This window comes from Populus trichocarpa, chromosome 5 (assembly GCF_000002775.5).
Source record: "Populus trichocarpa isolate Nisqually-1 chromosome 5, P.trichocarpa_v4.1, whole genome shotgun sequence".
Taxonomy (NCBI): Eukaryota; Viridiplantae; Streptophyta; class Magnoliopsida; order Malpighiales; family Salicaceae; genus Populus; species Populus trichocarpa.
In genome coordinates, this window is record NC_037289.2 from 10,872,491 (window position 1) to 10,944,579 (window position 72,089).

The following is a 72,089-nucleotide window of genomic DNA, read 5'->3' on the forward strand; positions in this document are numbered from 1 at the left end:
ACCCCTATAAGTAAACCCAACAAAGTTTAATTACAAGGGTTATTTAAGTCATTGGAACATGTAAAACAATTGAAAAGTAAGAAAAAAAAAAAACCCCTTTACCTAAGGTTTTTTTTTTTTTTTTTTGGATTTATGGGCTGTGTGAAAACTTTTTTTTTTTTGATAATTTAGAATGTCCGGACCAGTTTACGCATACCATAACTAATCTCCAAACCCACTAAACACCCTGAATATTTATTTGCAGATGAGGTGGACAAAAGTTTGCCTTGACCTGAACATTTATGAAGCTATGTGTCTCCCAAAAATGCTTTGATGTGCAGCACATCCGCTCTTTCCTTACACATGTCCACCATGTCACCACACAAGTATTTTTCCTTATCTTGATCACACATAATTACCTATAATATAAAACGTGTGCCTATTTTACTGTATATATTTTTACTGTTTCTTCTCTCAGATTTCACTGTAATTTGTAATGGTAAGATTTTTGAAAATTTTTAATTTGATTCTTGAACTTTGTTACGGAGCAATTGAGCCCAAATTATAGCCTAATTGAATATTTTTTTGTGGTTGAGGACTGAATTGAATGTCAAGAAACTAAAGTGTAAATTAAAAGTGATTTGGGTGGTGTGTTTAAATTTATTTGTAAAGTACATTTTTGTTTCACATATATATATTTTTTTGGCTATAAAGTAACCAGTCATTTGCATTTTTAACAATTGGATTTCAATACTAAATTTTATTTTCATTATCTTTTAATCCAGTGAAGAGAGAGAGAGAGATATCGAGATCGATCCAGCCTAGAGAGATAAATGTCATTTCTTCGATTCCGGCCACCAAAATGTTAAATATTTGTTCTAAATAGTTTTATATAATGAGGGAAGTTTGACTTAAGTGTTTTTTTTTTTTTTTTTACATTGAAAGTGTCTAGAAAAACCATATGTGAGGTCGTGAAGAAATTAGTTTTCGAGTTGATTTTAAATTTTAGATCAATTTTTTACACTTTTAAAGATTAAGAATTAGTTTAAAAATGTTATTAGAGTGATTTGTAGATGTTTTGTTAACATTAAAAGAGGTAGATCTTCAGAGGTAGATCAACTTGGTGCATGAATACAAGTTCATGGCCACAAAGCAGCCAGAGAATCTCGTGTTATTTTAGTAATACAATAATTAATGGTGATTATGGTTGCTGAAAAGGAAAAAAAATAAAAATAATTGCCAACTATCTTGTATTGTTTATTCTTTAAAATCGTGGAGGATTGGCATTACAAGTATTTCCTATTGTTAAAATATATAGCTTATATATGAGGTAGTTAAAGAAAATTTTATTTCATGTTAAAAAAGTAAAAATTTTTGTTAATCAAATCGATAGATTTAGATGTTGGAGAGAAAATCAAAATTATATCTATTAATACTTGGGCATTTGATATTATATAACATAAATGATTATTATTATTTTTAAAAAATTAATTAAATTTTCAGAATTAATTAGTCTAATAATTTTATATAACACCTCTTCTCAAGTTCAAATATTTTGAATGAAAAGTTATCTTTTAAACTCTACAGACTAAAGAGATGTGCCTCCAAATTTTACAGATATATTAATCTAAAACTATTTTTTTTTAAATACTAGTTTGATGTTGATAGAAATTAACTAGAAACAATTTTCTTTTCTCCTTAATTTTTCTCTACAAAATCTTTGTTTATTATGTCTATCATAAACAAGACATAACTTCTTAATAAACTTATAGAATTTGTTGTCTATAAGTTTAAGACTTTGTTGTATCCTGAAGGTATATTACTTTAACCCTACAGCAAATATAGTGAGGGCAATTAATATATTAAACATAGTGATTTTCATGCCTCAAAGCCTATTTGCTATACTCTCTGACATTACACTTCTAGCCGTTTTCTTCTCTATACTTTGGTTTTTTAGCATAATAATAATAATAGTGTTAGAGAATAATATCAATTATATTTTAAAATTTTATTTAAAAAATTCAACTTTTAAACTGAAATAGTTCCTTGACATGATGTCAGAACTTTTATGACTAAATGATTATGAGTTCAAATCTCATAATTCTCATTCTCTCTTCTAGTTAAAATCTAATTAATAGCATAAAGCAAACCTATATAAATTTCAAACTCAAAAAGCCTATATATAAGAGAATAATATACATCATTTCTTAATATTTATACCCAGAAAATAATATAACATGCATGGATTTCCCAAATCTTGTATAAAGCTCTATACTGTAAAAGAAGCAGAATTCACTGCTCGCTGCTCCAAATAATGGCTGTACAAACTCCTGTGCAAATAAAATCCGACCATGTTCAGAATCTTATACCGAACGAAGAACTTGGCTTTCTTCCTTCTTTTCTGAAATCTTCGGAGGAGACCTCATCACCTTAACACGAAATGTTGCCTGCACATGGAAGCTCACTATGTTTTGTCACATAGAATTTATTTGGAAACACATTCTATTGCAGGGGACGTGCTAGGACCAGCATACGTTGGTTCTGATTCCTAGATTGCATTTGGAATATGGATTTAATCTGATTTCAGAAGAAAAGCTATGAACAGGGCAGGGATTATTTGTCACCTTCTTGTCCGAGCCAAACTCAATCATATCTGATGGATGGAATCGGGCAGGAAAGTTCGGAGTTGCCCTATACCGTCTCCCCTCATTACTGCATATGTACAAGATTTCAATCTTACAGAATAACTCCATGATAATATATGAAATACAGGAAGATGTATCTTGATTTCCTCAACTTACTCTGTGATAAAGGTACCATGCTCACTCCGCAAATCAATTAGGTAAAATGCACCATTTTTACAAGAGATACGAGCATGCATTTCTGAAACCTGACATTAAAAATTACAGAAAGGAACAGTTTTTTTTTTCAACTTCAATGGAAAAGAACCTTACAGCTACACTTTTGCTATTCATATCGAAATAAGTTTTCCAAGGTAATCTAAGAACTCTGTAGGCATATCAGGCCTGTATTACCTCAGGTGCGGGTATCACTATGGACATTCCCGGAAAATCATCATGTGACACACTCCTGCAACCACAACACAGCATCAAAAGAAGTGTCATGTGCTGATGATCGCGGACTGATGATGAAGCCATCCACAGAGTTGAAATTGGTCTTTTGTGATTAAATTAAATTGAAATGCATACCCAACCACACAGGGTTTGTTCTCATCCCTACTTAAACCAATAGGTTGTGAAGCAACAGCCTCATTTCCACATGGTAAAAGAAACCACCTACAGAACAAGGAAGATTGATAATGAAAAAGTGGTTGCTTCATTAGATTATCAGCCAAAAAGAAGATTCAAGGCGTTATGTTCCAAGAAGAAGATTGACAAGGCGCATAATACGTACTCTCCATCAAGAGCACGCTCTAGAGCATCATCATCTTCAAACCATCTTCGCAACTGGTCACTGGCCTAACAAAATGAACAATCACACATTAGATTCCATCACATATCAGAATCTTCTAATTTCAAGAATAAGATACTATGAGCAACACTTGAAAATAGATTTCATGCTGCTAAGGCAACATACTTTGTCTGAGAGTCGGCAACTTAGAGACCTGCCTTCAAGTTTGGAACTGCAAAAGAAAATCAGATTTCCAGTTGAGTTAAAAGAGAGTAACATAAGAAAAGGTACAATAAATGAGAAGATTATTCTTACAGAAGGAAAGAATTCTTCATTTTTTCTCAATTCTAACAACCATACGGATTTATTTTAACACTTGTTTTTCTAGAATCCCTCATCTGTGTGATATCTCTTTCTCACTCCCAATGCTTAAAGATATCTTTTAGGATCATGAACTACCCATTAGCCCATAGCTCTAAAACGCTAACCACGTAAATGCTTTAAATTTTCAGTCCAAAACAGAGTAAAATAGCATGCCAAAGCTCTTCATTGTGAAAACCGAATTACAGATGAGAGACAACATATGACCTCTAATATGCTATAAGCTTCTACAATCACAAGAAAATCACGTGAACCAATAATTTATCATCTAATTGGGTTTTCAATAGATTAAGTTTTCTGAAACAAATGTATATAATAAATATCTGAGAACAAAATTGACTAACTAGAAAAGACTGAGTTTTCAAGTTTGAACCTATTTCCGCCCAAGACCCAATTGAGCATCACAGGCATTGCTATGTCAACGAAAAATCTGCCACCAACTCTTCCTGGGTGAGGTATCCGAAACTTTGTCAAGAACTGAAAACCAGGTCAAAAGGCATCATGGTTTTGGACGAAAAATTCAGACTGCTGTTTTAGGTTTTCTAACATGTAATCAACAAAGACACCTACCGACAGTGGACCAAGCCCTACACCCAGATACGCCTTGTATGTTGAAGCCATAATTGCCGCCATTCTTGCCATTCCATGGATAATGGCAACTCGAAGTCTTCTAGCATTCTCATAGCTGTGGAAAGAAGTAAGTGTGAGTGAACTAAATAAAGCCATTGGTTAAAAAAAACCCATCATATATATTTATACACACAAAACACCGTGTCAGTCAGAATCTGAATATAGATCAATCCATGCTAACAAGTGTCCTAAATTCTAATGTACTAAATAGCATGCAACATCCTGCAAACTATTCAAATTAGAGGATCTTCCATGGTGAGTGGCAACATCATAATCTAAGAAAGAGAGACGCAAAAAATGGCAGGGAAAATAGTTTATAAATGCATAGTTTTTGTCAGTTAACATTGTTTACCCATGATACATCATAGTCTGTTCACACAAAGCTTTGCATACTTTTACACTGAAGATACTTTCCAGAAAACTAGAATAGGAATTTCCTGAAGATTAAGATTCAAATATAATCGGATGATTTCTTTCAGCAAATTGTTCCCTAGATAAAGTCTGTTTTTTGATGAGATGACTACCAAATAATACAGATCTGTTGCATGCACAGGTACACAGATACACTCAACATACTTATTTTTTAAGTGGATTTTTCCGTGGTCACTACTTAAGGGGAACAAAACTCGAGACTATTTTGAACAAAGCCTTAAGCTCAAAATTCTGAGATGCATTCCAAATGTCCACAGGAATGATTTCCACTTCATCTCCAATTCTCATATCAGGACATTATCACAGCCTCGAAATTTAAGCATTTTCAAATTATTTTAAAAATAACTAACATGTTACCTCCTTAGTGATGAAATAACGTCAACAGAGGTTCCTGATTCAACACTTTGTTTCCATGCTTTATCAAGCTCCAATGCAAGTTGGTAGCTATCCTGCCATATTGAAATATGGAGTTCATTTAGGTGTATTTTTGAGATTGTTCATTTGACTCATTTATTTATGTGAGAAAAGAAAATTGTGATGTCTAGAGGATGTAGAGCGATAAATGTTTTTCAGCAAAGAAGACACATACCAAAATTCTGGAAGCATTAGAGAATTACACAGGAGGCCAATGTTAATATGTGATACAATCCTTGGCACTGTTTACATATTTGAAGGTAAAAACTACAAGTGAAAGCATCGGTCCAGATTCACAAGTAGGATCGAACAAAGAGAAATTAAGGTATACCTCAATGGCCATGCACCCCCCTTGACCCATATTCGGTTGCATGGCATGGACAGAATCCCCAAGCAAGGTCACACGACCCCTTCCCCAAGTAAGAATGGGTTCCCTGTCATATATATCACGTCGAAGAATGGCATCTTCATCTGTGGCCAGTATCAAATCTATCACATTATCACACCAACCCTCAAAAATTTTCAACAACCGATCCTTTTTACCTGCCGAAATATCAATCAGCAAGATAACATTGGAAACTGACATTAGAAAATGATAAAAAACTTTCACCACAGTGACCAGTAAAAGGACAAATACTTGAAATATAACTTGAGCAACATACAACAAAAATATTATTTATTTCCCAAAACCCTCTTTTACAAAAGGAAGGCCTTCCTGTTGTAAATTTACCAGGCAGTTAGCATCTTCATAACAGACCACATTCCACAATCATTTTTGCTAACAACACAAGTTGCTATAGTATGACAAGCATATTTTAGCCTTATTGCTTTAAGTTTATGACTTCTCAGTTGAATGCATAGACTTTTGTCAGATGCAACCATTTGTGTTTTTTAAAAGGATTTATATGAATTTGAATGATCAATTGTGTTGTCATGCCAAACACAAATATGTTGCATGAAATTAATTTTATTTCTACTGAACACTAAAAGCTGATGTTTCAACTGTATAAATTTGTCAATAAAATTTCCTGTTCAGAGCATGCTTATAATGGATCTGGAGCATCAGAAATGTATCTACCACGGGGGCCATCCATGCCACCAGGTTGTTCCTTGTGAAATGCATACCACTGCATCTTTCCAGCACCCACATCTGAAGACACGAAGTATTGTTTGTGACCCAAAAATACACGATACCTTCAGGGAAAAACTCAAAGTAAGCATCTAGACCACACACAATTCAACTAATACAAAATGTGCACTCCACTAAATCCTAACTAGGTAAACTGTGACAGAAAAAAAGCGGCGTTTGGTGGAAAGTTGGTATGCAATGAAATGAAACATACCCAACAGTCTCGATATCGACAGGCACAAAATCTGCTATACCAGTATAACATGTATAGCCTGAGTACACTGCCTCCTTGGGTCCAAATAAGTTCTTCCTCACCTGTGCACAAGACAAACATAAGAAATTCAAAATCACACTGAAGTGCATAGCTCCAGAACGCTAGAGACTGCACGTGTAACAGAACTTTCATACACTCTACTTCAATTGTGGCAGTTGGCTGGTAGCATTGGTTGAGATCATTCAAAAGAGAAGTTTTATCTTTTATAAAATCTGGTTTCAAAGGGATAATGAAAGTACTTGACATAGTAATACCTTTGACCATATTCCATCAGCACCCACTAGGAGATCACCTTCAAATTGTTGTCCATTCTCGAGCACCACAGTGATCTAAACTTGTAAATTTTAAAAGAACAATTAAATGAATGTGCAAATTCAAGAAGCAGACAAGATGCTTTTATGAATATTTGGTTGAGCAAGAAACGAAAACCAGAAAGAACTCTCATTGAGGGAAGATTTTGCCAAAAGGACAATCTTCAACAAATCCGCAGTTCATACTACCTTATTCCCTTCATCCTGAAAACTAACAACATTACTATCATTAAGAATCACATCATCTCCAACTGCACGAGCTAGGATCTGTTGCAAAGTCATTCGGCTAATAACTCTCGTGACAGGAAGCCCTCTTTCTGCTGCTGGAGTGAAGGTATCAAACTTGACATACCTGATACCATTCTTCATTCAATGTCAATTGAAGCTAACACTTACATCAGACAGGGCATCCAAAAACAATAAATTTCTGAAACGGCAATTTTTGTTAATAACACAAGACTTTTCTTCAATTCTATAAACTGCAAGTGGTCCATGTCTACCAATAATCATTTTTTTAATAGCACAAGACTTTGCTTAGAAATTCACATCGTCAGTTGACGCCAAAATACGATGATCACATAAGTATTATTGGCAAACTTCCCTAGCGTACCAAAGAAAGAAAAAGAATTTTCAGTTTCAGAAGCATTAAGCTGGAAATAAAATAAAGGTTGGATTGTTTTTTTAAGCTAACTATCCAATTCTAGTTGATTAAAAGGAAATTCATAACACCAAAACAAATACAAACAGAACAAGCTTGGGATATAGCCAAATCAATCTCAATAGTTTGTGTATCAGTAAATGAAATTCATTCACTATCACTGTTTTTGGATTATGTGAGCGTGAATAATCATATCTTTCAACCTTCACGATTATCTAAAATCCGCATACAAGTGAAATTGTGAGTCAAAAGATGCAAAATTCATCCTCATATATCAGTTTCACATTTTTGAAGTGTTCAAAACTTAACTTGCTAATCGCCATGCCCATAAACTTCAACTGCAACTATAAAACAATGCCAGCAGCAAGAAAAACAAACCAAGTAATTTCATCAAATTCCATCACCATGGATGCAGCAAACCATAACTACCAAGGTTCAATTTCTTTAAACATAACCAAAAGGACCATAAACGTAAGATTGAGAGGGCCAACCACAAAGCTATAAACTAAAAATGAAAACAAATACCAAATGAAGGGAAAACAAGCAAGGACATGCATATAGGATTAAAGGTTGGAAACAACATACCAAGTACCAGAAACCCCATCAACAAGTCCATTAATCCTATCACCCGTGATACAGCCAGCTCTCATAACCTCTTCAGCAACCTCTAAATCAATAGCTTCCAAAGCAGCTAATGCATTGCTCTGTATCTGAATTGGACCTCTATATTGCCCTTCTCCTCTTACCGCACTCAAATCCTTCTCAAAAACCATCACCTCAAACCCTTTCCTTTTTGCTGCCAACGCAAAAACCAGCCCTCCAATTCCACCTCCAGCAACAAGAACCTTTAACTTCCTTTGTTCTGACTGTTTCCCTCTTGATTCACTCACAGCAGGTGCCTCGGTCACTACAGCATTCACATGTTTCAATTTCTTAGCACTACCTGTCTTGGTTTTGAAGTTGTAGTTATAGTGCGTGGAAGACGAGAATTCTACGGATGAGTTGCTAAAGATTGGAACTGGAAACTGGGTTCTTGAGAAAACAGCCGTTGGAGTGTTGCAAAACAAAGTTGAAGATGCCATTTTTCCTAAGTCTTTCTTGTTCTGTATTTACCGGGAATGTTCAAAACAAAGATTAAAATGTGTACGGACACTAATCTCTGCAAGGAAAATGGATGTTATGCTATTACTCTTTTTGATGCCAGTAGCTTGCCTTTGAGAAGGGAAGTGTTTTTTTTTTTTTTTTTCTTGTTAAAAATTGGTGGGGTTCGAGAGATTATGAGCCAATCCATGATGTTTGAAGCAACAAATATGGAACACCAATCCCATAGATTGTTAAGCCATGTGTCACTTCCATGTAGTGTATCTTTGACAATGAAATTAGATACAGCTCAAACTAAGCGTAAACTTTATGAGCTGGAGCTCCTGCAACTTGTTTTTTTTTTTAAAAAAAAAAACAAATTGTTTTGAGTACAGATTTTTTACTATTTATAACAAAAAAAACGTACCAATGTAATAAATGATTCAATATATTTGGCATGTAAAAAACGTATTTAGGAGTAGCAGTACAAATTTGGTTATGTTGTTATTATGAAGACAATATTTGATTGGACTACATTAGTCATGACAACTCAACTTGTATTGTATTTGATATGCATTGAACTGGAATGCACTGGACAATTTTTTTTGTTTTATGCTTTTTAGACAATGGATGGGACGATCAACTCTGGACTTGGATCACTTTGGGTTTAAAAAAAAAAAAAAAAAGTTAATTTGATTTGACCTAATTAAAAATATGGGTTAACTTGTGATCCAATCAACCCGAGATAAACATGAGTAAAAAATTTATTTACTTTTTTTTTTATCAAAACGAGGTTGTTTAAATTTTTTTATTTGGGTCAACTTGAGTTGACTCTCTCGACTCATGATCTAGGTCTTGTCCTAGGTCGATTTTCAAGTCAAGTTTTTAAACTATGATAATAACTACTTTTGTATATACATTGACTTGGCTAAACCCGGGTTGACCTTCTTGATCGGCGACCCAAGTCTGGCCCTAGGTCAATTCTCAAGTTGGGTTTTAAAACTATAATAATAACTGTTTTTATCCTTACATTGACATAGGTCAATAGCCAACTTGAATTGTGACCCGAGTCTTGCCCTAAGTTGACTCTCGAGTCAGGTTTTAAAATTATAATAATAATCACTTATATCCTTAAGTTTACCTGGATTAATAGTCAACTCGACCTGTGACCTGGGCCTTACCCAGGTTAACCTTTAACTTAGATTTTAAAAACTATGATAATAATTATTTTTGTTCTTATACTGACATAAATCAATCGGGTTAATCCTCGTGAAGAGAAGTGGTCAAGCTTGTCCTACCCCTTTTTATAGAACAAAAAATTCCTTACTAGAATATCCTTAGACACGACACAAATAGATAGTTATATTATTCAAAGATGCACCAAACAACTTCACAAAAAAATTATCATGTCCAATCTATCTTTGTCCACCATACCAAATATTATCTAAGATAATGTTTTTTGGGTAGTATCTGGTTACTAGCTAGGACAAAAGATATAAAGACAATGTAGATATAAATGTGTTTGGTTAAAGAATTAGAGATAATAAATATAAAAATAAATATGTTCCTAAAATAATTTTAAAGTGAATTTTTATACTTTCAAAATAGGAAATACAAAAGAGACATGTCTCTAAAGATAATATTTTTTTAATTTTTATCCATAAAATATCATCATAAAATCTCTTAATCCCAAAAATTATATAACTGAAGCATGTAAACATAAAAAATAATTATTATTATAGTTTTTAAAGCCGACCCAGGATAAGGCCTAGGTCATAGGGTTGAGAGGGTCAATTCGAGTTGATCCATTTTTTTTAAATGATCAAAATGACATCATTTTGAACAATTTTTTTTTTTAAAAAAAAAAAGTCTACAAGTTTTTGATTTGAGATTTGACCTGGGTCACCTATGTAGTGGGTCGACTTGGGTTTTTGAGCCGGTCACACCGAGTCAATCATTTCTCCATTTTTTTTTTAACTCGAATTGGTCAAAGCCCTGGATTAGATTTTATAACTATGATTATTATATTATTATTAATTTTAATACTTAATATGAATTAAAATAAAATAAATTATATGTAATTATTTTTAAAAAATATATAAGTTTGACGGCAATATATATTATGAATAAATATTTTTAATTATTTATTCTGTTTTTTTCATCATCAAATAAATATCTAAAGATAATTATTTTGTTTTAAAAATCACTACTAAACAATTTTATTTTTATTTTTATTTTTTCTTATCTTGAAATACTAAAGCCATGAAAAATGAATAATATGTTAACGTGCTGCATTTGGTCACTTGAAAGAAATATCAACTAAAAGAATTAATTAAGCATAGAATAGCATATGCCATACAATGTTTTATAATAATAATAATAATAATAATAATAATAATTATTATTATTATTATTAATATGAAAGTATGATATTTTCGTGAATAAAATAATCGGACATGACGAGTCAATTAAGTCTAGTTGGTTGACCGAATGAACAAAAAGGCCTGAACTAACCAATTAGACTTAGACCTATTTTATTTGTGGTAGAAACCAGTGATTGCATTCACAAAATGATGGTGGGCGGCGGTGCACATACAATATTTTTAATATATTTTAATATTAACAGACTCAACCCTGTTTAAAATAAAATATATAAGCAATTAGAGTGTGTTTGAAAGTATGGTAACAGTTATTTTTCAGAAAACTTTTCATTCTAAAATACATTAAAAAAATATTTTTTATTTTAAAAAAATTATTTTAACATTAATACATTAAAATAATAAAAATATTAAAAACATATTAATTTAAAATATATATATATATATATATATATTTTAAATATTTTCAAAAATATTTTCCAAACACAACGTGAACACTGCTTAAGGAAGCAGATGCTACTGGTCCTTCAACGGTGGTGGAAACCTGTGAGCAAGAGCCTGCAGTGGCCTACCCTCCCCACCTCATTGCTTGATGCTGGTATCAATATCAAGAGTGAGTCCGCAAGTGTTTTTCTTTTTTTAATTAGGCGCGATATTATTTGTAAAATAATATCTCTACCATAAAATAATCCGACATGACAGAATCAATTATGCTTATATAATGATCATTGGAGGCTTATATAGTTATTAACTTCAGGGCATGTAGGTTAGTCGAGGTACACGCAAGCTAACCCGGATACCCGCATTAAACTAAAAAATAAAAACAAAAAAAAAATATAGTTGGGCTGACCGAATGAACAAAAAGGCCTAAACTAATTAATTAGATTTAGACTTCTTGTTTTTTTTTTTTGTTTTTCCGTTGAAACCAGTAATAGCATTCACATAATGATAGTGGGCGGCGGTGAATTGAGATTGTAAGTTATTTAAAATATAATATAATATATTATAATAATATATTTTTTTATTTTTTAAAAACTATTTTTTATATCAACATCATCTAAAAATATATATAAAAATTCATTTTAAAAAATTCAAATTTTGCCCAACCCAGTTTGAAACCATAATTATTAAACCCGGCCCGGCCCGGCATTGCGTTCCGAACGGAAATTGGCTAAATTTTGAAAATTTTCTCATTCTTTTGTTTAAATTATTTTTTTATATTTTCGGATCATTTTAATACGTTTATATCAAAAATAATTTTTAAAAATTAAAAAATATTATTTTAATATATTTCTAAATAAAAAAACACCTTAAAAAATAGCTAGTATCCACTCTCAAAAACATCCAAGCAAATGCTACGGATCCTTCTTTGGTGGTGGAAATGAACAAGGGCATGCAATTTTTTATTTTTTTTTGAATTAGGTTTCCGTGAAGATAAGTAGGTGCGATATTATTTGTAAATACATAATTAATTTTTTTAGGTTATTACTTAGCTTTTAACCCCGCTCGTTCGCAGGGAGTAATTTTTATTAACGATTAAGAGTTGTTCTGTTCACCATATTTATGCTAGTATAGCTTTCCATGCTGTAAGACTTTCTTTTTTTCCTTTTCCTTTCCACAGCTGCATAGCGACTAAAGTCAAGCGATAACCATTAATAACATTTTAAATTGCTTGATGATTTAAGTATGGCATATGCTAATGTCATGTGTGAACTATATAGGAAAAAAAAAAAAACAAAGAAAGATTCATAAAAGGTGTTTTATGTTCACACTCACTCCTTCACTCACATTGAATCCCAATAATAATAATAATAATTACAAATTGTTTTGAGCCTAATCATAGCATTCAAAAATATTATATGGAAACTAAGAAATAATTACTAGTGATTATGGTGTAGTATTCCTGGCTGATAGATAACTATTGAATGTTATAGGCTTTGAAGATGTGAAAATCAAGTTGCCAAATGGTTCTATATGAGATTTGCAGCAAATGAGACATGTTTTTTAATTGAAAAAAAAATCTAATTTTCTAGGATAACTTGATGGGTATAAGCTAACAAAACTAGTATTTTATATATAATCTAAGGATAAAAAATATCATTACTATTATTGAAGTTGAAAATCAAGCAGAATTATATCATTATAGACTCAACTATATAAGTTAGAAGGGGACAAGTTATTTTGTCAATAGAAAATCTACCAAAGCTGAAATTAGTTTTATGTACATGTGTGAAAGTTATGTTATAGAAAAGTAGAAGAAATTCAACTTTATGAAAGACGATAAAGACTTGAGATTAAGAAAGATGAAACTGGTACATAAAGGTTTATGGGGGCAATCTCTAGTGGCATCTTTTAGAGGCTTTTGGTGTTATATTACCTTTATCAATGACTTCAATAGAAAGGTACGACTTCTTGAGAAATAAATATAATGTGTCTGATACATTAAAAAAAAATGAAAGGCCATGGTTAAAATAATAACAAACTTTAAGTTAAAATTTTTGTGGTCTAATAATAAAAGCCTTAAATAATACTAAGCTACTAATGGTATTAGGATAAAGAAGACCATTCCAGACACACTATAATATAATAATGTTATCTAGTGCATGAACATGACCATCAATGAACATGCCAAAAGTATGCGGTTATATTTTAGGTTACCTCCAATATTCTAGGCTGATGTAGTTATAGTCTACTTGATCAATTATGGACTATCAATTCCGTTAGAATATAAATTACTTGAGAAAATATGGAGAGGAAAAGATGTAAACTTTTTTCACCTAAAGTTCTTTATGTGTTTTTCTTATGTTTAGGTCAATTTTGATTCTCACAGTAAACTTGATGTTAAATCTAAGAAATGTTTCTTTATTGCTTATTGTGATAAGTCATTTAGATTTTGGTTTCGAAATGATTAGAATAAGAAAATAATAAAAAATAGAAATGTGATGTTTAATAATAAAGCTTTATATAAAGATAAAATTAGTGTAGAAACATATGCAACTAATACAAATCTATAAAAGTTTGAGTTATAAGTTAGGATGTTCTTCATGAGATAACAGTGGAAAGTAAAAACTAGAATGATCTATAGGAAGAATCAAGCACATTTTAACCTATTTTTCCAATAATATATGCAAGATTATATGAACATGTTGTTTATGCTCATAGGTTTTCTACAATAGTAAAACCTGTATAATAACTCATACTCTCTCTAAATTATATTTTGCTAACTGATATTTCTAAACCATAAACATATAAAGAAACCTTGCAAGATGAAGATTCAAGTAAGTGGGAGTTAGCTATGAAATATGAGATAGATTCATTGTTAAGAAATCAAACATAGGAGGTAATTGAACTACCTGCAAGAAAGAACGCTTTGCACAATAAGTGAGTGTACAAGGTGAAGACCAAACATGACGACAATAAATGGTTCAAGACTAAACTTATTGTGGAAAAAGTATTAAAAAAAGGTATCAATTACTCTAATATATTTTCTCTAGTTGTGAAGCTTACATAACTCAGACTAGTTCTAAGGATAATGGTTGGAAAAAACTTGCATCTTTAATAGCAGATGGCAAAAAAATATTCCTTCATGGTGATTTTGAGAGAAAAAAAACATCTATATGCATCAATAAAAGGGATTCAAAGTAAAAGGAAAGGAGAGTCTTATTTGTAAACTAAAAAAAAAAAATCTATAGAATTTGAAGCAATTTCTAAAATAGTTGTACAAGAAGTTTGACAACTTCATATGTCGTTCTAGGTTACTAGATGTTAGAAAAATCACTATTATTGTGTCAAGCATTTTAACAATTCTGATATCATCCTATTATTATATATGGATGATATGGTTATTATAGGTTAAGAATTAAAAAGATTAACAACATGAACAAATAATTTTCAAAGTAGTTTAGGATTAAAAATTTGAGAGCTGCAAATGAAATTCTTAGCACAAAAATTATTTGGGAAAGAGTTGAAGGCATAGTAAAGCTTTCATTAAAAAACTATATAAAAAAGGTTCGTAATATGTTTAATATAAATAATTCTAAACTTGTGAGTACACCTCTAGAAAGTCATTTAAGACTCACTAAGGATTAGTCATCGTAAACTAAACAAGAATGTGACTATATGGCTAAGGTCCTTTTTACCTCAATTATTGGTTCTCTAATGTATACTATGGTTTGTACCAAAGTAGACATCTCCCATGTAGTAGGAATTATGAGCTGATACATGAGCAACCCAAGAAGACAACATTGAAAGATGATGAAATAGATTATGACATACTTTAAAGGTTCCTTTGATACTTGTCTTAGTTTCACAACTAGTTAATGTTAATAGTAGAAAGAGTACTACATGGTTTATGTACACTTTAGGTGGTATGACTGTCTCCTAGAGTTCTACTTTATAGAAGACTATTTCCTTTTCAATCATAAAAGCTGAGTATATTGTAGTATCATAATATATAAAAGAGATAATATGGTTATATAGTTTCTTGAAAGAATTGTGTAAAGATAATGAGAAGAGTACTCTTTACAATGATAGTTAAAGTGTAATTTTCTTGATAAAAAATCCTGCATTCCACTCCAGAACTAAGCATATTCAAATTATATATCACTTTATCAAAAATCTTCATGATGATGAATAATTGATGCTTGGAAAGTTTTATGAAAGCAAAAATCTAGCAAACATGTTAAATAAAAGAATTATACTTTACAAACTAAAGTTATGTAAAACTTTAGTAGGTTTTTAAGGTTAAAAGATAAACATGGTGTGGTTTGTCTCCAAGTGAGAGATTGTTGTGTATGGAGGAAAAAAGAAGCACATCAATCTACAAATCAAGTTAGAAAAGAAAGGAAGATTTTAGTGCTGCAAATTAGGATGGAAATGAGGGAAGATTTTTTATGGTTTGTTTTCCAAATTACTAGGAGAAGTCACAGATGAAAACAGGATGAGTGTTATAAATAGAGATTTATAAGAGTAGAAAAGCACATAACAATAATACACTTAAAGTAAGAGAGAAGTGAGGAATTACAAAAATCTTAATGTTCAGTTCAGAGAGGTCTTCTTCTTCTTCTTCATTGTTATAAATTATAGTTTTTTTCTCTATCTAGTAAAAATATTAGCTTTGTGAACATAGATAACTCTCGAACCATGTTAATAATCATGTTCTTGATTTAGAGGATCAATCTCATGTCATAATATATGGTTGCTACCTAAGAATTTTATTTTGACATCCATTGCAACAAGCAACCGAAAATAAAATGTCACTCTATTTGAAATACATGCCATTTGCAGGGAAAACTCTCTTATGTACTACATCAAACTTCCTAAAGATCTATTATGGTCTTATAATCAAAGGAATAACTTCTCATGTCCCAATGCATCTAGTGGTAAAACCAGTACTTAACCACCTAAGAATTGATTAGAGATAGTTCAACAAAGGTGGGACAAAATAGGAGAAACAATACAAAAGGGAGTTGTTCCAAAATTTCCTTTGAAGATTTTTTTCATTTAGTAAAATTGATTAATTAGTGATCCTAGCTTAAAAGCGGGCTCAAAGAATCAACCTTAATGAATTTTCAGTATCATATGTATATTACTGTAATGCTACCGAGCAATTGAGTAAAAATATAAATGAGTGGATGGTTAGGAATACTAAAATACATAAAAGATTAGTAATAGAATTATTCAAAATAAAAGAATATAAATAAATATTATCATTAATAGTTTTTATTTAATTTAGGAATTCCTATATTAACTATATAATTATTTATTAAGTTTTTTTTTCTTTTTAAGGATTATAATTTTGACCTATTACTATTAAAAATAGGTACACGAGACCATTTAGAGTCTTTCTCAGACGCTTTCTGTTTAGCCCTCTCTGACAATCATGAATGCCTACTGACTTGCTATGTTTGATATTAATATCCATTACCACATAGTTAGTCTTCTACCTTATTGAAGTTACTATAAATATTAATAACTCAGGCAATAACTTAGCCAATTTATTCATCAAACCTAGTAATATTTCCACTAAGATTTATTACACCAACAACCTTTGTCCACGTATCCCATCTGATTCAGTGAGTGTTTGGAAACGTAATTGTACCCGCATTTCCAAAATATTTTAATTTTTTTTGTTAAAAAATAATATTTTTTTTATTTTCTGAATCGTTTTGATACGCTGATCTCAAAAATTATTTTTAAAAAATAAAAAAAATATTATTTTAATGCATTTCAATATGAAAAATACTTTAAAAAACAATCGTAACTATACTTTCAAACAGGAACTAGTGTGGTTATTGACAACAACGTTGTATATTTATTTTTAATGATACAAATGTTTCCCAAAATTCTATGACACGATGTACCGTGACCATTGATTTTTCTTTTTTGTTTTTTTTGTCTAGCTTATCATGTCTTTTTGTTATGTTTTTATTTTTAATCACAGGCTCTAAGTATTAAATATTATACTATAATTCTTTTTATTTCTACAGGTAAACCTGATCTATTAACTAGATCCATGATCCTTGTATGTAAGCTATGCTTAATACACTGTTCATTTTCAATTTTACAGAGGAGCATGTTTTCTTTAGGATTCTAAATTTGATAACTATATTTATAAAGATTCGGAGTGTCATGTTGCCTTCAACAATAAATGTTTCTTTTCCTTTGAATTCTCTCCAATGTTTTATTTTGTTTATTAACTCAATTGTTAATGTTCTTATGCTTGTAAAATTTATATTATAATTTTGTAATGTCTTTCAATTACTTTTTTTTTAAAATTATCGATTTTATTTAGTACTCTAATTAACAAATTTACAGGTTTTTGTTTTTTTTTTTTATCTCAGCTAGACTGTGCATTATATGTTCAAATCTAGATAATTTACGAGAGATAATATAGTCCTTGTTGGCTAACACAACTTTATTTTTCGGGATATGTACTTGTTTTTTCAATATGATCAATCACACTATAATTAAAAGATGAAAATATAGTTTTTTCATTTTGTGTGTTGCAAATCTATGTTACGAGCATAATTATTGATCTAGATCATAGTTCGATCGAGTTTGTTTTTGAAGTGTATTAAAAGTTGATTTAGTCAAATTCAAGTGATCCGATTAAAATCTGGAAGCTCGGTTAACAATTAATTTTTTTATTTTAAATGATATTATTTTTTGAAAAAAAATAACTCAATAAGCTCAAGTCAATTCATCAATTCAAGGGTTAAAACCTGAGAACTCAATTAATAATTAAATTTTTTTTATTAGAAACAACATAATTTATTTAAAAAATAAAAAACTTAATAGACTCATGACCGAGGCAACCCAACTTGGAGCCTATTCTTGTAACAAATGTTATGAGAACAAGATACGGTCGCTTTTTCGTAAAAATAACTATGACAATCACCAATTTGAACTATGAGGTACCAAATCTTTGAAAAAACATGAAAGTTAAACGAAAAAAATAAACTAGATTGCCGAAACTTTAACTAGACATCAATGTCCTTCCATTTGTGGGGGATTGTCGATCACGTGATCTATGCATTAAAGATGAAACACAACATGTTCAGAAGTTCAGATGTTTTTGGAATGAACCCTAACTCATCCATCAGAACTTCCTAAACTTTGAGGCCCCCATCAGAAGAAACGGATAAATTAGCATACGGTGCATATGCAATAATGCCACATTACTATACCAACCAATAAATAGTATAGCTCTGGTCAAGTCTTTTTTGTTCTTTTTTCCTTTGCCCTATGTGTGGATGACGTTGATGTCTAAAATTTAGCAATAATGGATATGAAGAACCGCTACAATGGAAAACTTGAAATGGATCTCACTTTCTTTGCTCTAGTCAATTTTCACATTGTACATTTGTTTGTATCAAGGATACCAAGGAAATCAATTATTGTACTATATTTACTCGCGATTCGCTGCAGATCGGACCTTTTTTTTTCAAAACTTAAAAAAAATGTTGAACATGAAGATTCTTTTGACAATATCATTAAATCTAATTAAGCAATTCGATCTTGAGACCTACCAATCCGACTCCTTGCTAAATCAAGTTTCAAATTAAATTGCATAAGAGCTGATCCAAAATGAATTATTTAATTTAATAGTTGTCAAACTCAGGTCGCATGGATCTGACATGGTTGCCAGATCCAAGTAGCTTGGGTATGGCAACCATGCCAAATCCATGCGCCATGAGTTTGGCATTCTCAAGCGCCATGGGTGTGGCATATCCAAATACCTTGGGTCTGACGCGGTTGCCAGACTCGTGGCTATTAAATCAGATATGGTTGTCAAATTCAAGACACTTAGTTTTTGTAAGGTTGTCAGATCCAATTATCTTGGGTCTGACGCGGTTGCCAGACTCAAGTAGCTTGAGTTTGACGTGGTTGTCATGTTTTAAAAGCGCAATATTTAATGGATGTCGTGCATTTAACACGCAACAAGGTCAACCATATTATTTCACTAAATCTTTTTCAAATCATGTCACTCCTCTAAAGTTTCTAAGTTTACCGTGCTAATTTGAAGAGAAAAAAACCAATGATTTAAGCTTCCCTGTGTATAATGCAAGGCAAGCATTGTCCTTATGGTTCTACAGCTAATGCTGAATGACGATCAACTACTCCCATAAATCTCATTATACTAGCTATTGACCAGTGTAAAGGCGACATGGAACTAACTCCGAAACAATGAGATCAAAATAATAGTACCAATTACATATAAGTTTAGCCACTTATGTTGCACTTTAGCATCCTATGCTCTACAACTGGGTAATTCAAATCTCATCATAGGTAACTATAAAACGACGGGCTAGCTAATTGTTCATGTATTTTTCCCTTTTATTTTAAGTTTTGAGTTCATATATAATTGTAGACAAGAAGAACAAAAGGAAAGAGCTTATAATCCCTTTGTAAGGTTTAGTACAATGATTAATCCAAAAGGTAATTAATTTTCTATGAACATACTGTAATGGCATGGAGGGTGCAAATGGGATTTAGTTATGACTGAGCTGAGCCGATCATATAAATTTATTAAATTACAAAGAAAATATAAAAAATAAAAAATATATATGCCCTTATAATCACTTATATATATATATATATATATATATATATAAAACCCGTACGTGTGGGTTGTGGTTTGGTGAGTGAGAGAGATTTGATTTATGGAACTAAAAGATAACGCATAAAACGATAAACTTTTGTCAATCTGTTCAACAAAGATCTCGAATCAAATCATCATTAAGACAAACTTCGTCCTCATCGTAGCAATTATTCCCAGATCCAACCCCATTAGATGGCACTTCTTGAAAACATATGCCTACTTCTTTAACTCAAGTCTTGTCCACATTGTTGAAACGGTAAAAGCAAGAACAAAGTACAGCTATTATGTGGATATCCAAGACAAAATCCCACACAGTAACATCTGCTGTAAATGTAACAGAGCATGTAGTGTCTGTGATTGCGGTGACGACCGGTTTCTGAAGTGTTTTTTTTTTTTTTTTAGGAATATATTAAAATATTTTATTTTTAAATTTAATTTTAATATAAACACATCAAAAATTAATTTAAAATTTTTACAAATACTTTTTTAAAGTAAAAACAAACGCCCTCGAATTCATCCATGCTTAGGAAACACTTGTAATAACAAGCCATCTAGCCCCTAATTAACAGTCAAACACCCACTTCACAATTGGTGCTTCAACTTAGAAGCATGAAGCAGAATCTAATATCTTCCCAGAGTTTAGGGGCATTTCCTAGTCCGGGAGGTGCCAGATATCAAGAAAATAAAGGATGGAGTTCAGAGAGGATTCCACACCCTTCATCAGGCAGCGGCAGGAGGCATATAAGTGCTTTGACTCCGTTTTATAGTGGCCGGGCTTTGCCTTCTAAATGGGAAGATGCAGAGAGGTGGATATGTAGTCCAGTTTTGGGCTATGGTGTTGCTAAAAGTTCTCAGTGCCATCCTTTAAGGCGTGCCAAGTCAAAAAGTGGGCCTATTAATCTGCCTCCTGGGATTGGTTACTATCATAATTGTTCACCGTCAATGGGGGTTATTGATGGTGGGATTGGGAGGAATTTCATGGTGAATTCTCCGTTTTCAACTGGAGTCTTGATGCCTAATGGGGTTGGTGCTCATTGTAGTGGAAGTGGAGGTGGAGGTGGGCAAGGTCATGTGGAACGCTTGGCTAGTGCTCTTAGTCGGTCTGATTTGGCGAGCGAACCTTCATCTTCCAGCTCTCAAGGTATGGCATTAATTGTGCTTTTGTGCATTCGAAAAGTAGATTTTGACAATTTACAATGATAATCATGAATCCATTGAAGGAATGTCACATAATTATCACTACCCCTATCGAACAAGGAACTGAGACATTAAGAATTTACAATAAGCTAGGTCTTCCAAGACCACTGGATTCTGGTTTAAGACCCATATTAATGCTGGTGGTACGATCACACATCGACAAATAACTTGCAGCACTGTATAATTACTTCTTTGATGACTCTGGTTAGACCTTGTTGTATTGGTTTTCAAAAGGAAATGTTATGGGCAGCAAACTGCTTCTAGAATATTTGATTTACCTTGTCATCTGAGTTGGTTGTCTATGTTGAAATGAAAATTGGGTTGGGATGAATAATTGCCGTTTTCTGGTTCTGACTTACATTTGAGAAGAAAATAATAGGCCAAGATGACCAGGTGGAAATGGTTTCTTGTATCTGTTAAGTGCAAAGAGAAAAAAAAAATTGCAGATACAGACAGGCTAAATACTACTGAATAAGAATGCATCTGCCAGATGTCTGGAAATCTAATCAGTTGTCTGTGTATATAGTGATATAGCAAACATGTCATTTGAAAAACTCTTGCCATGCATTTTGTCTGAGGAACAGTTATAGGAAAAACCAATGTGCTTGTTCAGAGGCTATCTTGTGCAGAACGTTCTCATGGTTGCTATATTCCTGTGGTGTTGAGATGTTGCATGATTGTCTCCTCACATACTACTTTTCTGATTAAATGTTCAGATGAGAGACCTGAAGGCGTTGATGATGGAAACAACACAGTTGATCGTATCATTTCAAGAAGGGATATGGCAACACAAATGAGCCCTGAGGGGAGCACCCACTCTTCTTGTAGAGGAAGGTCCTCTTCTCCTCCCTCTACAGATCCTGTACTGGAGCCACAAAGTGACCATCCTGCTAAATTGGAAATCAGGGAAGTCCAGGTAGATAAAAGAGCCACTGTGATTAGGTGGTCCAAAAGGCCTGGTTCTCGCAGAATTAAGAGGGGACAGCCAGATGTCGAGGAATTCAATCCAAATGCTGCTGACGCTCACTCCTCATCTTGGGATATTTCAGAGGAAGTATCAGACTTTTCAAAGTACGTTCCATTTGCATCATTTTGTTTTGTATATGGGCGGGAAACATAAATCTTGAAATCACACCACTGCTAGCTCATTCTGGTTTAGAAGCCTTAATCTGACTCCCAACATATATTTTGTACAAAAACAAGTGATTACAAAATTAGATTGGCTGTCGGCTTTACTGCCTAGTGAAAATATGTCATGAAATGTATAGGATTGTTGGAGATCAGGTGAAGTTGACCATGGAAGCTGTGTTTTTTAAGATATCTAAAGAATTTTCCAAGCAACATATGCACATTTTTGAGCTTTCGATGGCTGTCATTTTCCCTGAAGCTTGCAGTTAAAGGCAAGCATGTTTTCTTTATCCTATTATACCTTTCCAAATACCAACTGTTCTTGATGCAGGTTGCAAAGAGAGGAAGCCAAGATCACTGCATGGGAGAACTTGCAGAAAGCAAGAGCAGAGGCTGCAATAAGAAAACTCGAGGTTATATAATTTGAAGTGGTCAACATAACTTGTCATAAATCATCAAGAATAATTAGGGAACTCTTCAGCACAGATTTTTCATTTAATTTCGTCATATGGTGCTAACTAATTACAACTCGTTCCTTCAGATGAAACTGGAAAAGAAGAGATCATCATCAATGGATAAAATAATGAACAAGCTAAGAATTGCTCAGATGAAAGCTGAAGAAATGAGAAGCTCGATGTCAATCAGGCAGGACCAACAAGTTTCCCAGAAATCCCACAAGATCAAGCTCTTTCATAAGCGTGCTCGTTTGACTTCCTTGGGTAGTTGCTTTACCTGCCATGCTTTTTAAATTTCTAGCACTGTTTCCAGTAGTGATGCATCCCTTTGTGCCAGGAAGCTCTTCCAGGAGTTTCCCAGTTCAAATTTTGTAAACCTCTTGCTATCTTCCTTTTTACAAATGATGTAGAAACTAGAAACTTGCAGACTTTCAAGTTCTTTTATCTGAAATTCCAGAAAGCGGACAGTACCAGAGACCTAATATGCCTGTTGGAACTAAGGATGGGATAACATTCTTCAACCTCTGTTTAATTAGTCACCCCACACCGGCTATTTGATTTCTTTAAAATCCACCATAATTCAGCTCATAAATTGACGGCAGCAACTTCATATCATGGGATCTCTATCACACAACTCTAGCCTTTCCTCAACGATTTTGGAAAGGATTCTCGCGTAGGAACCAATTGGACCTTTGATTTACATTTCAAAATTCTAGTCAAACCAGAGAGACATACAAGGTTTCTTGTAGCAGTTACAACCACAGCCGACAAAATGACTGCAAATAATTGAGACTAGGTAGATGGCTCGTATTTTGCCACGAGCTGGATAATTTTTCTACAACGCAAACAAAAAAATTACTCAAGTTCAAGAACACAAAAAAAAACCCAGATATCATAAAAAAACTAAAAATAATAATAATTATCAATCGTCAATCCTCAGGAGTCAAAATAAAATAAAATAATGAAATAAAAAAAATCAATAAAAAAATACTAAAAAATAAAACACCAGCAAAATCAAGTGAAGATGTCAAAATCTGCGAAAAAAATCATACAGATAGGATAATCAAATATAAGGCAAAAAAAAAAAAGTTTAATTTTAAAAAGAATTAAATTTTGAAGGACCAAATAAAAAAAAGGATAAAAAAGCAACTCCAAAAGAAACCTAGGCCACCCGAATAAATGAAGCTCCTTTTTTAAAACTAACAACTTCAAAATTGGCTCAACCCGACAGTTTGACTAAACCAGAAGCATCGTATTTGGAAAGCAAATATTTTAAAACGTGGCTCGACCCGACAGTTTGACCCATGACTGGGCCGAGTTTAAAAAAAAATTGAGGGAAAATTGATCAAGTGTAAGACTATTAAAAACTCGAGATGACCCATGTTTCAATTAGCTTGAGGAAAATCCAATCAAAACATGTTGACTATTTCTTCTGCTTTTTCTTTTCTTTTCAAAATGGCATTATTTTGATTTTTTTATAAACAAAAAGATTTGGTTGGCTTAAGTTAACTCGAGTTAACTTAACCCGACCCGTGACCCAATCATTGTCCATGATTGACTCATGGGTAGAACTTATAAACAATAGGAATAGGAAGAATCTAGTAGACCAAATCCCAATAATTAAAATGTCGAATGATGAAATAAAAAAAAATTAAAGGATAAAAAAATAACAATTAAGAGAATAAAGACCTCACTTGGAAAAAAAATTGAGGACAAGAAAAAATCTTGAATTGAAGGGAAAAATTAAAAACAAATTCAATGATGATGGATGAAATTTAAAAAAAATAATGAAAAATAACTGAAGCCAACCCAATTCAACCTTTAGAATTTTGTAACACATATCATGAGATCGGATCACAACATAAAAATCTAACCTGAAAAAATAACAATGTAAAATTTATAACCAACCAAAATAATTAGGGATAAACTTGAAAAAATAAATTAAAAAAGAAAGTGATTTAAAAAAATGTAGATTTAAAAAGGAACCAAATTTGACACAAAAATAAAATAAAACAAAATTATAAGGGATGAAATTGAAAAACAATTGCAATATAGAAAAGGATAAGAACAACTAAAAATAACAATCCAAAGAATGACAACCATATTTGATATAAAAATAAAATGTCAAGAGATAAAATTCAAAAACAAATTAATTCAATAAAAAATTCAAGACAAAAAACATCACAATTAAGAATGAAGACCATATCTAATATAAAAACCAGGTACAAAGGGATGAATTTGAAAAAAAAACTTGATAAATAATTCAAGATACATTACAATTAAAAGAATGAGGACCGAATTTGACATAAAAATCAATTGTGAAGGGATGAAATTGAAAAAAAATTAATTCAATAAATGATTCAAGATCAAATACATTGCAATCAAAAGAATGAGAACCTAATTTAACTTAACAAACAAATAACTAGACCTTCTTATTTTTTTGCAATGGGCATCACGATTTTCTAGGAGGAGATAGGGGAAGGAGGGAGGGAGGGAAACCCCCCTTGCCGAAGCTTTTCCGTATGCCATCTCGGCACACGCACCTTGCCACCATGCTTGGGGTGACGAGGAGCAGCAAACGCCGCCTTGGAAGACGTGGTTTAGTGCTGTTTTGGCGCCACACGTGCCACCCGATTAACGCAAGTGGCGCCTCATGTCATGCATTTTTTAATAGAAATATATATACACACTCAATTATCCATGACTCCACCTAAAATATACAACAAAACTATATTATAGTAACGAAAACACCCCTACATACAACCTTATCTTTTCAAAATCCAAGGGTAATCTTGTATTTTCATTGTTTTTTTTTAAGGACAAAAAAGCCTTTCAATACATGTATATTTTTTTCCCTCCCAAGAGCATGACGACAGTTAAAAAAAACAAATAAACCATATTCTTTCAATGACAAATATAACCCATAAAAAAAGCAATCCTGCCCTCAATTATATGCTAAGCTAGTTTTTTTTGGCAATGTTCAATAAAATATTGGGCTGATTTAGTTTTTTTTTTTTTTTAATGTTAGGAGTTAAAACAATTGTTTTCCAAATGTTAGACCAGCAATGTTATAATAATAATAATAATAATAATAATAATAATGACAATAAAGAACAGGATTGTCACAAGGAGAATTCCCATTCTTTACTACACGGCGCACAAATCCCACATCTTGTGGATTCCTTGCTACATCCTATTTAAGTACTTGCCAGCAGAATTAACATATAAAACAGTTCGGCACTTGATTCAAAAGTTCCGGATTCTCAGTAGCAGGAAAAAATGTCAACAATAAACAACTATACTATTATTTGAACAAACTTCAATCCACAAGAAACACAACTAGCTTATGGGCAATCCTAGTTTTCCTGGGCCACAATTCTGTCTAGTAAGGCCTGTACCTCCAATCTGCTCTTGAAGGCCTTGCACTCCCCATACCATAACCCCACTGCAAAAAGAATGTTTCGTAAATTGCTAGCGCTAAAAGAAACTCAGCTATCAAGCATTTTAATTCTTATGGGTATAGAGCACCATAAAAGGATTCAACAATCTTCAGACTTACTTTAGAAGGAACCATATATGCACCCGCATCATCATAATCCAGGGTTCCATACATCCTGCCAAAGTTGCGCATGGGACCACCATAACCCCCAAAAGGTTCAGGAGCGCTCATCATGAAATTTCCACTTGGACCAGCATCATCAATAGGTGTGGCTGAATCTATTGCAACCTGCTCAGGAAATTACAGTCAAAAAGTCATGCTATGCAAGAGTTGAAGCCTCAGCTTTCTCCACAGGGACAAATGTCCTTATTACCAAAGGTTTTACATGCAGGCAAGTGTACATCACATAGTGTCATGCCTAAAGATCAGAATCAAACACCACAACACACATCCATGTATCAATTATTCAAGAATCATGCTCCAAGATGTAATAAGCAAGACTCTTGATGCGTGCTGTTAGTGATAATTTGTTCTTTCAGGTATTAATAACAATAATTGGTTGACTGGTGTACAAAATACAACAGTCGTGAAATCTAGCTTGCAAATTTCTTATTTCTTTAACATACTAAAACCACTCTTCAGCATCTCACAAATCCAAAAATGTCAGTACCACCTCCAACATAGAGAGCATAAAACCCTTCGTTTGACTTATTAAGCATCAGAAATGCTTTCCCAATTCACACTTCATTAAAAAACCTTCGGATTAAGAGCCCTTTCTGCTTACATCTCCTTTTATTCTGAATGAAAAATCAATTATTAACAAACACTCTAGGTAAAGGGAATGTTCCAAGTAATACCTGATGTCCACAAATCTCATGAGATCTTCGAGATACACGATCCGCAACACCATCTTCAGCAAAGGTTACAAATCCAAAACCTCTATGGCCAGTTCTCTTGGGATCCTGCATCCAATAAGCATGCAAAGGTGGAATAATTGGATGAAATTCGCTCTGAACTGTGCTACAAAAAATATCCTTATCTTACCTTAGGAACATATACATCTATTATGTGGCCAAATCTACCAAAATACTGGCGCAAATCTTCGGTGCTTGCTTCCTGAGGAAGCCTTCCAACAAAGATCTTTTTGCCCATTCCTCTAGATGATTCCCCTCCTAATCCAGCAGGGAAAAAAATACTGCATGATGAAAGAGTACTTGCTAATTTGCAAAAATTACCAATTTCCATTGGTACTTACTTCCATAGAATGGTCCAGGATGATCATACAAGGTGGGAGCACCAAGAGCTGCATATCTGGTAGCTGCAGAAATATAAGCATTGTATGCACCATATCCTCCAGGTGCTGTTCTTGCTATAGGCCTAAAGTCATCTTCCTGATAATATAACATTACACTGTTGATATTAACTGCATATCTATTTATTTAAATTTAAAACATTCTTAAAATGTATTGCAAATGAGATATCCTCTGAACTACAGGTGACAGTAATTGCAAGTCAAAAAAAAAAAAAAATTCCTTTCCACCCACAAGACAAAGTCAAGCCTTGTTTAAAGAGAAAAAAGATAGCACTGCTGAAACTTGCCTTAGGCGTTGCTCGATCTACAACTACAGTAGAGCCTCCCAATTCATGAGTTTCAGCCATCAAGCTGTCCACAGAATCTGTAGCAACAGACGAGATCCATTTCAGTATTTTGCATTAAAGAAATATTCTTCAACATCCATCACATCTCCATGAAGTGTTAGGAATCATTATGGACACATTTGCTAGACAAACCACAAAAGATGAAAATCTCCATAAAGTAAACAAGTTCAATAGTTTGACAGATCACTACACCACATAATCATACAAGTTTCTGGTGTAACATAGTAACAAAATTAAATGCAATGTACAGAGTCTTGATAGTACAAGAAAAAATAATCCTAAGGCACATTAATAGTATGACCTGCACTTGCATATGTGATGAACCCAATTCCCCGATGTGCTTTCGAGCTATGATCCTGCACAACATATTGATTGACAAAAATATAATGTTTCTAACCAGAGGAACAATTGCAAAAATATAATTCTGAAGACACAAAATGGCATGAATCAGAGTGTGGTCATTAGCACACACATATGCACACATGCAGAGACGCATGTAAATATGTTTGCTACATGCAATAATACATAAAGAGAGAGCTTACTTTTGGCATGTATAGGTCAATTATCTCCCCATATTTCTCAAAGTGACTGCAAAAGGAAAAACATATCATGGCCTGCGATCAATTCCATATCAAACTTCAGGAATTGTGTTTAGCGTTGAAAGGAAACAAGTACACTGACCACCATCACACATATTTACCTTCGAAAAGTAGTTTCTGTCACAGATGGTGGAATCCTGGCCACAAATATCCTTGTGGCTTTTTTTGTTGGTGCTCGCATCTCCTCCTGCCAAAACAAAACACAAGACGTGTTATCATGTGAGAAAACATGTACCGGTAGAGTGTGCCTATATTACAATCATATATATTAAGCAAAACAAAGGGAAATATCTCAAAACTTTTAACTAACAAGACAAATCGTTCGAGATTTTTACAGCCAACCTTTGGAGTAGCCACTTTAATTTCCAGCATTCTTTTACCAAGAAAGTGTTCACCTGATAGTACAGCCTGCAGCCAACAAGATTTCAGCACACAGACAATCTTAAGCGGCAAAGAATTGAACAGAAATAAAGTCATATGAAATACCTTAGCATCTTCAGCGGATACAAAAGTCACATATCCAAAACCACGAGATCGACCTGATGACCGCTCCTAAACATGGAAAAGTATAAAAGAACCACTGTCAATAATGAAAATATACTTACCAAATTGTGCACTCTCAGACATTGATAGAAAATAAGCTGGTATGAGAAAAAACACTGCATAATGCACATTGCAGAACAAACTTGAAGAAGTCTCGATGTCCAAAAATCATGCTAAGTGTCTATTTTCATCTCTCCCTTTCTCCCATCTACAGCTTCTAATTGTAGCAAACAATTACTAATGGTATTTGATATTCATTCATGATAAGCTACACCTTAGGAAAACAAGAAGAGCACTAAATACAGATAAAGAGTAATCTATCCAATCCAAAACAGTAGTTTGACCTCAGATACTGTAGAAAGGTTTTAAAATATGCCCACTGGTCCAATGCGATGCCACAAAGTTTGTATAACTAGATTGAAACTAGAAGCTACCCCCACCTTCCTACACTATATGAACAGACAAAACTCTCTCTACGGCTAATGTACATGATCAGATTAGTCCGCACTTCTGTTGTGCATTCTAACACTGTGCCAGCCTTAGCATGTTAGCTTGCTAGTGATACTGATAGAATAGATTAGGGGCTTCTTGCAAGGCTAGGAAAGCCATGTAGGATGAAATCCTAGTCCTCCTAAAAGAAATAGGATTTTGACAAAATATACCCTGTCTTTCCATCTTAGTGGTCCTATGCATAGTCGGTACTAAAGCCCCAATCATGGCTACTAATAAAAATAAGACTAGGAACCAAAAACCAGATGAAATAATAGGTATAACGCGAATTTTCCAATGTTTCCAAATTAGTCCAACTTTGTACATTTCCTACCATAAACTGGATATTTTAGATAAGTCATCTTTCTTTGGGTTGGAATTCACTCATTATCCAAAATGAAATGCATACAGAAAATTGCTAGTATATAGACACAGCAAAGTCACACAAGGCATGTGGCCCATAAAGTGAAAATCAACAGACAAATTTCCACCCATAGCATCCAGCCATCCAAAAAAATAAAGTTTAGCAAACCTTTTAATACTAGTAGGATTGGATAAAATCGAACTTAAATTACAAACCTTTTAATACTAGTATGATTACATAAAATCAGATAAGAGAATGACAAAGCCAGTAATAATTACAGCCCAAAATATAAGATTAGCCACGGATTCAGAAGAGAGAAAGGAAAAGAAAAGAAAAAGAAAAGAGAGAAGCATAAGCATACAGCTTGTATATTTGGGTGGGAAAAAAAGGGGCTAACCTTCATAACAATACAATCCTCTAATTCACCAAACTTGCTCATGTATTGTCTCAGACCCTCGGTATCAATTTCCCATGGAATACCCAGAATCTACATCTCCAATCAGACACATAATAATAATAATAATAATAATAATAATAATAATAACTTATTATTATTATTAATAAGATTCAAACTTTATAAATTTGCATGACTTAAAACAATTAACTAACCACAAGCTTTTGGCTCATTTGAAACGAGTCGAAAGAAGAATCCCTTTGTTGCAGTTTGGTGAAGAAAAGGAAGGAAAAAAGAGAAACCCGAAAATTGAAACTGATAATCTTAGCTCTCTCTCACAGCTCTCTTAGAAGACTCAAAAGAAACAGAAGAAGGAAATCTTAGCTCTCTATCTCTCCTCTCGCAGTCGTGGGTGGTCGCTCCTGCACATAACAAGCACACAATAACCTCTTTCTCACAATTAAACATCACCATTTCCTCTGCTGCTAAAACAACCATAAATTTTCCACATAAAAAAAAAAAAAAATCAAGAGAATTTACACGCTCACTGACCTGGGTCTTGATTCTCAAAACCCTAATATTTCAGATCTCCTCTCCTCTCCTCTTTCCCTCCCTAAGTGACCCTCCTCTCTTCCTCTCTCTATACTTGGCTCTCTCGCACGCGCCTAAAGATTCCACAGCTTTCGGATCGAATAATAATAATAATAATAATAATAATAATAAACCCTTATTCTTTTATTTCTTGATTGGATATTGATTATTCATGGGAGTGGAGGTGAAGCTTCAGTTTAATTGCGTGGACCGAGTTATGGGCTAACTATATTTGCTTACGATAGTGTTTAGTGAGTCCATGAGCCGAAACCCATGACCCAAAATGAAATGTATAGGCTAAAGAAAAAGAAATAAGCTTCCTTTTTTACATTTTGGCATGACTTTTTAACTATGATTGTTAATAATTTAAAATTTATTTTTTATAAAAAATAAGTTAAAATAATTTTAATTTACAAGCATTTCTGGTTAAAACTAACCTTTTCTTCTTTTGTTGCATTTTCCCCTTCCCCTTCTCCTCCTCCTCCTTCTTCTTCTGCTGCATTTTCTCGTCTCCACTGTTCTGCAAAGTGAACAGTGGAGAGCGTCTGCACTGTTCAGGGGCTGGACCGGGTCTGGCCTAAACCTAAATGTATTGGATTGGGTCTGACCCAGTAAAATAAAAAAAATCTAAATAAAATTTCTAAGATATTGTGTTTTATTCGAAAAACTAATGTTTAACATTATTCAATGGCACTACATAATTACATTAGAAGGAGATTGCATGATGACGTAGCATTTGCAGAATTTGATCGCAATCTCAATTTTGTTCCTGATGATATTTTACTTGATGTTGTTGCACGTTCAGGAAGCCATGAAAATTGTAGTCCTTGTCGAATGGATTTTGTACATGATGAAATTGCAGATAGTTTAATGGAACAATAAAAAATAGTTTATATAAAATATTGTTTATTTCTTGATGTAATAACATTAGTTAATTCTACAATATTTCAATTAAAAACCATCAATATTAATATGTCTTTTTTTAGTTATTTTATAACCTCAATTTAAAAGCATTTTTAACCAACACATTAAACTACTTTTTGTTCATCTTAATTTCAACAACAATTTTAACCAAACATATATTTTACCAAACCAACCTCAATTAAAATTGCTTTTTATAAAACAAATTTTTTCAAATTACAACCACAAAACCTACCACAATACCAAACACACGTGCCCTTTTGGTAACGTAGCTGCGGATGAGGTTCACCCGCAACCACACTAAAAACATTTGGTTAAGAAGAAAAAACTGCTTCTAGCTGGTAGGACCCACTATGTTATCGTAGGGACGAACCATAACAGTGGAGCATGACTCCATTGTCGCACTGTTCACGTGAACAATTTTTTTTTTATTTCAAAAAACTAGTGTGAGTGAATTAATTCACTCGCACTGTTCACATGAAAAGTTTAGTTTTTTTATATTATATTTCAAAAAACAGTGCGAGTGAATTAATTCACTCGCACTGTTCACGTGAACGTGAACAATATTTTTTTTTTGTTTTTTTAAAATATTAGTTTAAGGTGAATTAAATTTACTCATACTGTAATCTCAATTTTATTCCTGATAATATTTTATCTAATTTTATTGCACGCGTAAAAAATCATGGAAACTGTAGTTCTTGTCGAATGAATTTTGTACGTAATGAAATTGTAATTTTTTTTAAAAAAAATTGAGTTTTACTCGAAAAATTAGTATTTAATATTATTTCATAACACTACATAAATTAGAAGGATATCGCATGATGACGTAACATTTGTGGAATTTGATGGCAATTCCAATTATGTTCTTGCCGGGTCCGACCCAGTTAAAAAAAAATCAGTTTTTATTTTTATTTTAATTGTGTTTTATTCAAAAAATTAAAAGGAGATCGCTTGATGACGTAACAAAAAATTCAGTTTTTGTTGTTGCATGCTTAAGAAACCATGAAAAATATAGTCATTGTTGGATAGATTTCGTATGTGATGACATTGCATATAGTTTAATGGAATAATAAAAAAAATTTGATATCAATATTATTTATTTCATGATGTAATAACAGTAGTTAAATCTATAATATTTAAATTAAACATATTTTTTTAATTATTTTATAACCTCAGTTTGAAAAACATTTTTTTAACCAAACACATTAAACTACTTTTTGTTCAACCTCAATTTCAACCACAGTTTTAACCAAACATATATTTTTCCAAACCAACCTCAACTAAAAGTATTTTTTATAAAACAGCTTTTTTAAAACCACAACCACAACAGTAACCTCAATATAAATCTGATACAATATGAAGGTTGTGCATCTAACATAACTTTTTAGGCTGATGACGAGTAAATGACAAGAAGCTTGTCTATAGAATCCAACCTTAAAAAACTAGAACTAAAAATAAAAATAATTAAAAATAAAAGGAATTAGGTTTCATTATGCACCAAGATACAATTTATTATTGATTGAAATAATAAAATTATCTTTTTACCCTTCTCAACCAAAATAATTTAACAAACTATTAAGGGCAAAATGATTACTTTTATGGGGTCATTTTGTATTTTGTTTACACAACGAAATGATTTAAATATTTTCTAAAATGCGAAAAATCTAAAGTTATAATTCAAGGGTTTTTTGGTCTTTTAACTTTTTGGATGTTCAGTTAAATGACTACGTTAACTTTAAAAGCTAAAAAAAAATTAAACCTGACATCCAGAAGCTTTTCACCTTTTATCATGGCTTTTTAGTTATTATCAATTTGATTGAGGGGCGCTTTAGACTTTTAACAAATTAGATATATTTTAAAAAACAAAACGTTTGAGTGGTAAGCGTGCATGCTATTTGGACGGCACGAGCGCCGCCTCCTTGTGGTCAAAAGTCATTTTCCATAATGATGTTGAAAGAGACACACTTTCCTTTTCCCAATAATTAGGTGTTTGTGCTTGACGGAGCAACGATTAGGCTCTAATGAACTGTTTTCTTTTCTCCATCTTTTCCCTTTCATAGCCTTGAATTTCCACCAACACTTCTAGAAATCAATTGTGTCCTCCAGTTTTATATTAATTTTGATACTCATTCTTTTGATTACTATTTGTTTTGCTTTTAATGTTTTTTGAAGTTTTTTTTTTCAATTTCATCCCTATGCATTTTATTTCATTTAATGTTTTTATCCAATTTGATCCTCATTCTGTTGATTGCTATTTTTTTTTATCGTTTTCTTAATTTATTTTATTTTCAATTTAGTTTCCTCATTATTTTCTTTCATTTAGCTTTTATACTAGATTTGGTTTTCATTGTTTTGATTGCTATTTGTTTTTTTATTTTAATTTTTGATGATTAGAAATTTTGCTTTGTGGTTTTTTTATGTTTTCTTTCTATGAGGTAATCTCGGTCTCATGACCCAGATTACTAGTTTTGAAAATTAACTCGATTTAACTTCCGTCTTTTTTAAAAATTAATTTTTTTAATCAATTTCATTCTTCGAAACTAGGTTATTGGGCTTTGAGCTTCGTTATTTTTTCTATTTTATTTTCTATGAGGTTATCCCGATCTTATAACCCGGGTTGGATCGGATTTTTCTTCTTAACATTTATTTTTTAAAATTGATTTTTTTATTCCATCTTTCTATATTAGGTTATTAGGCTATGAGTTTTGTGTTTTTGTTTCTCTTTTCTTTTTATGAAGTTATCCCAATCTCATATTTCAAGTTGCGGGTTAGTCAAGTTAACATGGGTTGACTCAATTTTTTTTCTCTAGATTTTGCTTTTCATTATTTAGTTTACTTAAGTGTTAAACTCTATTGTTTTATTCAATTTCTTTTATACGAGGTTATCATAGTTTTATGACAAAGCCACTAATATAGCATACTGACTCGAGTTTTTACATTTTTTTTTTGTCATTTTTACATTTTTTTTCCCGTTTGTCCTGCAATATTTGATTTACTAGTAAATGAGCTTCGAATTTTATTCACTTTTCTCTTTATGAGGTTATCTCATTCTCATTCAATTTTTTCTTTGTTATCAAATAAGATTGATGAGACCTCTTTAGAATATTTATAGGGCATCTTTTCATAATATTGACAAGTGTTTATTTTTTTTAATGGTCATTAGATTTTTTTTTTGGTTTTTTTTGTTGTTTGCTTTTTTTAATCATGTTATTAAATTGATCGAGATTATCATACTCATTTTAATCAATGACTTGGATCCTAAATTTTTCTTGCTTCTTTAAAAATATTATCATCGCCTTAACACCATTTTTTACATTAGAAAAAATTTGATCCAGCCCATAATGTAGTGTGGGCCACATATCTAGTTAAGCCTATAATCAGTAGTATTTATAATATACATCTAATTTTGCAGCACTAAGGTGAATAGTTATGGAAGAAGTAAACTTGGCTAAAGTTGAAGGTAAGTCTTCAACTTGTTTTCTATTAATATCATCTTTATTTTTCAAATCTTCTAATGATGATGAATAACTAGCAATATAACATAATGATTCATTTACTTGTGTTAATCTATCATATTTTTCATGCAAATCATTAATTTCATTTTTTAGATTTTCTTGAATCTTTTTTATAAACTATATATAGAACCTAACTTTTTAAATTCATAATATAAAGACTTAAAAGCATCATACAACTCACTATAAGAAAGGATGTATTCATCATCCAAAGATTGTATCTCCTTTTTTCCTTTTAATGGCCATAAAACACATGTTTGCCATATTCTTTTCTTCATCACTAGGGTTAGAAGTAATTTAGAAGTTCCTTGCTTGAATCTTTTTTATTCTCTCTTTCTTGAAATTTAGGAATCTTTTACCTCTTTATTTCTTCTTTAGGATGTCTCATAATTGTCTAATGATTAGTGAAATATCCTCCTCAATCTCTTCATCGATCATCATCATTTTTTAACATGATGTATAGTTTTGAATGCCAAATTTTCTTTGGCTTTTCTTTTTGTTCATGTTTTTCCATTGTAATTTCATGTGTCATCAAATAACCGATAAGTTCCTCCAATGAAAGTTTGGTGAGATATTTGGCTTCTCGAATTGCCGTCACCTTAGTTTCCCAAGTTTTTGGCAATGACATAAATATTTTGCTTATGATATCGGCACTAGTGCAAGTCCTACCAAGAGCATCCAAAGTATTAGTAATAGTAGTCATTTTAGCAAAAGTACTAGTAGTGGATTCATTTGGAAACATTTTAAATAACTCATATTGATGTACATGCATATCTATTTTATATTCTTTAACTAGATTTGTACCTTCATGACTAATATCTAAAGCATGCAAAATGTCCATAATATTTTTACAAGATGATATTTTATTGAACTCCTTTATATTCAAAGCACAATATAGAGTGTTCATAGCTTCGGCATTTATGGAGAATAACTTTTTATCTCCATTGGTATAATACTCACTCCTAGTCTTAGGAACTTTGATGCGATCCTTAATTTTTATGGGTTTATGAGGTCCATTTTTTATAGATAGCCATAAATTATAATCAGTGAAGGTAAATAATCATCCTAGTCTTTCAATAAACATTATCACTTCCATCAAATAAAGATGACCTAAAAATAGATGATCTTCTAAGATGAAGATTATAGCTAGTGATTATCATTTTACACAAGTCTAAACCACTAAAAAATAATATAAATATACACTTTTCTCCTACACTTTGGCAAGTCAAACCCAGCCACCCATCTTCCCCAAGTTTTCTCTCAATCTCTCACATCTCCCCTTCTCTGGTTTCTATCTTTTCTTAGTCTTTTCCAGTTTTAATGTTCAAAGTCTCGAGAAAAAACAAAGGTATCTAGCAATCTTTTAAGGTATATATTTCTTTATTTTGGTTAATTCCATTCCTAAATCTCCATTTCCCGTTTGGCCAATCTCATGGGAACACCTTGTTTAAAGCTATGAAACCTATCAAATTGAAGCTATCAAACTTTTTTTCCATGGCTATCCACTCTGCCGGTCTGGTCACTCTTCTTTTCTACCAGTGTTTTATTTATTTATTTATCAGCGTGCGTGCGTGCGTGCGTGTGTGTGTTTATTATAAATGGGTGCACTATTTCAAAAGATCAGATTCATTCACTTTGTTTCCTTACAAAGCCTATTGAAGAAACTTACGCTTCCATCGGAAGAAAATATATATTTTTTTTATGCTATTACTCCTATTATTTAGGTTGGGGATAATATGCTATTTATGGATTAGAATGAAGTGATTCGCCGCAGGGAATCTAACACTCAATAGTTTCATTAAATAGGTTTTCTCCGGTTCTTAACTTTAATTAACCGAAATCGATCAGTTTGAATTTATTTTGATTTTTAATTAAAAAAAAAAATTTGTAGTTTATTTATTCATAAAAATCAAACCAAAAAAAAAAAATTCACTAGCTGAGCTATTGTATTGTAGAGAGGATAGGTCAAAGCGTGTCCGTTATATCGGTTAATTATACATAATAAGGCTTTTGTCTACTGCAAATTAGGGCTCAAGTCTTCATAAAAAATGCGAGATATAGATATGCTTGTGTCTTAGCCTATACCATGTCATAAATTAACTTCAATCTTTTGAAGATGTTAAAATTTATTATCATAGCACCTGTAATTTTAAAGAGATTGAAGAAAAACTGCTAGAACCTCTATTCAATAATTTTATAAAGAATCAAAGATAAGGATATTACAAATTTGTCGTCATAAATACAAACTAATGCAGACTTTTGTTTTAATCATATGAAGATATTACAAATATATTGTCATAAATACAAACTAATTTACAATATATAATTCATATCTTGAAAAGAATGTATATATGAAAAACGATTACGATTTCTTTCAATCAACTTAATCCTCTGAAGTAATAAACCGTGAGCCATGATCAATCTTTTGTTGCATCCGAATTAGAGACACTTCCAAATTTTGGGTCTTGAAGACGGTGGTATATAGTGTCAGGTCCCAACCGTGTTAAATTAACGTAATCTTGTGGAGTGTGAGCTGACAAACCTGGGAGTATCAGTCCATACCATCTAAGCAGTATCAGCAACCAAGGTTCTTTATAATCGGCCCCCTTTCTGTAGGGTAAAATGAAGCCTCTTACTAGCTCCCATAATGCATTTAGAAACCTCGGTATAGCAGCAAATACCGATATATAGTTCTTGTGTGGTTCCTCTGAAACTATCTGCATTGAAAGGACTCACGTTCATGAACATTTCAAGGCAGCACAACAAGGATGAATTCTAACAGTATTACCAAGTTTCATTGCAAATTATTATTGGTGGATGCCACATTTGTGTAATTCTTTTTTGAGCTTACTGTTGGTAAAATTGTTGAAGCATAAATGACGGTAATGCTGGCATGGAATGCCATTAAACACGAACAGCAATATGACAATTTCTCGAAAAGACATCGTGCCCTATGTTTAGAGTGATATTTCTTCTTCTTAAAGGGAAAAAAAGCAGCTACAACATTCAAAATAATGCTAAAAATCAATCTTGTTATAGCTGGTGTAGTGGCATGCATAATTGTGTATATATTGATGCTTTTGCATGAAGAGGTTTCGGCATTTTACCTTCCCATAATAACAGCTATTATAGTAGACGCATGTACCAAAATGCTTGAAAAGAAATGTCGAATCATCTATGGGCAACCTGGTAATCACATCATTACAATAAACGAATCTCACGTACTTAAACTTGTGCTTTTGCATCTGGCTCTCCATGAACCTCTTGAATTCCCCATCTCCAACTCTTGGCTGACCAAATGTATACACGCCTTCCAGCCTCTCTAATAACCATGTCTCTTTATGCATTGCTAGAACAGCTGGGAAGAGAGTTGCAATTGCGCCACCCATGCTGTGACCAGTCAATATAAATTTTGTCTTTTTATTTTGTTTAAGAAGTTGTTTCAATTTCTCTCTTATAGTGTAGTAAGCTATCGGTTGGCCATCGGCGCCTTGTCTAAATTCCGGAGGCCAGCCTTGACGCATTGATAAACCTAATGCTTTCATAAAGCCACCATGAATTTTTCCTATGCCAGGAAACTCATACCAGGAGATATCAAAATCAGAACACCAATCATCCGCATCAAAGGCTTCCGTACCTCTAAAGGCCACGACAATTATGTCAGGGTCTGCATTTTTATCATGAAACATGAAGCCTTGTGTTGTACGTTTTTGTTGAAAATCTGCGGACACACCATTGATCGTTGTTATCTAGTGACTTGCGATGAGAAAAAAAAAAAATGAAGGTTTTGTCTACATTTGATCAAGGTTAATGGAGAGAACGGAAGTTCAAAGATGCAGGAGGAAAGGAAGATGATGATGAAGAAAGTTTTGGACAGTCATCAGTGAAAATGCGATCAGGTGATCATGGATCTTGTCCACTTATGGAAGTTCTCACAAGGAATGGACAGGTAATTAAGATCACATATACACGCATGTATGACTGTCGAAATAATTTTCCCAATAAGATTGTTTCTTACCATTCCAAAAATCATAGTATCCAATTAACTCCATCTGCAAAAACAATTGTAAGCATTAATTAATTCATGGATTGACGGGTCTGTATAAGGAGTTGCAGCATAAAATTTAAGACTTTTCACACCATTTACCTTCCAGTGATTTCTAACTGCATTTTCGACAAAGGCTTTGTTCTCATAAGCTACCTTTGCAGCCATTACAGAGAGTGCACTGTAGTATCTGCTATCACCATGCTTGATATTCTTGTCTAAATCCACACGCTTGTCTAAATGTCCAGCAAATGATAAGAAAGTTTTTGATTCCTTAACTGGTCTTTCCACCCTACCTGCACATGATTATCAAATTCAGGTTAATAAACACATAATTTTCTTCTTCTTTTTTATGATGAATCAAGTACATAACATATTTGAACCTGGAAAACGAGGACTAATTAAGTGACATTTATAGTTGGGGACTAACCTCGTAAATAATTTATGAAGAGCACAAAAATATTACGGTTACATGATATAAGGTTTAGCCACATCTCAACTCTTGATCCAAACGATGCCATTGGCCTGGCTATAGATTGCAGGATTTTTTGTGATAGCAGAGAGAGAAATATAAGCCATCGACGATGGAGATTCTCCACCTTTCCATCTGGGAAGTCCACAAATGCTTTTTTCTCGATGTCGTCGTTCCATAGTATACGAAACACATTCAGATAACTCACTTCTTGAGGTCGCAACACCAAATAATTGCCAGGAAAATTTGCAGAAGTCATTGACATATAATATATATTTTATACGCTCAGAAGCATGAATCTGCCCAAAAGACTTTATTTTCAATCCTTTCAAGGGAATATATATTTATAGCAACTGTTTCTGATTACTTATCTCTAATTGAGTATTTAACTTTGTTGAAGACAAAAGTTATTAACAATGGAAGTAAATGTGAAGTCTCTACTACTTTATTAATAATATTTGTTATTGACTAAGAATTGATTAAACATCAATATAGGTACCAGTACTGTCTTCTGCACAATATTATTATCATTGAGTTATTTATGAGAGTAGGTTGAAGCCAAAAGAACAATCTTCACATGGCAGAGGTTCTTTGTTACAGTACTCCGCTCAAGGGAAGAATATTTTTCTAATTTGGCGTAGGACAGATGCCATTTGCCAATTGCTTGGACGTGCAGAGTTGGAGATTCTAGTTCTGAATTTTTTATAAAGTCTCTTCTTTTCGCCACAAAAATGGAATAAGATCCCATGAGTGTCTCTGAGGTAAATCATATGGTTCCAAGACTACACCTTTCATGATGCACGTTTATTCTATATAAGAAATTAATAATAAATAAATACCTCAATAAAATCGGTTATATTATATAATATTATTTCATGATGCATGCTTGAAACCAAATATTATATAATACAAATTTGAGAAATATATATATATATAATTTGCAATCATATTGCATCGTATTCTAACATGGAAAATTTTAGGTTTCAAACACCAATATTGTTAAAAATAAATTAAATTTATAATTATTTTTTTTAAAAAATGAATTGCTCGACTGATTGAATTAAAAAAACTAGTCTACTTGTTGAGAATTAGTCGACAGATTAAGTTGACATAATTACTTTTATTATTTAGAATAAGTTTTTCTTTTTGATTGTTTAAGATTTTAGGTTTATAAACATATTTGTAATCAGAAGTATATATATATAAACATTTAATAAAACATTTTTTTTTCTCAAATTCCTTTTTATTCTTTAGCTTTGCAATTTAGCATTTCTATCCATATTAAACTACTACACTAATTTTCTTCCAACAAGAACAGCAAGCGTACGCATCAAAAGGTTCTGCACCTCTAAAGGCCAAAGCAATTGTATATATCATGGTCATCTGTTTTATCACGAAGTAAGAAGGCTTGCGTGTGGCCTTATCTTGATAATCTGCAGCAGTACAGCAACAGCGATAATATCTTAATTAATAATAGTTCCCAAAGAAATCGATGAACTGAATTTAGCAATGATGGAACTAATTATCAATCATTTTTCAAATATTCAAGGGCAAAATTCAGAATATAAAGGCTAATCATCAAATATAAGATTATATTGTCCCTCCCAGTGATCCTGGACAATAGATATTCGAGGTAGGCGTGGTTCTCATAAGATGCTTTTAGAGAAGCCATAATGGAAAGTTCTGTTCAATTCTGTTCGCAAATCGTAATCTCCAGTAAAAGATACGAAAGCTGCTGATGTTTTCTCCGGAATATTATCTATATATATTGTTAATTTATTTCATATGGTATTGGTAGTTCTAACACTCCTCTCTTGTAATCTGTCGTTTAAGGTATGTCTAGTATACCGGGCTCAATTATTATATTGAATTTGATATTAATTATTCTAACACTCCTCGTCACGTGTAACCTTTCAAGTTTGTCAAGTAGATTAGGCTCCAGGATCTTTACTAGGTCATTAGGCTTAAATATAGCTTCACTAGTATATATATTGAATTCATAATTGAGTTTGTTTCCATCTAAAAACTTCAACATTACGGTAGGTTTTTCATTTTCAACTTTATATATTAACTATTTATTGTCTGTGGGATTGGTGATATTTAATAAGTAGTTAAGTGAAACTTAAATATTTATGATACTATTGGAAAAAAAAAGTGAATCATACCTTGTTAGCCAATCAATTTACTTACTGATATCCATTTGGTTGTTATATATTTAAAGGAGTTGCCTCTTTCCACTATTAATTTCAGTGTGCCCACTTAAGAAATCAATCATGTTCTTTCCATGTAGCTCAAAAAAATCATGTGTTTACATATAAAATAAAAATATATGTGTCAAGTTTAGCAACTAGTGATTGTCGATCAAACTAGAAAAGTTCAATGAGTAGTTGATCAAAAGTCATGATCTATTAAAAGAGAACAATCAATCAATAGTGTTTGAATAAACACATAACTAGAGAGAAAAAGTCCTAGTTAGAGAAGGAATTCTTTATAAAATAAAAAATAAATAGGAGATTAAAGTATAATTCATCCATGTATCAATAAAAGGGGAATTTAGCTTGTATTAGAATATAATAAATATTTTTATCTGATACTAACATATGCATAAGATTAGAATTACCTATATAAGTAGGATTCAAACTCTAACATTATAAATAGAATCAAATGCTACTATAAACTAAGGTGAGCCCAACATTTTCAAATTTTTGCAATTTATATTCTATCTTTTCCTAAACAGTTTTATTTCTTTAGATTTATTTATTAATTTCCTTTCTTTATTACTTTATTTATTGTCTACACCTAAGATAATTGCAAGCTTTTCTCCCTTAAGTCTTAAGTGTTTTATTTCATAATGGTATTTTTGAATAGATAGCCTTTACTAATGGTCCAAGATCTAAAATCCTCATTTCTTTTAATTAGGGGTAGTTACTGTCTTATTACAGGTTCAATTCTAAAAATATTTAATTAGCAACATAATAAATTTGTATGCCAATGGGAAAATGATTTAAAATATGTTTCAAAAGTCATTAAAATATGCTAAAAAAAGGTAAACTCATTTTTATTGTATTGGACAAATAGTAAGTACAAACAATAGAGAAAGATCAGCCTAAAAATCCACCATCTTCCTAGATTTTAATAGATCAACTATTGGAAGACATGTCTAGAGATAGGTATTCAATGTCTAACTCACAACTACAACACAAATTATATTTAAAAACAACTCTAGTGCCCTTAAACAATCTTTTATATTCTCATCAGTTTTAATAGGGTCATCACCACCAACCATGAACAAACATGTTCATGCATCATCACTTCATACACAATTATACATGTATATATTGTATAGATTATGCAACGTTTTATGATGGTCACAACAATCTATGATAAATTTTAGCCAACCAACCATGATTGTTCCTGAATGAGCATTTTACTATCAATGTATAAATATCTTTAATATTAATATATGAGCTCTTTAGATGGAGATGACGAGCACAAGTAACATAACATATCACAATAACATAATGGTGGTCAACTAAACCATGTAAGCCATATCTAATCACTTAAATATGATATAACACAAGCTTAATCATAATAGGCCTAGTAAAATATGAATGTATTGTTAGTGTATATGCTCTGTATGCAATTAGTTAGTTACACGTGACATTTAGTTTATTTATGTGAATGAATCTAATATTTGATTAATATATATAGAGGAAAGATAAAGTTATTCGGATAAAAATACTTTGCAAATAAAATTATAAAATTGTTATAATTATGAGATTCATATTCTATCAAAATATTATTCCTAAATGTTCCTTGTTGATACTCTATTAAGACTAGATATTAATTGGAACCGTTGAGACTTGTATATATTATGTTATTTTCCTTACAAAAGAAAGCAATTGTTATCATAAGCTGAGACATTAGAAATACTTGAAACTAATATGTAGGTGTATATTACATGAAATATACATTGAATTAACCTGCATTGGGATTTCATATGTAAAGATTACATGTATGAAAATGCTCAAGAAGTGATCCTTAGACTTAATATCACTAAGTTATATTATATAAGAAATGTTATACTTTAATCTTGACTGTATATTGTCCTGATCAAGGGTAATAAATGAGCAAATATTAGGTATAACATGAACTATATGAAGGTATTTGATGGATTAAGAAAGGATTTAACATCCTAGATGAATTAGAAAAAATATTCCACATGTTCTCAAATATTATTGATTGTGAAATCTTTGTGCCAAGTAGAATTAGATTTGAAAAGAATTTTAATTCTTATTCAAATTATTAATGACTATAATGTTGAAAACATATATAATTTAATAGGGCAAACACATTTCATACTATAATATCTAAATTAAAATATTCTTAATGAAAAGATAATAATTATTCTAAACAATTACTCATTAAAAGGTTAAGTCAAACCACACATGACTTTCCTAACATTTAGGAGATCATGACATTCTTGATGAAAAAATAATAATTATTCTAAAAAATTACTCATTAAAAAGTTAAGTCAAATCACACATGACTTTTCTAAGATTTAGGAGATCATGACACGTTGATAAATAATGCATTTGATCTATAAATGTAGATCAATAATTATTGTATTAATAAATAAATTATTGAATTTATTTAAACCTAATTTATTTAGGATTATGATTTTTATATGGGCTAACTTATTAGAAACCTAATAAGTCGTACATATTAAACACTATTAATCAAAAATTAAATTGAAATAATTAATCAAGTGTGACTTGATTATGAATTAAGTTTTAGAGTTTGAGGACTAAAATGTAATTAATACAAGGGATTATAATTCTAAACCTAGAAAAATCAAGTAAGGACTTAGTTGAATAAATTTTAAAAATTATCCTAAAATAATATATATTATATTATTTAAGGAGCAAAGTGATATTTTTCCATGGTTATTAAGTTTTTTCTATGAATAGAATGTTATGTCTAATGTTTTGTATGTATAATGTATTGTACACACTCCACCTATACTAACATTCAGAGTAGAGAAAAGAAAAGGCTAGCACTTAAGGCACATAGATCTCTCATTTCTAAAAAGGTTTTAGGATGTTTCTTATTAATGGTTCATGTGAATTATTATTAGAGGCCAGACACTTCGATAACTTATGACATGCGATATCCTAGCCTTGAAGAAGTTGATATATCAAACCTTAGAAAGAAGATCTGATCTTAAAGTAATTTTTTCTCAAATCATAAATATTCCTAGATTATCTAATTGGATTATTCGAACTTTAAAAAAATTAAATTACTGTCTAACTAGATCATTGGGACTTTAAAAAAATTTAAATTACCATTTTTGTTGCATCTAAGAGTTTTAGAAAACCCAACATGTATACATTTAAGGGACAAATCCCAGGAAAATCTACAATAATAAGCATTTTAGTAAAGATGTTTAGAATGTTTATACCTTCCACAATATGATATTTTTTTGTGTATTAGATGTAGCAATAATCACAACCCAATCTGAGCATGATAACTTGTAACACTCTACATACTCCTCAAGTAAAGAAATAACCACAAGTTAATTGGCTTCATAAATTTTTTATTCCATACCATAACCTACTATTGAGCAATGTTATGCCTCATGAGAATATTATTTAGATGCTTAGGACTATAAGAAGCCATATTGGTCATGTTTGAGGTTCATGAAAGGTTTTGTGGAGCTAACCAATCTATAATTAAGATAGGAGTGGCTTATCATAAACAATGACTTTTATTGGCCATTCACAGCCAAGGATTGCATTAGTTATGCAAAAACAATGCTAAGAATGTTTATAGTTTTGTCAAATCCAACATACACTTTATAATAAACCTAATATAGTGGTCAAAACATAGCTATTCAAAGGGAGTAAAATAGACATAATTGGCAAGATATATCCTTAATATTCAAGAGGACATAACTACATTATAGTAGTCATGAATTACTTCATCAAAAGGGTGGAATATATTCTTTATCGATCGATCAATCAGAAAAAATGATCAAATTCATTAAGGAGAATATCATACATAAATTTGGTTTCTGATAAACAATCACAACTAACCAAGGGTCAATATGAACTAGAAAGGATATGAAGTGATTTGAATAGGATTATGGACTTAAAATAGTCTATTTTACTACTTACAAATGAGGAAAAAAACTACCCAACAAAACTCTTACCCTCAACATTAAAAAAGTAGTCATAAATAATCCTGAAGTATGGTATGGTGACCATATAAGGCTTAACAAAGACTATTTTAAGAACCTTACCATTTATTATAACATATGGTCATGATGTCATGTTAACTAGGGAGTTTAAATTATAATTCCTCAAAAGGGTTTTCTAATATAATATGGATAGCTTAGATTATCAATCAACTATATTAGCTTATATAAAGGACTTGGATGAGGTAACACTTTATATTTTAGATTATTTTCTAGAATATAAGATAAAGGTAAAGAAAGGCACATAATAAATGTAATAAATGTGTTCAGTTGAAATATTTCTTAGAAAGTGATTTGGAATAAAAGGCTATATTCCTAATTGTCTATGAGAATTAAAAAATATAACAAATAGTCACCTAACTAGAAGGGACTAAACTTTATTTCCAATGCTCTTAAAGGAGGTTTCTATCACGTAGCTAACCAAGATAGAAAAATACATTATTGATTAATCAATGATTGTTATTTGAAGAAATATTATCCCTACTAGAATACTAAGCTAAAAAATGGTGCTCTTGAAGGAAGTAAGGGGATTGAAATGGAAATAACAACCATAAGATTACTATAAGATTATTGTTGTTGCATCTCAAGTATAATTAGTTATGCTTGAGTTTATAAATTGGTTCAAATTTGAGTTTCTCTTCAAATCATGAATTCAAATTGTTAAAAAATCATTTAATACAAAAAAATAAAATTCTTTTTCAAATAAGATAAAGAATAAATTATGGCTGTATTTCATAAAAGATCAGTGCATGAACATTATTCAATTGTGAAATAACTAATGATTATATCTTTATAAGATTTCCTAGATGAAGGAGCCCTATCAAGGTCATTCGATGCCTTCTTTCGTGATGGTCTTTGTTGTTTGAAAAGAGTAGAGGTAGTGTTGACAGACTTTTAAAGAAATTTATTTTTCTACATGAATAATGACTTTAGTCTCTCTAAAGGTTAGATCAGACTTAGCCTCAAAAAGCTCCCTAACCAATTTTTCCCTTATATGAGCCATCTTGGCTTCTTGAGACTAGACTTGTAAGGAAGTATTTTTAAATGATTGGCTAACCTATTGGATAGTTGAATACATAGCCTCTCATGATTATGTTTTAAGCTCTAAAAAATATTAGATAGTTTCATAGTCCTATAATACTTTTGTTGCAATATCTCTAATACTAATAAAAGAATTAATACCCTTTTGTAGTTGTACCAAGACTTTATTTACACTTTGACCAAATAAATCTTTGCGCTTTAGGGAGATTGTCCTTCATAAACTACTTCAAACCATCAATAAAAGGTTTATTACCTAAAACACTTTCCTCTAGGGCAAGAATGACTAGTAATAACTCTCACAATTGGTTTTTTTTAGAGTTTATTTTAAGATGTGAAATGTCCACTAATAGAGGAGCATAAATTTAAAAGAGTTGGACATCTAAGTTTCTTTGATATAAAAAGAAAAATTTTCATTTACGATTAGAAATATTGAAATTAATTAAAAGTTAAATAACAACATGGACTTACATGCCAACTTTGTGGAGTCATTACAAAAAATTAAAATAACACCATGATTTTTTTCCTCTTCAACAAGAGATGCAAAAGCATCAGTGCATTGGCCTCTTAAAGATATTATCCCTTGGATCAATCACTAGTGTTAATCATTCACCTTGATTATTCTCAATTTGATCACCCATTTCTTTGTTAGAAGGTATAGCTTTTAAGGTGACTATAATAATACTCTTGGTGTGTTTTTTCCTTCATAGAATGAATAACCAAGTTGTAACTAATACTCATGCTTCTACAAAAACAACTTCCAAAGGTCAAGACACACTTTTAACTTGGAAAGAGGGTACCTTGTGAGGTTTCGTCACCAAGGTTGAGCTTATATTAGAACTTGAAAACATGCTAAGTTTTTTCTGGTACTTTGACAGGATCACATTGCTAGGTAAAAGTAATTCAAGTTGATGGCACTTCACAAGTAAATAAGAGAGGAACTTCAATAGCTTGGGTGAGTGAGACATCATGGCTTTAAATAGCAGTAGTAGAGGGTATAATTTCTAGAAGAGATAGAGTCACTAGTTTATTTAATAAACACTAAGAGTAGGATCAATCTTATGTCGTGAGACTGTATATAGAAAGGTTATTAGAATGTAAATAAACAACAAACTATAATAAAAATAAGTTTGAAATAAATGTTACTATCAAAGCCTTTAGGAGTATACCTTTTACTCGATGTAGTTGGAAGGTTAGTTGTAATTCTTATCTTGCTCCTTTTCTTGAGAGGTTGATCATCAAAATAGAACTTTGTTATTATATCTTTTAGAAAACATTAGATAACAATTCTAAGGTGGTAATAATTGAGATGGTATTTTTATAACTTCCCTTACGTGGTCCATAATGTCAAATACTAGTCTATTTGGACCTTCCTTATCCACTCCATATAGTATGAAAAAGAGAATTCCTTAGAGGAATCCTAATTGCTTAACCACTAAGTGAGGGTTATAAGGATCATAAGAATATGATTTGTCCTTTGGGATAAGGTTTTCAATCTTCTTTGTACCTTGCCTTAGTTAATTCCAATAGAGATATAATTATGTCGCTTACACTAGTGAGGTTCAGGAAGAATTGTACATATTCTCCAAAAACAAAATGAAGGTTATATGATCTCTTATAAAGGATGTTTTTCTCTTTTTTCTCTTTTTATAAGTCTTATAAATTCTACTTCACCTTTTACTAAATCCTCCAAAGAACTGGTATTAATTTTGTAGTTGCATAGATCTCTTTACTAATTTAGTGAAGGCTATTAATTATGACCAATTCATAAATAGTAATGGTCTCTAACCATACTTGAATATGAAAATGTGTACCAAAATAATATTGCATGCTGTCGAGCTATCTAGTGTCATTACTAGAAAATCGATAAATACAAACAGAAATATCGAGGGGATATTTCTATCGGTAAATTTCTGAGGGATTTTACCGACGGAAATAATCCCTCGGTATATACCGAGGGAATTATAGTGGGAAAAAATTAAAACAAAGCAAAAAAAATGATAAGGTGTCATTTTTACCAATGGAATTACCGACGGAAAATTTCGTCGGTAAAATTGTTGGTAAACTATGAACACTGTTCATTATGTCAATTACAAAGGGAATCACCGATGGAAAATTCCGTCGATATTTTCCAGAGAGCTCCAGAACTGTTCACTTTCCAATTGCACTGTTAATTGTTGTTATTTACGGATAAAATCACTGACGGATTAAAAAGTCGTCAGTGTTATTTGACGGTTTTCTAAAAAAAATCAATTAATTTAAAATTTTCATTTGCCACGTTACATTCCCCTAAACACACCTTTACTTTATCTAACGTTCTTCACGTTCCTCATATTACCAAACCATTGCTATCTGTTCAAATTTTTTTTCATGATAATAATGTTTATTTTGAATTTCATGCCTTTGTGTTTTATGTAAAGGATCTCACCACCAAAACAATACTCCTTTCCGGTCAGAGTAATGAAGGTCTGTACGTTCTTTCTGAGTCTTCTGCCACTGTCATTCCTCAAGCATATTGGTCTCCTTGCGTCTCTGCGACTACTAATATATGGCATCGTCGATTGGGTCACCCCACTTCCTGTATTTTCAATTTGTTACTTTCTAAAAATAAAATAATGTGTACTTCTAGGCGCTCTCTTGTTCAATGTCAAGCTTGTCCGCTTGGCAAGTCTTCGCGTTTGTCTTTACGACTGACGGGTCATAAAACTTCTGCTCCACTTGATTTAATATTTAGTGATGTTTGGGGCCCTGCTCCTATGTTTTCATCTGATGGTTTTCGTTACTTTGTTATCTTTATCGATGTGCATACAAAATATATCTGGTATTATCCTCTTGTTTCCAAATCAGATGTGTTTTCTATATTTCAACGTTTCCAATTGCTTGTTGAGCGTCAGTTTTTATGATGATCATTATGGAGGCACAAGTTCTTCTCCTTTAAAGTTGCATCTTTTCAAGTCTGCTACTACCGTCATCACATATTCTGCAGCAGGCTCTTCTTGATCTGCTGTTGCGGACACAGGTTCTTTGACAGATCCCTCTACAAGTTTGTAACTCTTTATTGATCTCTCATCCTATCCGCTTCGGCAGCTTCCCCAATCAGAGTCCTCTCCCCCTCAATCTGCATCATCTAATGGTTCTTCACCCACGATTGCCAAAACCTACACTTCTCACAACGTCTGTAGCCCCCTCTGCTGCCCCTATCTCTCGGGTAACGTCCTCTCCTACCTTTGAGCTCATTGCCTTCTCTGATGCTGACATGATAAAGCACCGTGTGGATGGCAATATTGAGCGATATAAGGCACGCTTGGTTGCTAGAGGCTTTACTCAGCAAGAAGGCATTGACTACTCTGAAACTTTCAGTCCAGTTGTTAAGCAAGAGACCGTCAGATTAGTCTTCTCCAATGCGGTCTCGCGTAATTGGAAGATCCATCAACTTGATATTCATAATGCATTCCTTAATGATGTTCTTGCCGAAGAGGTCTACATGAAACAACCTCCAGGTTTTATTGATTCTGCTCTTCCTTCTCATGTGTGCTGGTTGCATCTTTCTATGGTTTAAAACAGGCTCCACGAGCATGGAATACTCGTCTGAGTGACTTTCTGCTTTCTGTTGGGTTTCATGCTTCCAAGGTTGACACATCCTTATTTATCTTGTCTGTTGGTGTCGATATCTTCTATCTTCTGGTTTATGTTGATGACATTCTGCTTATGAGTAGCAACTCTATTGTACTTCACCGCCTAATACAGTTACTCAGCTCAGAGTTTAAGCTTCGTGACTTAGGTGTTGCTCACTATTTTTTGGGCATTGGGGTTCACTCCACTGCTATGGGCCTAATGTTACGACAACATAAGTATATCCTTGACATCCTCACTCGAGCTCGTATGACTTTCTACAAACCAGTTGATACGCCTATCTCTACTTCCAAAGTCACCATAATGTCGGATCCTTTGTTTCCTAATCCTACACTGTTTTGTCAGATTGTGGGTGCTCTTCAATATCTCACCTTATTAGACTAGATATCTGCTTTGTGGTTAACAGAGTTTGTCAGTTTATGCATGCTCCTATAGACTCTTATTGGGGTGTCGTTAAACGCATTCTGCATTATCTACGAGGTACAGCTACCTATGACTTACATATAACTCGCAGTTCCTTATTTAATCTACATGGCTTTACAAATGCTGATTGGAAAGGTAGTACTGATAATCGAAAATCCATAGGTGGTTATCTTGTCTTCTTTGGTCAGACATCGATTTCATGAAAATTAAGCAAGCAACGCACCGTTGCTCGCTCCTCCACCAAGGCTGAGTATAAAGCATTGGCAGATGACACTGCTGAGGTTATTTGGCTTCATTATCTATTGAGTGATCTGCATATTCGTTATGCTTCTGCTCTTACTATTTAGTGTGATAATCTTGGGGCTATTTATTTATCTGCAAATTCTATCTTTCATGCTCGTACTAAACACGTTGATATTAACTATCATTTTGTACGAGACAGAGTTGTGAAGAAAGAAATTCAGATTCGCTTTATCTCCTCTCATGATCAACTTGTCGATGTTCTTACTAAACCGCTTCCTACTGCTCCGTTTACTGCTTTTCGATTCAAGCTTCAGGTCGATCCTCTATCCTAAGCTTGAGGGGGCATATTATAGAATGCACCTATATAGAAAATATTGTATATAGAAAATTTTGTAGTCATACTCTTGTGTGGTAATCTCCACCATTGCTATTGTATATTACCCTACACACACACACACACACACACATATAAAGTGTTGGCTAACCATTAAGTTAAGCCTCTTAATTATTCTCAACTACCCTAACATAGCCTAGATAATCTCAACCCACTCTCAACTTGAATCATTAATTTAGCATAAAGATTTGAATTAGATTTTCGTCGTAGGATCAACTCTTTGTTTGCTCTATACTATCTTATTTGTTTAAGTTAGGGTAATTAATATATGTGACCATGACATCCCAACATTATTGGATGGTTATTTTATTGGTAACACTCACTTATCAAGCCTATTATTATCCATGAACAAAGCTTAGTGTCCGGTGAAGTTTTCTCAGCTTCATCAATATCTTTTCCTATGAATGTAATAAAAAAAATAAAAAAAAGCTAGAGAGTTTTAGGTGAGAAGAGATATACCCTCACACGATTTTTTTTTAAAAAACCTTTATTCTTAATATTAAAGAATATTTCTTGAAGAGTGGAATATTATTTTGACTTGTGTAGTTAAAACAAATAGCAGGTTATTCTTTTGAACAATTTAGTTTCAATCCCGATAAATTTTATATGAACATGAAAGGTATGCTTCTGCTTATGAAGATATTGTATTCTAATAAGACTTGGACTTGTGATTATAATTCTTTTGCAGACTTTAATTAAGAGTGCGGGATATTCCATAAAAATTTTGAATTAAGGAGGTAGCCATGCATTAGAATCCTTTAACCCAATTACAACACACAAACAAGATAACAAGAAAATCATGACTAATTACAAAACCCAAAAAAAGTACTATTGACTTGTACAGAAAAAAGACAATTGCCCAGCTAATCCTATCTCTCATCTAAGCATCTGCATTGTGCCCTCCGTATTAGCAGCAGGGTCGAAATTCTTTACCAAAGAAGAATAACCAACACTAGGCATTGTAACTCCGGTGATGCCAAAACCACCCATTGGCCTATTAGCACCAGTTTGTTCTAAAGATTGCACTTGCATCTTCAAGAATTTCACATAATGTATAGCCTCATCTAACATAGAAGCCGTGTCCATTTTGGTGCCTCCTGGAACTAATCTCTGGAGAATCCTTATCCTCTCACTTATTCTTTCCCTTCTATGCCTCGCAGCTACACTTTGTGGATCCTTAGATATCTTGACATTCCTTCTTTTTGGAGGCTTTACCGATTCCGGGTCTATATGTGCTGGTTGCATTGCTGCTATGCGAAAGATCATCTCTCTAATTGTTGTAGTTGAGTTTTTCTTCTCTATTGAAGATAAGAAAGAGTTTGCATTTGAGAATGGAGTACCATATTCGAATTTTTTGGCCATCATGTCGTGTTGAAGAGATGGTGTCACTGGTTCTTGGATTGGAGTGCCCATAAATGGCATGGAGCAAGGTGGATTTATCAGTGGTGGTGAAGATGCATGTGGATTATGCCAGATAGGTGGCGAAGCTACAGTATTAGCTGTAGGATTCCCGTTGGAGAATTGGATTTCTTGTAGTAGTGTTGAAGTGTTAGTAGTGTTGTAAAAAGGCTCGCTGCAAAAATCAGGAAGCTTTTCCATGTGCATCATCATTGTCATCATATCCACATCCATTGATTCTAACAATCTTGGAAACTGCCCCCCCCCCCCCCCCCCAAGGTATCAGGAAGAAAAAAAAAAACAGAAAGTGTGTGTTAAGTGTATGTAGAAGAGCTAGGGAGGGACGGGGGAGGGAATGGGTTGATAACTGGGATATATTCACAGACTGAACAACTGAGCAACAGAGGTATGGAGGAGCAGATAGAAGAGAGGCTTAAGAGGGAGATTTTAAGGGCTTTGTTGCTTGATAAATATTGCAGAGATAAAGGAGAAAGAAAATATTATAAAAACAATTGTGTAAGATTATTTCAGAAACCCATCACCATTTCAGTAGGGTTACAGGAAGTGGAAGGCTTTATATGGCAACTTGTATGGTATATTTTATTCATGCAAAGTTGACAGAGAGACCGCCCATGATGCAGGACTAACCAGAAGATAATATACTCACAGCTGTCTCATCTTTACTTGTGACAAAAATGTCAACTGCAACTATAAAAGATCAATGGTAAATAGACCTTACATGGATTGAGGCCCACAAAGTAGAGGGCTAGGATTAAAGGGATCTGGTGCATGAACCACTTAATTTGAAACTCTCTTTTAGGACCCTTTTTTAAGTGCTTTTGATCTAATTGAGAGTGTGCAAGTGCATTGCTTTGCTTTGCCTAGAAATTTTACATTTTTGCAATTAATAATGACCCGTGAAACCCCACCATTCACATGACATATGTCAGAAGATCAACCAACCAGACCACCCCTTTCATTTGGGATGGATGACCGCCCGGCAGCCGGTGAAGAATTCCGGTGTGTCAGTGGCTGTAGTATGTACACTGACTCAAATTACTGATGCTGGTCTCACGCTGCTTCCTCTGTGGCACACTTTCCAAAGTGGATTAAGAGATGGATGCTGATGCTGACCCCTAGTGCAAGTACACAAACTGATCATTTTCTGTGATGTAATTTCTAACATGTAATTGCCTTTACTTCTGTATAAAGTAGCTTTCAGTTTTCATGGAATTGTAAATTTAGCTAGGATTTGAACAGAGATTGTAAAATTTAATTTAATGCAGAGAATAGACATATAGTGGTTCCCTACTTCGAATTTTAACCCCATGCCGTTCGAGATGCCAGAAGTCGATTTTAATTACACCTTGTATATGCATGATTAAGGAAAATGAAAATATTTTTTTCAGCATTAAAGATATTTTCTCATACATTGAATTTGAGTCCCTTCCATTGTCCACAACCAAATTGTTGGTGCATGCATAAAAAATTATTTTCTTGCAAATCCTTTAAAGATTTTATATCTTGAAATATGATAAATTGATGAAAAATCCATGACAACAACTAAATCAAGTCTTTAGACGTGTAGGAAAAATGATATTCATGACATTAAAAGGCATTTGATTCATACATTAATAGGTTTTAGTTTCAGTACACTTCAAAAAAACAAAATTACCTAGAAATATATGTGAGGAAATGGAACATATGGCTTGTGTACATTATATATATATATATATATATATATATATAATCTTACAGCAAGCAAGCAATCATTAAGGGAAAACTAAAATTGATCTATATATGATCCACAATTAATATAATTATTGATGATTACGATTGCTATTAATTTAATTTATTTGTGATTTAATGAGGAATTGATAAGAGAACATGTTCTGTCTTAAAAGTGCCCAACTAGACAGAGAGTATCTAATTAGATATGAAAAGTATGTATAGGTTGTTCTTCCTATACTCTTAAATTATTATCATGGAAAAAGAAAAGCCTTATCTTCACAGCATAAAGCTTTAAGAGATGCACGCGCAGGACCTCTGCTCGAATGGAAATATATAAAACTCACTAGAAATTGAAGATCATGCCCATTGTTCAATATTCGAGCCTGATTTCTTTTTTCTTTTACTTGGGGGTAAACTCAATATGATCACTGTATCTTGTACGATCTGAATATTGCAATTAAGTAAGTAATTAATGTTAATTATGCTCATATATATGTGTGTGTGTGTGTGTGTGTGTGTTTGATGGTGATATAATTTTGAACCAATGCAGAATAAGCAAAAGCAATGCATGATAGAGCTTATCCTGCATGAAGCTAAAACTATTGCGGGGGTGAAGCAAAATTGAGGGAGTCCAAGAGGAATCTGCTGTGTGAGAGAGATCGATCCATATCGTAGAGAAATTGCAAGAGCAAAAACTAATATATTTGGAGTGCACCGATCGTTTCATTGATAATTTTATAGAAGTTAAAAAAACATACGCAATGTTCTATTTAGCAACAAAAAAAAATCATCACAAAATGTATGTATGCTATTAATTAACAAAAAGATGCCACAACAATCTAAAAAGAGCAGCAGTGCATTGCAAGGGAGCCAAGCAAAATGTTGATGGGGTACTCCAGAGGGGCATGCAACAGTGACAAGAAAACAGGCTGTGCAGGTGTTGCATACACATAAAGCATGTGTGATCCTGTTGATGGAGAAACCATTCAAATGAGAAGGGAAAATCGGTAGTGCTAAGGATTAAATGTAAGTGACCTTGCATGGATAAAAATGGCTTTCTTCATTAAAATTGCGTCTTAATTATATCCCTTGTCTAGACTGTTTTTCTGTTCTGCTTATTTATTTATTTGTCTAATAATTAATGGTTGCGGAATTAATTATTCATTACATCTATATATAACCATTAAATTCTGCTCCCTCTCAAGCATCGATCCTTTGCTACCTTCATATGGGCTTAAGTAAGGAAGCATTCTCATGGTTTGACAATTATAATTTACTCCCGTTAACTTCTCTTTTTCCGACTCCAACCACTCTTCAACTTTCCATGTTTTTCCAGTTTAACTCTGTTGGATTTTACAGTAACAGCACCACCTGGGTTAATCTTTCCAACATGTTCCTTCAAAGCATTCTGAAATCACCCTTCTTCTCTACCCACAATCATATATTATTGAAGGAAAAACATCCTTTTTTTTCTAACTTATTCAGCAACTTTGTGCCCTTACTTTTCTTTCTCACACCTTGTGGAACGTAACTAAATGCATATGCCTATTATCATAAGCCACCATGCACTTAAAAAACTAAAATCAGCACTCCGATTCTAAGCTTAACAATAGCCTCAAATGGAGGGACTTTCTAAGGGGTTTTACTGTCTAAATGTCAGAAAATTGCAAAATTATATCGGGATTGTTTAGGGACAGGTGGTGTTTGGCTTGAAGAAATCAAACTCAATTTTTCAATTAAAATGACATTCTCAATACAATTCAAAATATAGATTTTGAGAACTCTGAGGGGTATAGCTCAACTGGTCAGGTTTTAGGTTTACTTCCTAGAGGTCACCAGTTCAAGTTTCACAAACCTCAGGGTTACTGGAGACTTACATAATCGTTAACTTCAAGGTATGTGAGATTAGTCGAGATGCGCACAAGCTGACACACACACACACATATATAGATTTTGGGTTTTTAGCTGTGTGGACTTTAGGGAATGGAAGAAGTCTTGAAATCCCATAAACATATGTATATACGAAGGTGTTTATTGAAAAGCAATTAATTGTCTTTTTATAGAAGAGTTAGGGAAGGTAGGTGTCCTACAGTCCTAGCACGTGTTAACAAAGCAATTTCAGCAAAACATGAGAGTAAGTTTAGTAAAGTAAAGCAAGAGAATACTTGCCTAATGATGTGATACTAGATATCAAATGATCTATTAGTAGTGTTTATTGATCCTATTTTAAGGTCTAAAGTCTATTTTAAGACCTAAAACAAAGTGGATCAAAGAGAAGTTCAATTGACTAATTCAAAAGACTTGGGTTAAAAAGGTTCAAATCTGACATTCTAGACCTTTGTCTAATTTTTGGGTCATAAATAGAGCTACATGAGAATTTTGGATGTGATTCCACTTGAGTTAGAAACTAAATATTTGTACCTTTTTAACGATATAAGTTAAGTTCTCTAATTTATCTGGACAAGAAAGAATGACATGTTTGAAGTTGAGCCTAGAATCTATTAGCAAAGTGCAAAAACATAGAAGACAATGTTTCTTTAAGAGTTATGGATTCTATTCACTACAAGGAGTCCTTAATAGTATTGAGAACTTATGTGACAAAATTTGACTTACTTATTTTACAAGGATTTCATATCAAATAAGAAGAATTAATTGGTCAGAAATTAATTCTTAATTTACAAGGCATCAGGCTTTTGTTTAATAAGGATTTTTTAATAATTATTTCTCTTAGATATTTTTTACTATTATTTACAGCAAAGGGTGAGAAATAATCTTAGACTATTGATATATTTATTTTTATTATTTTAAACCTTATTTTAATTAGTTTGGGCTTTATTTAAATTGAGTGTACATCTGACCCATTAGTTTTAGAGTTTACACATAAATACTCTTATGTAAGGATTTTTATTCAGTTGATGATTTTTTATCTACAAGTTACCGCATAATGTGTGTCTATTTCTCTTTAAGTGGTTGAGTGATTTCCATACTAAGTTCTTGATTGAACTTGTAAACTCTTCGAAGGATTAATTAACTTCGTTATGATTTATATTTCTCGTCCGTGTGTCATTATAGACGTACGGTGGGGGTGATCAATTGCATATAACTCGGCTCTCCAAGGAAAGGTTCTTATTGGGTAAAGTTTCAAACTTTTCTTCAAACCTCAAATTAGCAATTTAAGGGACAATTCTACATCACTTAATCATGGTCTAGTTTAGAGGGACATTGTCGTTTATTTGGTGGATCATTTGTTTCAAAGATGGAAGATGCATCATGTCAAATGATTCAGATTCACATAAAGGATTAGTTGCAACAACCAATTGAGAGCTATTAATTAAAAGAACGACATTAGTTAGGTATTTGCCACGTATAAAAGTAAAGGAAAGAACTGTCATTGTTGAAAATGAAAGCCAACATCTCTTAAATGAAAGAAATGAGATTGCTGAAACCTTTGAAGAGGTGTCTCCTCTTAAAAGAGTAATTGTCTTTTTACTTGTAATGGCAAAGGATTAATGACAGCTAGTTTGGTGAGAGATGCAACTGTTGTGAAAAAGCAGCATTAGCTCTAGATGGTGAAATGGTCGTAAGAATTGTTTGGTCCAATGAATAAGTAGCTTTAGAGGATGATGGAGTTGTTGTATCAACAAGCGTAAATGCAACAATATACAAGTTCGCTTGAGTAGGTAGGTGTGGATCTTCATCAATCATATTGTCATAAAAAGATTGGTAATAATGATGTCATAGTGGTTGACAACTAACCAAAATATCCTAAACCTAAGCTAAAAAATCTTAATCTTGTTTAATTTGTCAATCATAGGAGGTGAAATGCAATTAACAAGCTCTTTCTCATACAGATGGTAGTGGGCAGCAGAGCTAAAAATATTTTTAGCAGTTTTCCCAACCATTATAAAGGTGGCAAATCATTGCCATCAATTACTACATAGTCAACTCTAATAAACTTGAGGAAATGTTTAAATGTGAGATGAATAAACAAAAGGCATGGTTGAAATAATGCAAAAACAAAATGTATAATTCAGTGTAAGATGTGGAAAACAATCAAAAAGATATTATAACCATGGAATCAGTGTTATTTCATTGTGCTCAATACATCTAAACATAATGCTTTTTTTAGACAATGATTTTATACATTGGTGAAACTTTGATTGTGCCAACCTCTATGAAGATCATAGTCAGCTATTAAAGCTATGCAAGTAAATTTTTTGTTCTACACATTATTAAAACAGATGATAGGTAATTATGTATACATAAAGAACCCAACAAATATTGAAAGAAACACAAAGCATAGAAAGAACAATGGACTTTATTGTTGACATACTTTGTGCTGATATGGATCCTTGCAAAGAATTTCTTTAATTATTTTTATGTTTTTATTTATTTGTTTTTCAATAGATCTAAAACTGTTCATGGAAGTATGGAGTTGTTGGACCTCAACGAGCAGTTAGTCATAGCTAACAATTAAAGTTTATTGGACTTAGCCAACCAAACAATGTCATCAACAACTTCTACTTTCACATTTGGTTATAAGCACCACATTGTTAACATAAAAAAAATCAAATGAAAACCAATAAAAAATATAATTCATTTATGGGCAAGTAAAAAGCAATCTAGTTCATGAGCAAAACTAACAAAACCGGTTTAATTTGGCTAATTAATTCTATAAAGAAAAACTCCAATTAAAATGAAATTTAAATCTTTGTCTAGTCTACCATGCACTTTTCATTTATCCTTTCCCATGGTAGACAAACAATTGTTTTTTTCTTATCAATTAAACAAAGCAAACTTGTATACTGCAACATAAATTAATCATGAAAAGAAAGGGAAATTAAAACCACAAACCATAAAGCTGATGAGAATTAAAAGGAAAGAAAACAAATAGCAGACAAACTTAAAAGCAAACAGTTAGTGGGCAATGTCATTGTTAGCACAACCAAAGCTAAAGCCAAAAAAAGGGCAAGGAGTAGAGCATAAGAAAGTAAGAGCAAAACAAATTGAAGCTTCTAAAGATCATAAGAAAAATTTATAAACCATAAATACAACCAAGCAAGCAACACAAAGCCACTAAGAAAATTTCAAAGGAAAAGCAACTTACAAAGAGCAATAGAAAAAGACATCCCATTTGCAAACTTAAGACAGAAGCAGAAGCAGCTAACCAAAAGATGAGAAGCTCGGAAGGGCATGACAAAACTGTTAAAAAAAAGATGCATAACACAAATCATGGTTAAAATGCAATGAACAAAAAACAAAGAACAAACTCCTAAATGTCAAAACTAAGAGGGCAACAAAAAAAAGCCAAAGCATAATAGAATGTTGGAAAAGAGAATAACACCTCGTGAAAATAACTTGAAAACACACCCCCTTGTCAAAAAATAAAAAGCATTGGATACCCTACAAATGCTGTGAAATAATGAAAGAAAGCAAGGAGCATGTTGAATAAGAAAAAAAAAAAGAAAAAACCACCACAAAGGGCATTATAAAAAGAAAATAGCAATGCAAAATCCACCACTATTAATCCTGGAAAAGAGATGCAAAGAAAAAAAGACTGGAAAAGAAGACAAAAGCCGAAGTTGAGCAAGAAATGCAAACAACTAGGCAGGCTAGCAATCTTAAGAAAATGAAAATCCCAACAAAAAACTACATCCCCTTCTCAATCTTGGAGAAAGGACTAACGTAAGAGTAGGGGATGTGCATAATGCATAATGATGGTGATGCTTAAAACAACCAAGCAAAAGACTGGAAGAAAGCTCAGCAAAAGCAACACACTAAAAGCAACAAAGGACAACAAGTTTAATGCAAACAATGACACATGTATAACATCGAAGGTTGAGAGCGCCTAAAGAAAGCAACGGAAAGAAAACTATAAAAAGAATCACAACAAAAAAAGATGACAAAAGAGGCAAGGAAAAAAAAAGACTAAATTGAAGGTGCAACAACAAATGGCTAAAAAGCAAGGTCAACTCATAAAAATAACAAAAAGAGAAAAATGAAAAAGAAACCTCATAATTCAATCCTAGGGAAAAACCTTGTTACAAAGGCCCTTAAAAAACTGATATATGATAACGTAAGAAACCATAGATAAAAAATACTGAAAACACCCTTTGAAAGGCCTGTTACATGCATGGTGAAGTGACAAATAAAGAAAAAAAAATCTCTTGTCAAACAAAGAGAAATAATAGGAAAAAAAGAATTATAGTTACACCCAAACAAGAGCAATACCTAAGGAAGAATCAGAGCAAAGGTCGAAAGTGCAACTCCTTGTCTCAAACAAAGTAGATGTTATTTCCCGAACAAATGACAACAACTCTTCTAAAGTTGGAGAGAGACCCAAGATGAGGGAAAAAAAGTATGCATAATAATGTTATTGTCTCATTCATTTAATGCATAATGGTTCTCGATCCATAGTAGAAGTGGAGCCATAACCAAAAAGCAGCTCTTCCAGGGCCTAGTAAGCTAACAAAAACAATAGAAGAAAGACCACAAAGGTCATCCAAGCCAACCCTCGCACATGATAGAAACACCATAAAAGAAGTTAAGTTAATCTCCACTAAGCCCAAGAGACAACAATGAACAACTAACCCAATAAAAGAAGCAAACTAGCATAGCATAAAAAGGCATATCCCATGAAAAAAAAACAATACCTCATGATCAAGAACTAAACCAATCGAAATCCCAATAGAAAAAAATTCCAAAAAAAAAAAATCATCCTAGACACACAAATTAGTACAAAATAATAAAGGAGCCTATGAAATACCAAACTCAACCATGTCTCATGATGAAGAACAAAAAGAAAAGAAGCAATGCCCCATGATGAAGAAACAAATCCCAAAGATTAAATAACCCATCGAGCCATGCAAGTGAGAAGAAATCTTGCGCTGAGAAGAAAGAATGCTCAAGGGACTGTTTAGTTCCACAACCGTATAAAAACCCAACCATATGCCATGATTTGAAACCAAAGCAAGCCAACCCAGTGGCATTCCACAATAAAAACTCAAATCAAGCCATTTCCCATGATCATAAAATGAAAGCCATTGTTGTAGTAACCTACCCAGGCACACGAGGTATAAGAAATATTACGCCAACCCAGCCACATCCCACAATCAAAACCTAAACAAAGCCAAACTAAAGCCCAAATCAAGCCAATCAAGCAACATCCCGTAATGATTAAACAAAACCCAAGCTACAACAACCGACCTAGCCATGCAAAGTTAAAGAAACCATGCACCCAAAAGATAACATGTTTAAGGGACTGTTCCAATCCATAATCACATTAGTCTTAATGAATATGGTTTTTACTGCATGTTTTAGCTTTTCTCTATAATACTTGTAACCATGCATACAATTTCATTTTTCAGACTGTGGCCCCTCTGTCTCTTTTTCTCTCAATTTTTCAATTAACACCTCAAAATGGGCAAACCAATAGCCACTTAAAAATTACATCTTTTCAGTTTGTCTAACTTTAATTTCTATATATTATCATCATAGACTATCGTCTAAGAACCTTTTCATACCCCCATAAAAATATGAAAGAAGCACGTATAAAAGCTTATGGCTAGTGGGGGTTATGGACCACGGTCTGAGGCCTATAACTGTAGTATCCTTGTGTGCTTCAATGAATATCGATGAAGAACGCAGTTTCCATATTTAATTAAACTCTACGAGGAATAAAGTAATAATAGTTGCTTTCATAATAAATGCAGTCTTGTGTCAAACCCTGCAAATTTTTATGTACATTAAAGATGCCCTTTCATCTAAACGTTGTATAGGCAGACTTATTATTACACGCACCACGCTTTAGTGGGCCAAGTGTACTAAAGAGATGATGTTAGAAGTTGAATGTTGATCGAATTACAACTCATTCATTTGAGATGGATCGTCTTCTATATATTATGGCAACATCTTGTGACTTTTTCCTCTGCCAATTTAGCCCATTTTTGCAACGATAGGGAATCTGTACGTGGTAATTAAAAAACAAACAAATTAAAAAACAGACCACAAATAGCTAGCTACTTAAATTGGCATGCTCGGCCATGATTGAGAGTTTATCATACTATGTTGTCATGGTTTCTGATAAATGATCTGATACTAATAAAGCATAAATGTTCAAGATATCAATACAGTAAGCACAGAAGCAGATATTGTCCAATGCCATGAAAGAATCCAAGCCAAATAAGTTTTGGTCTTGGACTCATCAAAACGTCGAAGAGCATTGAAATTACACTAAACTTTAACCTTAAACCCGCAAAAAAAAAAAAAAAAAAAAAACTAGTCACAATTGACGATAAGCTAGTCACTCATCCAAATTTTAATGATAAGCTAGTCACAGTTGACCATGGCGCAATTACTACCTCCGGAAAAATATAGATTTGAAGACTTAGAGGGGCCAATAGGTTTTTGTTTCCCCTTATGAAAGTAGAGATATCTTTTTTCGAGATAAAAAAGCATAAGTTATTTTTTAGGGATTAGGCCAGCTTCTTTTAAGAAATAAGGACAAATGCATATCTCTACGAGGGAGAGGAAGCATTCTGGTCTTAAAGAACTAAATATATTAAGAAATGTTTTGTAAGGGAAAAGAGAACAACGTTGTTTTTTTCTTATGGATGCAATTGAAATTTCCAGAAAATAAGAATACAAGGATGATTTTTCAATTCTGGCGGCTTGGACACACTCCAAGCAACCCTCTAGTTTCATCCTTTGTCAAATCTTATAACCCATTTAGAATTGCGATACAACCTGTTTTTTATTAAAATTTAAAATTAATTTGTTTCAAATTAATTTTTTTATTGTTTATAGATCATTTTGATGTAAAAAAATAAAAAACATATTTTAATATATTTCCAAGTGAAAAGCATTTTGAAAACCAACATCTACCACACTCTCAAACACTCACTTAGTGTTATTCTAGTCAGTTGACCCTACTTCAACATGGGGTTGGACAAAAAACAATTAATGAAAAAAATAAATATTTAATTTTTTTCAAAGTGTTTTTTATATTAAAAAAATATTGTGAATCAAAGAGCTAATTTATACATTCAATAAAATAAATCTAGAATTATATATAGCAATAAATATTAAAAAGAGTTTTTAATGTCACACCATAGGTAGGATCTCAAGTTAATTTCTAACATTGTAGCGTGTGTCCAGCGTCGTAGTGATCATCTTTCAATATCAGGATTTTCAAGGTGGTGGAAAGAAAAAGGAGTTTTAGTTCTTTTTATGGATTAAAAGGTTTTGAGTCATCACCTAGTATTTTGGGGAAATTTCAATTGCATCCATAAGAAAAATCATCCCTAGTACAGGATCTTTCAAAGATTATCCACTAAGTTTCCCTAATTTGAAAGATCAAATCACCTAGTATTTTCAATACACAACTAAAACCCTAATTGATCTTTCAAATTCTAGGTAAGGGGATTAGTTGTGTATAGGAAAGACACATCACCCCTAGTACACCCTACCTAAGGTAAGCTACATACATTGTTCATTTGTTTGATTATTACTAAAGTTTTGTTGTATTTTTCTAACTATTGATTTGTCTAATGGTTAAAGCAGGTCCACACCAGTAAAGTAGACAATGGCTTTATGAGTGAAGCCTATCCATTCTAAAGCAAAAATATTTTTTTGCATTTGTTTCTTATAATATCAAGAATACGTCTTATATATAAGTTTATAATCATTGATATTAAAATAAATAAATTGATATTTTTTGGTGTTTTTGAAATTTAAGTCGAGTCCCCATAGCTATAATAAACTTGTTATTAAATCCATGATGCATAAAAAAATATAAAAACTATTTTTTTATCTTTTAGTATGTTAAATCATGCAATATTTGTTTGTATTTTCTTTTTCTTTTTCTTTTTTTATTAAAATGCCAACATGATTTATTGTTTTTTAGAAACTTGACCATATGCAATTTAAAACATATATATATATATATATATATATATATATATTGAAAGAAGGATTTTTGTTGTTTTTTTACTTAAAAAAATTAGTTTATTTAATATTAGAAAAACGCCTTACGTATAAGTTAACAATCCTAAATATTAAATATAAAAGGTTAAAAATAATGTGGAATACCTAAGATTGATTAAAATTTTGTAATTAAATAAAAATTTGACTCAGGAGGCATTTGGTGAAACATAAAAAAAAAAAAAATACAAGGCTGAAACCAAAATGTTAGGGTGTGTTTTCAAAGACATTCGTAGCTAAAAAAACATGCTTGAAATTCTCCTTAAAGACGGGTTTGCCAAACATGCCTTAAGGACCCAAAAACACCTTTTTTAAAAAAAAAACTTTTATTTTGCCAAACATGCCTTTAAGCCTTAAAGGGCTCGACTCGGCCACATGGACTGGGCTTCTTAATCTAGCCTACATCCCAAAAACATGACCAGTGCTCTAAAAAGAAAAATCGAAGATCAAATGGTTGTTTTCAGTAGAATTTTCTCAAGAATATAAAGAACACGATAACAACAAATAAATCAAATCGAAGTTACAAACTTAATTACATCAAATCATAGGCACACATAGATGAAACATGGAAGATTAAAGCATAATAATACCTCAAATGATAAAAATAAGTTGTAAATTGCATGAATCATGTAAACCCCGAGATAAATAAAATAAAAATAATAAATAATAAAATCATTGGAATTATTATGTACTGGTATGAAAACAAATGATGAAAAGAATAAATTTGAAAAAGAAGTGTTAAGAAGATGGAAGAAGAAAACGTTTTTGGTTGAAAATGTCAAATTTTGCAGTAGCAAAAATGGTCGAGCCATTTTGAGAAACTGTTAGATTGATTTGCTGAATCAGTTGGACCGTCTCCTAAAACAGTTAAACTGTTTTTACCTTTTTTATTTTTTTGTTGTAAAACTAACAAGGTGCTATTTTGGGAGAAGATACCATTTTTAATTTTCTTCTATTCATACATCTTTAAAGGCTAAAGAGTGAAATTATGAGTGAAAAGAGAGTGTTTTTTAAGAGATAAAAACACTTCCACTCTTGGAATTAAGAAATATCAAAGAGAAACCCTGAGAGGTGTAGCTCAACTGGTCAGACCCTAAGTTTGCTCCGTAAAAGGTCACCAGCTCGAGTCTCACAAACTTCAAGGCCACTGGAGGCTTACACGGTCGTTAACTTCAAGGCTCATAGGATTAGTCAAGGTGCGCACAAGCTGGCCCAGACACCCACGTTAATAAAAAAATATATATATATATTAAAGAGAGAACCCTGAGGGGTGTAACTCAACTAGTCAGGCCTTAAGTTTGCTCCCTAGAGGTCACTAATTCGAGTCCCACAAACATCAGGGCCACTAGAGGCTTACATGGTAGTTAACTTCATTGCCCATGAGATTAGTCGAAGGGCGCGTAAGTTGGGCCGGACACCCATGTTAATAATAATAAAAAAAGAAATATCAAAGAGAGAAAACATTGAGTTAGAGAGAGAAGGTGAAGAAAAATAAGGAAAAAAATAAAAAAATAAAAAAATTTATATAAAAATGATGAAGAAAACCATGGGAGTCTTAATGGCCAGCCAATGAGGGGTTACGTTGCATAAAGTAGAATTATATGTAGTTAAGTGATATTGTAGTAGATTAATGTATTGATTATGAAGAAAATGATTTTAAAGAGCTTCATTATGTAACGTAGATTGACTTAAGCGATTACATTGTTGAAATTGAGAAATTTAGAGAGAATTATTGAACCTAAAGATGAATGTTATTGTTAATGTGTTTGACTTCTCATGCAAAGGAAGGATACATCGAAAAATTGATGTAAATGCGATAATGTTTGTGTAATATAATACGTGTATGACTATGATCATATGAATGCAAAACTATATATGTTGATAACATTGTCATTGAGTTTTGTTAGAATATTTTATATGTGTTGGAAGAATGTGTTAAAGAATAAATGAATTATGTATGGCTAATTGGAAGAAATTTTTGTGCCTAGTTACTTGTTTAATTGTAGTTGTCCTTGATGTGAGATTTCAATAAAAAAAATGATTATAAAAATATAGTTTGAGAAGATATATGTGTATACGAGTTATAAGAGTTTCTTTTGTTGAGATAACTAAGAAAATGGATTTAAGAAAAAAAATGAAAATTCAATAAGGATTGAATGAGAAATGAAGGTTAAGATGAAAGAAATTGATTTATAATACTAATATGGAGAATGTATATGGAATGAAAAATAATATGGTATAAATGTTGATACAAGAGAAGCCACAGGAGTTGTACAGCCACATAGAGGTACCATTAGAGCTTCTACAGCAGATAGATATTGTACACTTCAACCTTTTTTATTTTTACTTAGTTTATTACAATAATTTTGATAATACAGTGATATTCTACGTTAGAATTGTAACTTAAGACATTAAGTATGAATACAAGTATTTTGTTTTTCAAAGGATGTTACAATTTGTATCAGAGCCATGGCATGGATTCATAAACTATCATAAAAATTTATGTATATGGAATTATTGTAGTATGGTACATATGAGACATGGCATGAGGACATATCCCTCTTCAGTAAAGAGGAGGGATTGGGATATAGATATTGAGGAAAGTCAAGGGGAGGATCCCCTAGCTGATACTGTCTCTCTTACACCATCACTAGTGGCACTTATGAAAGCCCCCGCTCTATATGTTGAACCTACTCTTATTGCTCAATTAGTGAGAGTAGTCATAGAGAATATACGTGATGCCCCGGCCTCTACACCTACAACAGCCCTAGCAATGCCACCAGCTCTAGTGATCACCACACCAATAGATATTGCGATGTCGCAGTCGCACAAATTAATTATCCTAGCTTAAAACACATAAGATAGTATAGAGCAAGCAAGGGGTCGATGCCACGAGGAAGGTTTAGTTCAGATTTTTATGTTATACGTTATGCAATTGGGGGGTTTTGATTTGTAATGATTTAAACTATGGCAGAAATTAAATTAGCAAACAAAATCAATTAAAACTGAAATTTATCAAGAAAACAAACCTTGGTCGCAAGCACACATCCACCTACAAAAATCAGAACCGATCCTTGAAACGAAACTCCAGTTTATATTCTGAATTTTTATCTTTTCTTAACGTTGGTTAATTAACGGATTTGCCGTATAACTAACCCTAACCAACAAACAATCACAGTGCCCGCACTAATAATTTAATCCAATGGCAGCCTTAAGATCTTGATAAATTCATTAATCTTAACAACCAAGTTGTCTGCTTGTGTTGCTTTGATCGAATGTTCTCCCTAAGTTTAATAACGTAGTTCCACTACAATTATCAAGCTTAGTTGCTTCACAAGTTTATATACAACAACTCCGGTTTTGATATCAAACTTAGCAATAAATTGTTAACAATAATAACTTAGAGTCTACTCTAGCAATTAAGATAAACAACCATAGGAAATATGCATACGAAAACAAACATACTCATTCATAATACAAACTGAAAATAAATGAAAGAATAAATCTCACAGTTCTTGAAATCTGAAGATGTTTACGTCCTTGCAACCAAGAAAACAAGTTTAGCCTTGCATATCTATTGAACAACTACTCCTAAAGATGGAAGAATACATGATTTCTGATTTGTAGAGGGGAGAGTGTGTTTCTTCTCTTATGGCTGCCACCCCTCTTTCTTTTGTTCTACTGCACTCTCTCTCCCTCTCTCTTTTGGCTCTCTTAATAGCATAAACTTAGCTGCTTATTCATACACAAATTGTAAGTAAGAAAAATCAAAGTTCAAGTGTGAACTTCAATAGATGGTGGTAGTGTGAAGGTGGCTGACGGCTGACGGCTGACGGCTGGGGGCTGGTTTGAGGTTGGTAGTTTGAGGTTGGTGGTTGCCTTCCTTGACCTTCTGGATTGATTTACTAGAGGAGCTAAATTGCTAAAATAAAAACTTGGATGTCGGTTTGGATGCTTCGGGATGTAATTTGGATTCGTTTCTTCATGAAACCTGTTTGCTAGCAGAATTCAATTATCATCTTTGAAAACTCATATCTCTCTCATATGACATCATTTTTTGCTAAAATTTGGAGCGTTTATAGGCCTTTGAGTCAAGAATCCAACAAAATTGAGTTTGCATAAATTAGACTTTTGAAGCTCCAGATATTGAATTTTGAATGACCAAAGGTCAACACTGGTAGAATGCAAGATTTGACTTTGAAGGATGTGATTTCCATGCTCTGTCTTTTTATTTTTCTTGACTTAGATTTACCAAAAGGTATGTATGTTTGCTTTCTAATGCCACTAGAATCACTTCATTTCAACTTCTAGAACTCATGCTCTGCACAAAACATCGACTGAACATCAAATCTGTCAATTACCTCCAATTTACTCCTTTTTTGCATCTTTCATCTAAAAGTGCCTTCAAAACATAAAATAAAGAATATCAAGGCATTTTATATAAATAACATAGGCAAAACACTAGTTAAATGTAGGTGAAACTATTGAATAATATGGTTACATCAATAGACAACATGGTTGCCTTAGTACGGATTGTAAAGAGCATGAGAGAGATGGGCTATAAGCCTTTACTAGCGGATCAGGATGCAGAAGTTGATGACAGATAGATCAGAAAAATAGAGAAAATCATAATTCATATAAAGGTGCTAGATGAACTAAGGGTAGACTGTGCCACTCAACAATTGACCAATAGAGCATAGTCATAGTGACAAATAGTGCAGTCAATGAAAGCCATATAGTTATGGATGTGGGGATATTTTTTAGTTGAATTTGAGAATTAGTATATGTTGGAATATGAGTTCACCATAAAATGAAGGAATATGAGTTCTTAGCATTGAGGCAGGGAGATATGTCTATGTTGGAATATGAGAGGAGGTTCAATGACCTCTTAATGTTTGCCCTACACCATGTGCCTACTAAGCAGCACATGATAGAGAAATTTAGAAATCGACTCGGACAAGAACTAAAATAGAGATTGATAGCCATACAATTCGGGATGAAGAAGGATTTGACAAAGGCAACATAGGTTTTAGAGGCATGCATTGTTGAGGGTCAAAAGGACTTATCAGGAGAGGTGGAAAAAGAAAGAAGGTTGACTATTCCGTAGGTAAACCTTATAGGCCTTCCTTTTTTAATAAGGGGAAAAATAGACAGTGTAATCAATTTAAGAAGAGAGGAACACCATTCAAAGTAGATCAGCTGCTGGATTTTATTAGAGTATAGGTGGAGGGTCAACTAATGGACAATCAAATGTTAGGGATAGTTATGCTGAAGGAGTTTCAGAGCAAAAAACCATAACTCATCCTCTTTGTGTCAAGTGTGAGCAGCGATATCCTAGAGATTGCTCTGCATTACCAAGGCGATATTATATTAAGAGGCAGGATAAGCATAGATGGCAGGACTGCCCCTAATTAGGTCGAGGATGCTACTACTATGGTGGGTAGGGACACTTAAAAAAGGATTATCCTAGGAGAACTAAGTATGTTTAGGGAAAGAGATAGCAAACACAAAGTTATCAACAATCAGTCATTGTGGATAGACATGCTAGACCAGTGTAGTCTGGGACTAGTAAAAATCAAGGTCGGCCTCAAGGACAAGGGGAGAAGACCAAAGGCAAATTGTTTCACATGACCTAGAAAGATGTACAGACTTCCACAGATGTAGTAGCAGGTACTTTATTATTAGAAAATTAGTTTATTCATGTTTTGATAGATGTTGGTGCTACACATTCTTTTGTGGCAAAAATAATTGAAAATAAACTGAAAAAGCCACCAACTAAGTTAGAAAATTTGATTAGCATATCTTTAAGGGATGCAGTGTATGTAGAACATTTGTATAACGAAGTTAAAATTTCTATTGGGGAATATAATATGGAAGTAAATGTGATGCCAATAGAATTACATCATTTTGACTTAATATTAGGAATGGATTGGTTGAGTAATAATAGAGCTAAAATGGATTTCTTTTCAAAAACAGTGACTTTACAAAGATTAGATAAGGAAGGATAACTTTTAAGGAGAGAGAAATGTCATGCAAAATTGTGTGATTTCAACCATGACAGCTAGTAAGCTTATAATAAAAAAGGTGTGTGGCTTATTTAGCTTACATAATTGATTTTAAAAAAGGCAGGGTAGAGTTGAATAATCTTCTCATCGTGAAAGAGTTTTCATATATGTTTCTAGAAGAATTGTCAAGGCTACCCCAAGAAAGGAAAGTGAATTCTCGATCGATATATTGTCAGGCATCACTATTATAGCTCAAGCATTGTATAGAATGGCACCAGCAAAACTGGTTGACTTGAAAGTTCAATTGCAAGAATTACTATAAAGAGGTTCATACACCCGAGTAATTCACCCTATAGAGCTTCAATCCTATTTGTGAAAAGGAAGGATGGGATATTTAGGCTTTACATATACTATAGACAATTAAATAAGGTAATAATGAAGAATGAGTATCCATTTTCACGGATAGATGCCTTGTTTGACCGGTTAAAAGGGGCCAGTATATTTTAAAAAATAGATCTAAAAGCAGGGTACTACCAATTAAGGATCAAGGAGTGGGATGTACCAAAAACTGCCTCCAAGACTCGTTATGATCACTATGAGTTCATGGTAATGCCTTTTGGATTGATAAATGCACCAGCGGTGTTTATGAACTTGATGAATCGGGTCTTCTAACCTTATTTGGATAAGTTTAAGGTGATGTTTATAGACAATGTTTTATTCTAGCTCTTACATAGAGCATGAACAACACTCAAGACAAGTGCTATAGAGATCACCAGTTGTATGCCAGATTAAGTAAATATGAATTTTGGATGAAAAATGTGCTTTTTACAGGGTACGTTATATCTATAAAGGGAATATTTGTAGACCCAAGAAAGGTTTGAGTACTAAAATGGGAAAAACCTACAAATGTAACAGAAATCTGCAATTTCTTGGGATTGGAAGGATGTTATAGGAGGTTTATTGAGGGTTTTTTTTACTATAGCAACTCCATTGACATGG

At 32.5% G+C, this 72,089-nt stretch overlaps 5 protein-coding genes across 9 annotated transcripts; 1 reads left to right on the plus strand and 4 right to left on the minus strand.

Moving 5' to 3' along the window:
• Positions 1 to 2,134: 2,134 nt before the first annotated feature.
• LOC7489733 (zeaxanthin epoxidase, chloroplastic) lies at positions 2,135 to 8,882 on the minus strand. The gene is made up of 16 exons (XM_024600686.2): positions 8,205 to 8,882; positions 7,151 to 7,313; positions 6,905 to 6,979; positions 6,591 to 6,691; positions 6,326 to 6,441; positions 5,579 to 5,790; positions 5,191 to 5,282; positions 4,342 to 4,456; positions 4,145 to 4,248; positions 3,577 to 3,622; positions 3,394 to 3,458; positions 3,189 to 3,275; positions 3,015 to 3,069; positions 2,781 to 2,869; positions 2,604 to 2,691; positions 2,135 to 2,426 (listed from the first exon to the last, which is right to left on the minus strand). The coding sequence occupies exons 1-16, from the start codon at positions 8,699 to 8,701 to the stop codon at positions 2,343 to 2,345; spliced, it is 1,989 nt and encodes a 662-aa protein (XP_024456454.2). The 5' UTR covers positions 8,702 to 8,882; the 3' UTR covers positions 2,135 to 2,342.
• An 11,792-nt stretch (positions 8,883 to 20,674) lies between these two features.
• LOC7476383 (uncharacterized) lies at positions 20,675 to 23,442 on the plus strand. The gene is made up of 4 exons (XM_002306434.4): positions 20,675 to 21,321; positions 22,094 to 22,448; positions 22,837 to 22,918; positions 23,047 to 23,442. Exons 1-4 carry the CDS (start codon positions 20,790 to 20,792, stop codon positions 23,251 to 23,253), a joined length of 1,176 nt encoding a protein of 391 aa, XP_002306470.1. The 5' UTR covers positions 20,675 to 20,789; the 3' UTR covers positions 23,254 to 23,442.
• Positions 23,443 to 26,028: 2,586 nt separating this feature from the next.
• Positions 26,029 to 31,169, minus strand: LOC7489734 (uncharacterized). 5 transcript variants are annotated; one of them, XM_002307230.4, is made up of 14 exons: positions 31,000 to 31,169; positions 30,663 to 30,869; positions 30,451 to 30,540; positions 29,144 to 29,209; positions 29,000 to 29,065; positions 28,759 to 28,844; positions 28,601 to 28,646; positions 28,360 to 28,414; positions 27,999 to 28,075; positions 27,655 to 27,790; positions 27,444 to 27,571; positions 27,257 to 27,361; positions 26,520 to 26,687; positions 26,029 to 26,405 (listed from the first exon to the last, which is right to left on the minus strand). In XM_002307230.4, the coding sequence occupies exons 2-14, from the start codon at positions 30,678 to 30,680 to the stop codon at positions 26,343 to 26,345; spliced, it is 1,104 nt and encodes a 367-aa protein (XP_002307266.1). In that variant the 5' UTR covers positions 30,681 to 30,869; positions 31,000 to 31,169; the 3' UTR covers positions 26,029 to 26,342. The 5 variants fall into 5 exon arrangements, with proteins under 5 accessions (XP_002307266.1, XP_052309275.1, XP_024458074.1 ...); XM_052453315.1 differs by having other exon boundaries at positions 27,655 to 27,786; positions 27,995 to 28,075; XM_024602306.2 differs by having other exon boundaries at positions 30,451 to 30,546.
• Positions 31,170 to 37,711: 6,542 nt separating this feature from the next.
• On the minus strand, positions 37,712 to 40,494 carry LOC7476384 (triacylglycerol lipase OBL1). Its single transcript, XM_024601390.2, has 5 exons — positions 39,947 to 40,494; positions 39,619 to 39,812; positions 39,490 to 39,523; positions 38,579 to 39,192; positions 37,712 to 38,188 (listed from the first exon to the last, which is right to left on the minus strand). The coding sequence occupies exons 1-5, from the start codon at positions 40,251 to 40,253 to the stop codon at positions 37,889 to 37,891; spliced, it is 1,449 nt and encodes a 482-aa protein (XP_024457158.2). The 5' UTR covers positions 40,254 to 40,494; the 3' UTR covers positions 37,712 to 37,888.
• Positions 40,495 to 52,686: 12,192 nt separating this feature from the next.
• On the minus strand, positions 52,687 to 53,597 carry LOC7476385 (transcription factor HEC2). The gene has a single exon (XM_002307232.4). It carries the CDS (start codon positions 53,593 to 53,595, stop codon positions 52,852 to 52,854), a length of 744 nt encoding a protein of 247 aa, XP_002307268.4. The 5' UTR covers positions 53,596 to 53,597; the 3' UTR covers positions 52,687 to 52,851.
• Positions 53,598 to 72,089: the final 18,492 nt, after the last annotated feature.

Coding starts and splice junctions, on each gene's coding strand:
- LOC7489734 (XM_002307230.4), bottom strand. Junction 29,066..29,143: donor TATCCGCTGAAGATGCTAAG/GTATTTCATATG, acceptor TGTTGGCTGCAG/GCTGTACTATCAGGTGAACA. Junction 26,688..27,256: donor ATGAGATTTGTGGACATCAG/GTATTACTTGGA, acceptor TTTCCTGAGCAG/GTTGCAATAGATTCAGCCAC.
- LOC7476385 (XM_002307232.4), bottom strand. CDS start 53,595: ATGATGACAATGATGATGCACATGGAAAAGCTTCCTGATTTTTGCAGC.
- LOC7476383 (XM_002306434.4), top strand. CDS start 20,790: ATGAAGCAGAATCTAATATCTTCCCAGAGTTTAGGGGCATTTCCTAGT. Junction 22,449..22,836: donor GAAGTATCAGACTTTTCAAA/GTACGTTCCATT, acceptor TTCTTGATGCAG/GTTGCAAAGAGAGGAAGCCA. Junction 22,919..23,046: donor CTGCAATAAGAAAACTCGAG/GTTATATAATTT, acceptor TCGTTCCTTCAG/ATGAAACTGGAAAAGAAGAG.
- LOC7489733 (XM_024600686.2), bottom strand. CDS start 8,701: ATGGCATCTTCAACTTTGTTTTGCAACACTCCAACGGCTGTTTTCTCA. Junction 4,457..5,190: donor GTTATTTCATCACTAAGGAG/GTAACATGTTAG, acceptor TTCTTTCCACAG/CTATGAGAATGCTAGAAGAC. Junction 2,427..2,603: donor AGTTTGGCTCGGACAAGAAG/GTGACAAATAAT, acceptor TTCCATGTGCAG/GCAACATTTCGTGTTAAGGT.
- LOC7476384 (XM_024601390.2), bottom strand. CDS start 40,253: ATGTCAATGACTTCTGCAAATTTTCCTGGCAATTATTTGGTGTTGCGA. Junction 39,524..39,618: donor CAGTTAGAAATCACTGGAAG/GTAAATGGTGTG, acceptor TTGTTTTTGCAG/ATGGAGTTAATTGGATACTA. Junction 38,189..38,578: donor ATAGCTGTTATTATGGGAAG/GTAAAATGCCGA, acceptor CTTTCAATGCAG/ATAGTTTCAGAGGAACCACA.